Source organism: Denticeps clupeoides, unplaced genomic scaffold (genome assembly GCF_900700375.1).
Source record: "Denticeps clupeoides unplaced genomic scaffold, fDenClu1.1, whole genome shotgun sequence".
Lineage (NCBI taxonomy): Eukaryota > Metazoa > Chordata > Actinopteri > Clupeiformes > Denticipitidae > Denticeps > Denticeps clupeoides.
Genome location: NW_021630084.1, coordinates 463,862 through 524,600, shown reverse-complemented (window position 1 = coordinate 524,600; position 60,739 = coordinate 463,862). Strand labels below are relative to the sequence as shown.

Sequence of the window (60,739 nt, the reverse complement as noted above, 5' to 3'; positions counted from 1 at the left end):
TGCTTTTATGGCCTCTGTAGGACAAAATGTGAATTGCAAATAAAAAGACAAATCAAGTATTGAAATTATTGTCATACCCACACCTTAGTGAGCAGTGGGAAGTCTTACATGCTAAGCCACCACGATAACTTGCCATGGCCACTGCTGTCTATTTTTCTTCATATAATCTCTTGTAATAATCTTGTTTTTTATCCCACAGATCTCATTTAAACATTTTAGAAATATATATTAGACATATATGCATACAGATGCAGTCTTCTTAACCAAAATTAACAGCTAATCCCTCACTAATAGAAGTTAATGAAATTTATTTTGTCCCATCCATTTTCTTTGCTCTTGCAGTGAGTATGACATCTATGGTTTTAAGACTCTCCCGGAGGAGGAGGATGAGGAGGAGAAGATAGTTGCTATGGTTCGTGCCTTGAACCTGAAATCGCTCTCCTTGACTGATCAAGAAGTGTCTGTGGGTGTCAAGTGGGAGAACTTCCTGGCCAGTACCATGAACCGTGAGATGGTCCCCTGCCCAGAACTGAAGTCCCTGGTGCGCAGCGGCGTGCCTCACGTCCACCGCTCCAAAGTCTGGCGCTATTGCGTGGCCTTTCATGTGCGCAAATACCGTGACTGCCTGGCTGACGATTATTACAAGGGTCTTCTGAGCCTGGCACGTGAGAAGCAGAACCCTGCCTCCAAGCAGATCGAGCTGGACCTGCTGCGTACCCTACCCAACAACAAGCACTACTCCTCCCCATCCTCCGACGGCATCCAGAAGCTTCGCAACGTTCTACTGGCCTTCTCCTGGCGGAACCCTGACATTGGCTACTGCCAGGGCCTTAACAGGTACTGCTGGAACCACCACAGACAATTACAGATTACTTCAAGGTGTTTGTTAGAGCCAGGGTGGTGGCCTAGTGTGTTTCACAATGACAATCACTTCACTAACTTTTTCTTTTAAATAGATCTTTAATATGAACACACATGAGCAAAGCAGCTTTTTCTTTTAGAGTTCAAGATTTTCTTCCTGATTTTATGTGACTCACTGGTTGACTTCTCACCTAGGCTTGCAGCCATTGCTCTCTTGTACCTGGAGGAAGAGGATGCGTTTTGGTGTCTCACAGCTATTGTGGAGGTCTTCATGCCACGTGACTATTACACCAAGACCCTCCTGGGCTCACAGGTACAGTCAGCTTATAGATTTTTTTTTAGCAGGTCTAGTTGAAGATTGCAGGAACAGTCCCTTGTCTGTGCCAGGGTGGGTGTCAAAAGCATGTGACAGCATCAGCTGCTTATGTCTCAGCCACAGTGTTTACAGCCGCGTTCCTCCAATGCTGCTTGCAGAGGTGGAGTCACAGTCTGAGTCACTTTTGCTGGGCCCGACCCAGACTCACTTCCTGATTGACACACCCTTACTGAACCCGTTAAGCTACTGCACGGATTCTGAGAGCAACCACGTCAAATCATATTTATGTATATGATGAAGGATTTTTTTCCTTTTGTTCTCACATTGGATTTGCATAAATACTTAGTTTAAGAATTTGAGACCTTCGAAGTCTGCATAATGGATTTACACATTTTCAATATTGGGTTTTAATATCTGTATGAATTCTCTCTTCCAGGTGGACCAACGTGTGTTTAAGGACCTGATGAGTGAGAAGCTTCCCAGGTTGCACAATCACTTTGAGCAGTATAAGGTGGACTTCTCTCTCATCACTTTCAACTGGTTTCTGGTGGTGTTTGTGGACAGTGTGGTCAGCGAAATCCTCTTCAAGATCTGGGATTCTTTTCTCTATGAAGGGCCAAAGGTAGTTATCAAACACCCTAGACTCATTTAATCAGTTTACCAGTTTGTTCACAAAGCTTTTTGTTAGGAAGTAAAGTTCTGGGATTTTCATCTATGACAATTACATGTGCAATAATTCAGGATGATGTTTCCAGTTTCCTTTTGTTTCTGCGTTCCTGCCATATCAGGTATGGAGATTGTAGAGCTCACTGCTGTTTTGTATCTCGGCTTCTGCAGATCATTTTTCGCTTCGCTCTCGCTCTTTTCAAGTGCAAAGAAGAAGAGTTTCTGAAACTTCAGGACTCCATGGCTATTTTTAAATACCTCCGCTACTTCACACAGACAGTTTTGGATGTGAGGTACACGTGACCCTTTCTACTCATAATTAATAAATTATATTGACATCAGGCTTTGTAATTAATATACAGTTAATATTAATTAAAGTTTATATACAGTTATATACAGTTTAACAGGCATTTTTCTATGATGATGATTTTCTATGTAATTTTCTGTAAACCATATCAATTGCCAAACCAGTTCTCTTCAAAACAATCACACAAATAGAATAATGCTTTTTCTTCCATTGTCCCAAACTGCATCACCTTAACTTACTAAATAAACAGACTAATAATTTCTATGCTTTTTATGTGTTATAGTGGTAAGTGTGAAATGAAAAATGCATTTTATAAAATACTGTGAACTGTAATATTTGAATTGCAATTCTTTTGTGTATTGTGTTTTAAAAACAATTTCCACCTGTGGTTACACATTGTACTTTAAATGGTTTGAATTTTGGGAATAAAAGTCAACAGCTGACATTTCAGTTTTCTTTCTAACCTTGCAGGAAGCTGATGAACATTGCATTTGTAGACATGAACCCCTTCCCAATGAGACAGATCCAGAACAAGCGCATGTTCCACCTGGAGAAGGTTCGTCTGGAGCTGACTGAGCTGGAGGCCATCCGCCAGACCTTCCTGCGGGATCGAGAGATCTCCAGACCTGACAGCCGTACACACTTCAGCGATGACGAGGAGGACAACTAAGCCACCGCCAATCCAGGCTCCTGTCTTCATTGCTCAGTGTTAAACTCTACCTTTTTTCAGCTGGAAGACTCTAATGCTTGACGTGTCTTATCCTGTCACCCAATCATGCCCTGTCTGTTGATGGACCAAAGAAGAACATGCAAAAAGACAGTATTTGTGCCAAACCGTAATGTCTGAGACTTATTGTGATTATGTTTTCACTAGGGGTGCACAATTCATTTTGATTTTCATTCCTGGGCTCATGATTTGATTCAAAACCAATTCTTGATTCAAGACATCTATCATTTTTAGTTATCAACAACAGCGTACGGACGCAGGTCTTTGGAAATAAAACAGTTTTTTTTCTTTGCTCATTCAGAGTTGGTTTGAAGTTTACAACATCCATACAGTGTGCTTTGGTCTTCTTTCACTTTCTTCTTGCTCAAATGCTGCTTCTGAGCAGAAATCTGAGCAGAAATCAGCATTGCACCATGTATAGGATTGGTAAACTTCCATCTGAAAAATAATTAATTTCACCTCATTAAAAAATGGGAAATACGAATCGATTTTGAATTGGTAGAGATAGAATCATTATTTTATTTTATTCTGCACACCCCTAGTTTCCATAGAATCCCTTTTAGCCACGCCTTCAGCTAATGAAGAGAATTTTTCTCCGGGAAAACAAAATAAGTAAGGTAAAATCATCCCTGCTCTTGCACCCTCTGAATCTGCTGGTAGGGAATGTCCTCTCTAATGGAACTTGCAGACCTTTCAGTGTTATGCCAATGGCTTCAGTAAGAACACGCTGCTTTGGTTTACTTTCAGAGTGCTTCATCATGTCATAAGCCTGTCACTTCTCACCATGGGAAGTCTGAAAAAAAAAAAAAAAAAAAAGGTTATGAAACCCACACCAGGTCTTCCCATTTTAGCTGAGTCTTCAAAATTCATATATTTTTTAATGAATACAAATGAAAATTTTAGAATCGCCAGACAGGTATTGTTTTTAAGCCAGTGCTAAATCCCACATAAACAGTAAAGGCCACATTCTTTAGGGAATTAATAAAATATGTTTATTGCACTATTATGTAACCTTTAATTTTTAGCTACGCCTGTATATTGTCTCCTTTTCTGACTTGTAAAGTACATTTCAATCTCATTAATATGTGCCTTAGAAGTATATTGTCTGGATTTTTTTTATTGGTTATCCCATGCTGTGTTAATGTTTTTCACCATGTTAAATCATGTATGAATGCCTATACTATTTTGCTTGATTGCTTTTCCTTTTCTCACGTGGATGTGTACTCATCTTCAGTGGCACAGATCCGAAACATGAAGTTAAATTGCTGACCAGTTGTGTGAAACTGTGATGTTTGGACCATTTGTGCTTTTAGAGCTGGCCTCTCGAGCAAGACTATTGTACGGCATGAAGTTTTTCACAAAAAATATCCCATTGAACGTTGCTGTCATTGTAGAGTATGCTGCTTTACAGGAGTTCCATGAATCACATCCTTCCATTGTTCATTTGTTTTATGTATTATAAAATGTAATTATGGTAGCAGGTAATGTAACATGTAAGGATTATTTCACCTGCTTTACACCTTGGTCTAAATGAATAAGCTACTGGGGGAAATTAATTTGTTCATCAGTAAAATGTACTGCACAAATCTGTTTTATCTGCTTTTTCTTGAGCATGTTTAAAAAAGAGAAAGGCAGAAAAAAATATCATATGAATGTTTCTTTTTCACGTGTAATCACTATGTATTATGTTTTGTATCAGTCACCTCATTATTCAATAAATATTATTACTTTGACTTTGCATTCTGTTCTTGATCCTATACTTGGCTTTTCCCCTTCCTCATATTTTTAATGCAATAACATTTTCAAATGTTCCAAGACTCATGTGTTACAATCTGATATATGTACATACCTTTTCACTGACCTTCTTTCAGCTTGTCTACTATGTCAACATCTCTTTATTAATGAGCCGGCGTGAGACATTTATGGGAGTGATTGACAGTACACAAAGAACAAGAAGACCCAAACAAAGCAGCGCAGGACATCAGCGATGTACCGATTACACGAAGCCGAATGTTGTGCAAGAGTCACCAGTTGCAAAAGTGTGTGTGTGTGTGTGTGTGTGTGTGATGGTACAGATAATCTTTATCAATATATGACTGCAAGGGAACACAGTATTAAGACTCAGATCCATATAGTAAACCTTGTCAATTTTTATCTTGCAGTATGAAAATTATTTTAAAATGAGAAGCAGAAGAAAACGAATATGATCACTTCGTCCTGCAGGTGGCAACATTGCCTTCAAACAGCCGCAACAATATTCCTTTAACCTTGTATTTTACTTAGCAGAAGCAGACGTTGCTTTTTTTTGCAGGAGGGTCAACTGTGTGGGGGTGCCAACTGTCAAAGCCCAGGGAGACATATTGTATGTGACTTTGAGCTGTATAATACATGTTGTTGTACTGTAATTACATGATTTCGCTCACAATAGGGTTATACATTAGCTGTGTAAGATCGTTGGTGAAATTAGAACAAGACCGCAGTAGACTATTGTTTGTTGATAATTTGTTTTATTGAAATGACATTTGTAAAGTGTGTTTAGTTATTCGAAATTTTCTTAATTACAGAAGCTGATCTGCTGATCTTGGCTTTCGACTCGGTAATAGAGTTGGTGCCCCGCGTCCCGCACCACATGGCCTGCGACATTGCAGTCTGGCGCCGGCGGACAGGGGGCGCGCGCGCGCACGGTTCTGGACAGATAAGGGCGCACGCCGTCGTCGCGGCCAGTGGAGAAGTGGCGCTCGGGATTAAGATGCAGCAGTAAATCAAAAGCGGCTCCAACAGGTAAGAATCCGCGCGCGTCCGTATGTGTGTATGTGTCACGGCAGGACGGAACTTTCATACAGTGATACAGTGTCGAAAAATGTGTCAGGTTCGTTTTTTATGTAAATTCCGACCAGAATGTCAGCACTTTATTACTCGCTTTGCCGTCAGAATTCATTTGAAGGTTCAGCCTTGAAGACAAACACGAACGCAGAATAATGTTATCAGTTTCTTCCGTGGACTCGCACTTACACCCTTTCCAACGTATTTTTTTATAACAGTTAACAGTAAAGAAAGGCATAACTGCGTACACAAGATTAAATAAAAGGTGACCTGCAGCAAACGCATCCTGATGCTGGTTACTGCTCTTAATCCTGCTTTTAAAATCAGATTATCTGGCTACACCTACTTTGTTGTGGCATCTGAATAAAAAAAAAAAATGCATTTAATTTGTCTGTCCGGCATTAAGTCTGTACGGAGCCTCCCATCTTAGTGCCCTAATTTTCTATTTGTGTAAGCTTGAAGTAACAAAAAAGCTTCTTTTGTCACTGCATGCACGTACATACACACACACACACACACACACACACACACACACACACATACATATGTGTGTGTGTTTTTTATACATGTGCATGTGTTTTATATACATACATACACACACACACACACACACTTTGTTCCAGTGTTGGTATGTTGAGCTACATGCTGGGACCTGTGCTCATGAGCTCCTGATCATGCCTGTCCCTGAAATCTCCTGCTGTTTGTGACTCTTCCCCTTTCGTCCTCTCGTCCTTTAGGGTAGCTGGACTCTGTGGGTACAGAAGGGCGTTTTTTTATGTTGTTGTTTTTTTTGGCCTGAAAACTCAATTAATCTGATCTGCAACCACAAACCAACCACTGTCATCAATGAGGACATTAGGCATGGATGTATTCAAGCAACAAAAAGTGGAGGATTTCTATGAAATTGGAGAAGAGCTGGGAAGGTGAGTGTCTGGCGTTTTCATTTAACTAATCTCAAAAAATGGTCCCATACTTGTGGTAGATACATGTAGAGATCAGGAATGCTTCTGCTTGTGGCTAGATGAGCATTGTCACACACAAACTTAAAAACACTTAGACAGGTTGTGCTTGTGTCAAGTAAACAACTCTTTGAAAAGGTCATGGAAGTTTTATTTCCTGTGTTTTTTCAAGAAATGCATGGTCAACCCTTCCCTAAGTGGGTAACATGATCCATGTGGGATCCCAACATTTTAATACATAATGCAATCTTTCTAAACAGCAGTTTAAAGTTCATCTACTCTGCAGACCAGAAGGTCATCAACCCCCTACTCAATCTGACAACTGAATCCAGATGATCTCGTTTCCCCTTTTCCCACATAAATGAGGACTCAATGTTTTCTTTACCTGATATCACATTCTGAGTCAGATTTTTGTGCTAACGTCCAAAGCTCAACCACCCTCCCAAAACATGGCCAAACCTGATTTTTGCAGCAAAAAATGTTCCGGGACAAAGTCACCCCGAAAATATTTGTTTGTCATTTCAACTTCACCACCAGGAAGTTACAAATTCTTTCAGAGAGGAATCTGGAATGCTCAGGGATAGAATTTACATCAGGAAAGGTGTAACCTTTTTTTTTTTAGAAAATAATGGGATCATGTCCATTGTTGCATTATGGAACATACAAAGTACACACATACCCACAGTGTACTTTGAGTACACTGTAACGTACACAAGTTTGTATGTAACAGCAAAGTGTGAATTTTTCAAGTGTCTGACACACTCTTGCTGCATTTGTGGGTAGAATTGCATCTGTCCTCTGAGTATGAAAGTTGTGATATAGTGATATGGTGTGATGTTAACTCTTAACAAAAGAGGAAATGTCCAACACGTACTACCACGGAAGCACGGAAGCAGCTTTGATGTTTGTGGTGCTGCGACATTAGCCACATGACTACATTATGTAGATGAAGAGAGAGCTGGCAGGAAATGATGTGTTTCTCCCCTTAATGGGTGTGTTTTTGAATCACCTAAACCTCAGATGACTGCATGGGATGTGCTGGACCCACATGTCAAGCAGTGAAAGTTTTTTTTTTTATACATGAGATAATGAGAGCAAACATGAGAACAAACCATGACTGTGGATGCACTACATGCCAGATTAGTTCTCCTAGATGACAAATGTTTGCTGTAAGCATTTCAGTCTTTAAGACCACCCTGATCCCACTGTCATCAGGACAGATGGTCTCTCTAGCCAACCATTAGACGAGAGATGTGAGTTGTTGTGTAATGCAACTCTACCAAAAAAGGACACCTCTGTCCATGACCTCAAGTCAGGAAATCTAACCTGCCTGTGCCACATGAAGCCATGTGCATCAAACCCCACCTGTCTTAGGTGTCTGAGAAATCTGTTAAAATGGACAGTTAAAATGTTAAATGTCCTCCACCACAGCGGTTTTCCACTGCTAAATGCATACATCTGGTCCACACTGTAGTTCTGTCTGTAAAATGAAGTCAGTCTGGTCATGGCTTCTGGCTCAGGCCTGCGGTTTGGTTTTCTGTTCTCCATTCAGTTCTTACGACATGCAGGTGCATGTAACAAAATATATTTGGTATTTCAGTTGATCTGTAGAATATAGTATATGTAGGATTGGTGGTATAGAAACAGAACTTATTTAAGGATTTGCATAAATAGTAAGTGTTTTGAGGTGTGGTGTAGTTTGAGGTATGGTCACAGGACATGTGTGTCTGTATGTGTGTTATGATGGATAAAGATTTGGACAGGTGTTGTTGGTCCCCCTGGGTCCAGTGGTTAACCTCTGATCCAGACTTTCTGTGGATTTCTGTGGGGTATTTTTAGTTGAGAGGAATACAGATACACTGCAATGTACAGTCAGTACTGAATTTCAGAGATTTTGTTTCTTCATGCTGGCCAAATCCTGTGCAAAATATGTTGTTTATTTCTAGACTGAGGGCTACATCCATCCAGGGTGGTAGTAGCCTAGTGGGTAACACACTCGCCTATGAACCAGAAGACCCGGGTTCGAATTCCACTTACTACCATTGTGTCTCTGAGCAAGACACCTAACCCTGAGTTGCTCCAGGGGGGCTGTCCCTGTAAATACTGATTGTAAGTCGCTCTGGATAAGGGCGTCTGATAAATGCTGTAAATGTAAATGTAAATCCAAGCCCTCAGCTGGTATTCTTTCCTTTTGGTGACTGTGGTATGAGGGTTCAATCCAGCAGAGCTAGAGAACAGTTACAAGAGGAAACTGGTGTTCAGAATCTGTTTCAGTGCAAACAATTTCTTCTGCTTTGATGAACAAGTGCATGCTTTTATAAATGAATTTTAAAAATTGGACCATACTCTGTTGCACATATGAACTTGACCTAGTTGAGATTAAACGCATGTGGTAATAGAAGCCTGCATCTGTTCCTCTTTAATATCTCTGGCAGCCTTTCCAGGCATGTTTCATAACATCAATATATTAATCATAATAGGCATTTCAGTGTTATGCATTAAGGCAACTGTACATTAATTAGTTGCACTACGCTTGAACCTAAGCGGTGGGATACTTTTTTTTATAAAGAGAATACGTCTGTGCCTTTTCATGCATTGCTAATCAGAATAAATATCTCTATCTTTATTATATATACAGATGTTAATTTATAGACAAGCAATCCATTCATCAGTATGTCAAGAAATGAAAGTCCCATGGAATAAGTGATTTTATTATGTAAATTAATTTCAGTACATGTTTTTATTAGAATAGAAAATCTTTTATTGTCTCTATTAGGGCTGCAACTATAGAATATTTTTGGAATCGAGTATTCTGTCAATTTTTTCAGTGATTAATCAAGTAATTGGATAATTCCAACTTTTGAGTTTTTGAGCATTTAATCTGTCAGGATTGCCTGCAGCTGGGCTCCACACCTGTCTCCAATCCTGACGCCCCATAAATGCCGGATGTTTCCGCCCCTTCTAGGTCTCCGGCATTTTCGTGAACTCAGACATGAACTTGACTTCAGTGGGTGAATGTATGTGTTCTGGCAATCGGCACACGCCTGCGGGCAAGTTTACGTTCGTTATTGTAGTTAAATTGTTTTTGGCCATCGCGCCGCTGTTTATTTGAGTTTATTGTTTGTTTATGAATAAAACCCCTTCCCAACATGTCAGACCTCTGCGCTTCCTTCCCCCGTAAGTCCGTAGACGTGACAGAATGGCCGAGACCCACCCAAAAGCGCAGAGGTAAAAAACAGAGGAGAAGAAACGCCGCGAAGGACGCAGCCCGGCGTGGCGAACGCGGATGCCAGGGGAGAGACGCGCCGGCCGTTCTGGTGGAGCGTTTTCTCCCCGAGAAGCAGTGGTACGCGGCGCCGCGTGATGACGTCACCCCGGGAAACTCCGCGAAACCCGGAAGCGACAACGTCGGCGGGGAGTGAGGGGCGGAGCGAGGACGTTGGCGTCGGCAGCAGCAGGAGGAAGTGACGTGGGCAGCGAGCGCAGAAGATGCGACCCCCACGATCTTCGCCATGTCGAGCCAAGAACTCTGCGCTCTGCTGGCAAGGCTCCCCGTGGACTGGGACAACACGGACGACGCCGAGAGCATGGGAGACGAGAGTTGGGCTCCGCCCATCGCGCCAGTCTGCGATCGTCGCAAGGTCCGTGGGGACCCACGTCACTTCCAGGGGGGTGAGAAGCGACAACGGCGGCGTTCCTCCAGCGAGGAGGTGGGCAGGCTCCAGCCCGAATGGCCAGAGTACTGTCCCTGGGAGTTGATCGCACCCTGGGTCCAGGATGTCCGCAGGGTGGACGACCCTTGGAGTCACAGGTGGGAGGACACGGATGACGAAAGCGACAATGTCGTGGATTTTCGTTGGGCAGTCGGGGCCGGGATGGCTCCACCCTGCGCGCGCGTCTGAGATTGTCGCGACATCCGTGAAGATCCACGTGACTTCCGAGGGTATGAGGTCGACATGGACTATGACGAGGATGACGCCGATTGGGCAGTCGGTGCCGGGATGGCTCCGCCCATCGTGCCCGTCCATGATCGTTGCGAGGTCCGTGGAAACCCACGTCAGTCCCAGAGGTGCGACAACAGTGAGGAGGAGGACAGCGATGCGGGGGTAAGCTGGTGGAACAGGGCGACAGGAGGTCGCCAGCCAGCAACTGCACTGCCGGAACTGCCTCACAGGGAAGATGCCCTCCCAGCTCCAGTCGCCGACCCGCCTTCCCTCTGCTCGGACGTTCCCCAGCTGAACGGCAGCGCATCACCAGCACCCCCGCATGCTGGAGAAGACGTCCACCACCCCCCACGCCACACGCCCACCACCATCTCCAGCAACGTGCCCAGCCCCGTGTGGGACAGCCAAATGGTCCCAGGACCCTTCAGTGGGGCAGCAGACACAGATGAGATCACTGCCATCCTCACGTGTCTGACTGGATCAGCATCGGGCTGGAGCACAGCCCTCTGGCAGCAGGGAGAGACCGACAGGAGTTTTCGGGACTTCCAGCAGAGACTGAGGGCGGAGTTTGATCGGCCAGAGCCTGAGCCAGGAATCGAACTCTGCCCCTCCACCACATCCAGTACCAGTCAGGATCCGTGGCAAGAAGACCAAGCACTGGCGGCGACGAAAAGGTCGCACCTCCCGAGATCCTGGCTGTGCCCCCTGAGGAGGAGGTCCCGGAGAGCCCGGAGAGGGAGCCATATGTGTCCGTATGTCGCCCCCACTTCCCCTCTTTGTGTCCACCAGATGGCAACCCAGCCGCGGAGCCGAACCCCCGGGAGGAGGTTCCTGACCCGAATGTGCTGGTCCAAGGCGAGGTGGACAAGCCCCAAGGTACCCCTAAGTCCAGCCGGGGGGGGTGCTCCCCCAAAGACTTTTTTGGGGGGGTGCAGTTCGGGTTGGGGACTCCTCCTGAGGGGAGGGTAGGTGGGGAAGCGATTGAGCTGGGTCCTCCGGTAGCCGGTGAGGAGGGTGGGCCAGGCATGGGTCTGTGTCCACCTCCAGAGGGGTGGAGCGCCATAGAGCCCCCTGGTAGGCATGAGGACCCAGCTGGAAGAGGGCCTACTTGTCCCAACGGACGCAGAAGGGGCTAGCCGGATGGTCTGGCAATGCCCCCCCCTTGGCACCAGGGCCGTGCAGCGAGAGGGGCTGTATAGTCCCAGAAGGCACCAGCCTGGGGTGCCTGGAACAGTCGCCGGAGGCTCTGGGACAATCTCCCTGCGCGTTGCAGGGGGTGACACAAGACGTGTCAGAGGGGACGTGTGGAGACAGGGCCCACACGTACCCATATGGATCGGCCCTGATTACTGTGTGCAGGTACAGGAGTCCGGGGCCGCCATGCGGGACCACGCCGGGGAGCCAGGCCGAGGGTCCGGGGCCGCCATGCGGGACCACGCCGGGGAGCCAGGCCGAGGGTCCGGGGCCGCCAAGCGGGACCACGCCGGGGAGCCAGGCCGAGGGTCCGGGGCCGCCAAGCGGGACCACGCTGGGGAGCCAGGCCGAGGGTCCGGGGCCGCCATGCGGGACCACGCTGGGGAGCCAGGCCGTCCGCCCCGCCGCCTCCACTGATGGTACTGTTGAGGCTCCGAGGACGTAGCCCTTGGAGGGGGGGCTCTGTCAGGATTGCCTGCAGCTGGGCTCCACACCTGTCTCCAATCCTGACGCCCCATAAATGCCGGATGTTTCCGCCCCTTCTAGGTCTCCGGCATTTTTCGTGAACTCCTTCCCCCGTAAGTCTGTAGACGTGACATAATCAATCTTTCTGTGAAAAATTCATGATGTAAACGAAAAAAGAAACATAGGTTAGCCTATTTGTCCTTAGTTTTATTTTAATAAAAAAGGAAAAAAAGGGGTGTACCCCCTGCTATAGCCCATCTGAGAATAAAGAGTATAGAATAAAAAGTATAAAGGTTCAAAATAGTAAAAAGAAAATATAAATAAACAATTCAAGTATTACTAATAATCCAACTTAAAGTTCAGTTTCCAGTTGTATCCAGATGAGGTAGGTTGGTAGAATGTTTGTCTTTGTGCAATGTTATGTGCAAAATAGAGAGAGAGAGAGATGTGCACTGTGATGTACAACAAATGCTATAAACTCGGCCAAAAGTAAATCTGTATGCTAATAAATGTATATTTATCCATCTGTTGCATTTATTATTACTATCTTATAGGGGTTGAAACGATTATTTGAATAATTCGATTACAATAGGTTTCCGCCTATTGTGGAGCTCCACACCAGTTGCAGCCAGGTGCACTTGTTTTACCTGAAGCACATTTCAAAGATGGCGTAAGATACGTAAAAAGGTAAAAAATGTCTCAAGTGTGGGACCATTTTCTCTGCGTAAGGTGGACAACGTAGTGCAGTGTATACACTGTAAAACAGACCTGTCCTACCATAAAAGTATGTTGTCAATGCTACAGCACCTGAACCGAAAACACCCTCTTGTGAACTGCAGTTCTCCAAGCGGACTCGGAGCTTCTAAAAGGTATCGTATTATGATAGCTAACTGATATGAACATTAGCGCTTCTTAGAGCCTACATTATTTGTAATTATTGAATTATTGTAGCCTGTGTTATGAGTCGATAGTGACGAGGCATGATAAGTAGCAAGAGAATAAATACAAAGACCTCAGTCATGTAATTCTCCCGCACCACAAACACACACACACATATACATAAGGTAGTAATAATAAATGCAACAGATGGACAAATCTACATTCATTAGCATTCATTAACGTCAGTTAAAACAGTCCGTGTAAAACAATGATTCCGGTACTGCGCAGCTCCTCACTGCATAGCTCCACGGAGTGATACGATAATAGATGGACTTTGGTGACGAATTAAACAAAGCCTCGAGGCAAAGAATTTTCCTCGAATAATTTTTGTAATTGAATTATTTGATTCGATTAATCGTTTCAGCCCTAGTCTCTATATGCATGAAAAATTTGATTAAAAGCAACTCCTTCAGTGCAGACATCTATCATGAAAATGATAGAAGAAAAATACAAAATATTATTTGTGACAATGCTATATACATATGGTAAGAATAAATAGTTAGTTAGTTAGTGTAGTGATTGACATGTGATACACAGCAGCACAGCACACGGTGCACACAGTGAAATTTGTCCTCTGCATTTAACCCATCACCCTGAGTGAGCAGTGGGCAGCCATGACAGGTGCCCGGGGAGCAGTGTGTGGGGACGGTGCTTTGCTCAGTGGCACCTCAGTGGCACCTTGGCGGATCGGGATTCAAACCGGCAACCTTCTGATTACGGGGCCGCTTCCTTAACCGCTAGGCCACCCTGCAAATAACGTTAGGTTACTTAACGTAACCCCGGTTCTCTGATAACATGAGTGAGGTATCTCACTATGGGAACGCCCTCAGCGTGACCGATCGCGGAAGCACCAATGACACCATGTCCGCCGTGACACCACGTCCGCCTCCCTATATCAGGTGCTGCAGCCCACTGGAACGGCCTTTTCTAGCATGCTCTTCCCGTGCCAAATGCAAGGAGGTGGAAGTGGTGAGATACCTCACTCATGTTATCAGAGAACCGGGTTACGTTAAGTAACCTAACGTTCTCTTTCAAACATTCGCTTGGTATCGCTTGGTATCTCACTATGGCACCGACACTAAGCACAGCGTGCGCGAGCGGCGGCGCTGTGATGTCAAGTCGGTAAAATCTAATAAATGTGTGCGGTGTAGCCCAGCTAGCAGCAGCACAAATATCATGTATAGAAACACCCCTGAATAAAGCCCAAGAGGTAGCGTGGCTGTAGTGGAATGAGCCCTAAGCCCCTGCGGGGGCGGGAGACCCTGTGCATGGTAGGCCATGCCGATTCCCTCCACCAGCCAGCGCGATAAACACTGAGATGAAATCGGCTTACTTCTGTATGGAGGAGCCCAGGACACAAACAGCTGGTCACTCCCTCTGAAATCTCTGGTCCTGTCCGTGTAAACCCGCGAAGCACATACCGGACACAAACAATGCAGCCTCCGATCTTCTTCTGAAGCAAATGGAGGGAGTGAAAAGCGCTCAGCTCCACAGCGCTACAATTATAAGCAGAGTTAACAACCTTGGGAACAAATGCAGGGTTAGGTAACAGCACGACCCTAGCATCGCCCAGGCCGAAGTTCATGAATCTCACTCACCCGCTTTGCTGAGGACAGCGCGAGAAGTAAAGCTGTCTTAAGGGTCAGGAGTTTCACACTCACCTGTTCCAGAGGCTCGAAGGGAGGTTCTGAGAACATCTGCAGGACCAGGGGCAATTCCCACGAAGGGACTAATAGCTGACTAGCCGGCCGGAGCCGGCAGGCGCCTTTCATTAAAAGGAGAGGTGCATTAAAAGGAGAGGATGCTTACTAACAGACGTGTTGTCAAACCCCACGTGGCACGCTACTATAGCGGCCAGATACACTTTGACAGTGGAAAATGCCCTGCCCTTGTCCAACATGTCCTGCAGGAAACATAACACATCAGTAACCGAGTACAAAGGGCACACACCCACCGCCTCTGTTCGCATCAATGTTCGAAAACGCGCCACTTGCTATCATACAGTGTGCGCGTGGATGGAGCCCTAGCACTCTGAAATGTGGTGATCACCCTGGCAGGGAGACCAGCCGCGTCAAATTCAGCCTCTCACGGGCCAGACCCACAATTCAGCTGACCTGGAGAGGGGTGGTAAATCTTCCCGCGCGCATGTGACAGAAGGTCCTGCATGGCGGGAGCTGCCAGGGCTCGTCCCACAGAAGCTGGAAAATCTCTGCCAGCCACAGCGTCCCGGCCAGCGGGGGGCCACCAGCAGGAGAGTCTAGACCGTCCTCCCTCACTCGCGAGAGTGTGGGGCAAATCAGGCTCAGGGGCGGGAATGCGTACATAGGTTCGCCAGCGCGTCCACCCCCAACGGCACGTTGCTGTCTGTCAGAGAGAAGAACAGGGACACTGCGCATCTCCGTGCGAGGTGAAGAGATTCTACGGCAGCCCTGCCGAACCTCTCCCAGATCTGAGTGACCACCTGAGGGGGAGCCTCCACTCACTGTACAGGGGGTTCCCCCTGGAGAGGAGGTCCGCCCCCGAATTCATCAAACCTGGTACATGCGTCGGCCACAGCGACGCGAGGTGCGCGTAACTCTTAAGAATTAATCTCCGCGGCAGACCGTGCAGACGGCATGAGGGTGCCGGCTTGTGAGGCAGACAGAAGTCAAAGGCTTCTCCTTCTTTCTTCTGGAGGTCGCACCTCTGCCGCATTGCCTCGGCTGTTGGGCCGAAAAGGTTCTTACAGCGTCTACCGGCACGTCGAGAATTCAACCTTCTCCCAGTCTGTGAGCGAGGTCACGTTAAGTGCCCTGGCAGAAAGTGTGGAAGATTTACCACTATAACCACATAGTTCAGTATCATCGTACAGTGCAACCGTCTGCCGCTGCATCTGTTTGTTTTCTCCGAGACACGGAATCAAGCACTCAGACTACTGGCAGACCCCAGTGAAGAGACCAGCAAATACATCCTGGTTCCTGACAACTGTTAAACAAGGACATACCATGAAACAAACCAGAGGGTCACCACAGCCACCACCACCATTACAACTACAGCTTCAGGGATCTTCAAATGGGACCAGTACATCATTGTGGACACGTAATCTAGACCATGACACTGACTACATCCTGGACTCCTCCAACCCTACAACTGTAGGACTTATTATTATATCATCCTCAACCCTGCACTGACACCATTTGCAGGCTCACTCTACCCTGGAAGGGGATCCCTCTCTGTATCACTCCTTCCCAAGGTTTCTTCCTTTCTTTTTTTTCTCTCTCCTAGAGTTTTTGTGTGGAGTTTTTCCTTGTGTGCAGAAGGGTCAAGTGTGGGGGGTGTCAACTGTAGGGCCTGTCAAAGCCCATTGAGACATACTATATGTGATTTTGGGCTATATAAGAAATTAATGTTGTTGTTGTTGTTTAAACAACAACGGGTGGTAGTAGCCTAGTGGGTAACACACTCGCCTATGAACCAGAAGACCTGGGTTCGAATCCCACTTACTACCATTGTGTCCCTGAGCAAGACACTTAACCCTAAATTGCTCCAGGGAGACTGTCCCTGTAACTACTGATTGTAAGTCGCTCTGGATAAGGGCGTCTGTTAAATGCTGTAAATGTAAATGTAAAAATCTTCTGATAAATGGACGCGGTGAAGCAATCCATTTTACCTGGGAGCGACGGCCCTGTTGACAAAAAAGAAGCCCTCCTGGTCAGGTGGAGGTGAGGAGCCACCGAAGCCTTGACCGTGGGGGGGCTGGAGAGCTTCAGCTCCTCCATGTCACCAATATCCAAACCGAGTAGCCCTTGACGGGAACGCGGTTAGAAAGGGGTTTATCCCAGGACCGTCTGACCTCAGTCACAAGTGATTGGCTGCATGCGGGCGAGAAGGGAGTCTTTTCCCATCGAAAAGTCCCTCTCGACCCCGAGGTCACCACGGAGGGCTGGCCATGCAATGCCCAGCCTGGCCGCGGCTCTTTTACAAACCTCGACCAAACCGAAGTCCCCCGTGGAGGGCTCGCTGCCCTGACTGCTGGGAGGGCTAGAGGGCTGCGCATCCGGGAGAATGGCATCCTCGTGGTCCTCCTCTGGCTCGTCTTGGAGGAGATGATTGTCGTCTTCCTCCTCGACGTCTGCCTCCTCCCTGTCCGCGAACATATGTTCGTCGAACAGCGGGGGCAGCATAGGGAACTCGACGCCCAGCTTGTGGAGGCGCGGGGTGGAGGGGGTTTTGTGCCACCCTTCGCCGCGGTTTTAGGCAACAGACACGTGTCGGCGCGTGTGGATATACAGTGTGTTGCAAATTATTTTCAAACCAATTCACAGTAATGATGAACGTGCAGTGAGTAGTGGATGTTAGACAATGCTAAATAAATATTCATATTGCTCAGCTGGAGGTAAACTGTGTATTCTATGCATGTGTGTACATTTAGTATTTAGTTACTATTTTTCCTGTGGTGGATCTCCTTCATCTGTTCTTAGTGACTGACTGAATCAGAAGAGTAGAAGTGTGTTCTATGACATTGTGTTGCCACGCGAAAGTCAAGTTAATGATAATGACAGTTAGACTGCAGGATCTGAGTGGAAGACGTAGTGATGTTTTATTCTAGTTACCAGTTCTGTGGTCTGTTATCTTGGGGGCGGCTGGGGTGGAGGCATACATTTGAAAAAATTTGTCTGGCGCCACAGTGTGCAGCAGTCCAGGCCGGGTCAACATCCTCAGCTGTTGAGACTGGAAACTCCTCTAAGGCCCTGGGTCCCGGTGGCCCTTCAGTGGAGCTTAGAGCCTAGACCCAGCAACATGCCTGGAATGGGAACATCTCCCCATGGCACCGCTGTATCTCTTGTACTGTTCTGCGTCAGAAGGTTCGTCCATTTTCTGAGTGCTACAGAGCAGCCCTAATTCTAAACCATGAACCAGGATAATCACTCTCCCGTAGGCGGCTAAATAAGATATTCCACTCCGACTTTTATTGTTGGGCCAGGGACGCTTACAGCAGACTTAGCGGGTGGGGGGAAAGTGTAGCTGATATCATGGATTGAAAGAACATTTTGCGACGCCCCTCAGGTTTGTGTTTTTCCCAGTCTGCTGCACGCCCTGTTTTGGTTGTGCCGGTTGGTTTGTAGACAGCAAGAGAAAGAACGAAAGAGGAGGGGGTGAGGGCGCTTATCTAATCTCCTCTTACTCTAAGCTCACTCTCCACTGGGCATGGCCAGGACAGCCTCTCCCATCTTTCCAAGTGGAAGCCTCTTGTCTGTTTTGTTTCTCCCAGCCATTCAGGTCCCAGTTTAGGCAAACACACTCATGTTCAGGTTCTAAAGCGAACTGATACTCCTCCTGCTAATGACTCTGAACAGTAACATGATACGTTATTCCGTCACCATGGAGGCAGATGTTCCAAAATCTCATTCAATATTAAATTGTCATAACATCTATAAGGGGAAAAGAATACTTCCCCTTTTAATAATGACATTCCGTTTTTTAACACACACGTGGCACACACTATTTGACAGGAGAGCAGGGGACAGTCCACAGACTCCTTCAGACTGAGCCATCTCCATCCCGTTGAGGGTCCAGCAGGTGGAGGACAACTATGGGGGTGCAGAGAACTAAATTTAGCTCTATGCTGATAGCACACAGAACCCAGTGGCCAACCGTTTCTGCTGAGGAGCGCATTTGGATGGTTTGGTGATTGTGTTGTAGGTCTTTTTCTCCACCCACATTTCCTGTATACTTATGCCAACCTGCAGTTAACAAGTGTTTGCCATTAAAGTGCTTCCACTTTAAGATTGCGTGGTCTCGAGTCGGGTCTAACCCACGTGGGCAGATTGTTCTCTGTGATTTTCTTTGCTTTTTAATTAATTTTTCTTATCATAGAATTCTGATGATTGCATTATCTGGTATGTGAATGATCTATACCCCAAAATGGTTGTTGGTTTGGATGCTTACACAGCATCATATTTTTTTGTAACTGAGTTCCAGTGACATATTTAACTACAATTCAGTGACCTGACAGTAAGATGAGAATCTCTTTTTGGCCCAAATTTGATAGGAAAAGAAAGATAAAGTCATTGACTGTGGTTCTGTGAATATGCAAATCATATGAAATAAAGTGGTTTGAGGGACATTGTAATTGTTTTTGGAATTTACTCTTTAACATTAAAACATTAAATGCATTCATAAATCCTTCAGCAATGACCCACTCGTCTGTCAACATTAATCCCCCTATCTGCCTTTCCACTCGGGTTGGACGGTGGTGACGGTTTGCAATTCTGGCTCTCTAGGGCTTTGGGAGGCCAGGAGCCACTGCTTAGTCAGCTCAGATTCAGAGCTCACCTCCACCAACACTTTCCTGATGACTGAAGAGTAGCGGAGCAGCAGTATTACTGTGTGAATAAGAAGAACAGAAGGAAATTGAAGGTCATACAGGTTCAGATTCATTTCATCATACCCAAATCAGCCAACAGAATGAATAGATGCTTGTGATTTCAGCATTGGTTTGTATTTATTCCAACTTATCTGAAAAAAAATAGTTGGTTTTGAATATTATTATGCATATATAAATAATTATAATTTTCCATGAAACAACTGAGTTTGAATTGAAAATAATAAAGATCTGCGATTGACAAAGTCAAACCGACATTTGCTGATGTACCAGTGTCACATTGGCGAGCTGACGGGGGAAGTAAGTGCAGAGACGGGACTTACTGGAAACAAGGATTTATTCATGAATGCAAATAAACACTGCGCGATTGCCGAAAACAGGGGAAATAAACGGGATAAACAGAAACTAGCCCGCAAGCTTGTGGTGATTGCCAGAATTCAAAACACATAAAACAAACAGTTGCAGTGTCCACTAAAGAAGGTCAAGTTCACAAAAATGTCGGAGCCCCCGAAGGGCATAAACACTGTGCCTTATAAAACACCGTCCTGTTTGGGCACCGGTGAGTCCTCAGGTGCCATCAATCCTGACAACCAGCAACTTAATTGGTCTGAAAAGGATCAGTTTTATTGCTTCTTTCTATACTAAGTTTATAGTAAGCAATTTTTTATTAATCTTTTATATGCATTCCATGGAATTTATAATTACAAATAATACTTCTTAGAGATATAAGATATGAGATATAATAAATGTTAATGAAATGTACATGAGACAACAGTAAGTTCTTCAAAGATAAGACCAACTTTAAAAATCACATATATTGTGGTAATTTATGAGAATTGCAGGCTTCTGTGAGAACTTTCTTGGACAAATATTTGGAATTCTTTTGGACTATTTAGGAAAGGTCAGGCCTGGGATGTAGTTTAGAGTGGGAGTGAGGCATTCCTCTTTGTCTTTGTGTAGACAAAGTGTGTTTCTGTAGAGTTCTTTCCTCCTACTCCAGTTCAGGCCTCAGTCAATATGAAGGATTTCTGTTCTAATAAGTAGTAGACATTTTGTCCTGAAACTGTCCATGTACAGGTAGACCACCATATTTCCAATAGTCTGAAACGGAATGCCTAAAATTATACTGGTTTGTCAGATGGACTTAATGCGGTATATATTGTAGGGAAGGCTAGAAATGATTCATATATTTTTCAGTGTAATTGAACTTTGTACTTGTTGAAAGAATTAACCATAGAACATATTCTTTAATGTTGTTTGAGATCATTTTGCTTTGTGAAAGCATTACATTTTAAGAGTAAAGTAACAACAACCACATTTATTTCTTTTATAGCCCAACATCATATACAGTATGTCTCAATGGGCTTTGATAGACCCTACAGTTGACACCCCCCACATTTGATCCTTCTGTACACAAGGAAAAACTCCTCACAAAAACTCTCCTAGAGTTGGAAGGAGTGATACAGAGAGGGACCCCCTTCCATGGTAGAGTGAGTCTGCAATTGGTATCAGTGCAGGGTTTGTGATGATTTGTCCAAGAAGAGAAAAAGTCCTTTAGTTGTAGAGGTGGAAAGTCCAAAGTATAGTATAGAGCATCTGTCTATGTTTGGAGGTACTGGACAGTGCAGAGTACGTTTTAGTCCAGTGTCATGGTGTACATTACGTGTCCATTATAATGCTACAGGTACATTTGAAGATCCCTGAAGCTGTAGTTGTTATGGTGGTGGTGGTAACCCTCTGGTTTGTTTCATCGTCGGTTAGCAGTTGCCAGAAACCAGGATTTATCTGGTGGTTTCACTGAAGTAAACCATATCCATGTTTTTTACAGTTTTGCTCAAAATTAAATAACATTACAATCAGTGTACATTTTCATATTGAGCAGCCCTTTGTTTGCCTGTCTCCTACAGTGGACAGTTTGCCGTAGTGAAGAGGTGTAAGGAGAAGAGCACCGGCATGGAGTATGCGGCCAAGTTCATCAAGAAGCGGCAGAGCCGGGCAAGCCGGCGTGGTGTGAGGCGGGAGGAGATCGAGCGCGAGGTGGACATCCTACGGGACCTGCAGCATCCAAACATCATCTCACTGCATGACGTTTATGAGAACCGCACCGACGTGATCCTCATTCTGGAGCTGTGAGTGAAAATCATGAACACTTTACTATACATTGCGGACATGATGCATGGGATACAGGGGGATCAATCAGAGACTGATGGAAGGCTAAAGCTGCATTTATGGACTTTATTTTGCTTGATATGTCTGCAGTGCTATAACAGTGTGTGTCGTGGAGGACACTGAGCTAGGACAGGATTTGTAATTAACAATTTCAGTGAAAAGAATCTGTCAAACAGGTTTTGTTTGAAACAGCTGAATTAGTCTTTCAGATGCTTCATATGGTTTAACCAATTACAGCATATACAATTTTTGCATCTTTTTGTTATTCTTGGCATTTTGCTTTGTGGTAGTAACCATGTCCTGAAAAAAATCCATGCAATGAATCCACAAATCCAATTCAATCCATAGTCACTGCAGGAACCTCCCAAATAGGACAGGACAGCCTTTTCAGGCAAACACATCCTTCGACACACTTGGCCCTCTAATTGAGGCATAAGCCAATTAAATAATAATAATAGTAGAATCTGAAGTAGCTCAGAGTACTGTGGAACGACTCTGAATGAATTTGTTTGGCCAGCAACCTGCTGAAAGTGTAGGTAAGCCTCGGGGTCCAACTGGGAGGCCTTTAGTTGCTCTCTGACCTGGCCCTAATGTGTGCATGGCCCAATTAGAACTAATGGCGACAGAATGGAATGAAAGGTCCAGTGAATGCTGGTGACTGTCAGAGATGGCCAGCTGCTCTTACCGCCTTCGCTACAGGGTGACAGCTTACACCGGGTGACAGCTTACACCGGGCAGGAGAGGACAGAGTGTTCGTAGCACAGAGCTGATTCCCTTAGTGTTGCACATGACCCAGACTGAGATACACATACCCTCACACAGTGACAACTGCCGAGATGAGCAAACGCTCTAGCCGCCAGTATGACTTAGGACAGTATAATTAGTTGAGCTCAACTTATGTTGTCTTGTGGAGAGAATTGTTCTATTCTAAGAATTGAGAATTTTAGTGATCATGGTTTTAGGCCTGGCCAGACATGAAAAGAACATGGGGTGGTTTGTTAGAACCGTAAGTATAGAGATTAGGTCCCATGGTTTTACAGATGTAAGCAGCAAGCTCTGGGATGAAAGTAGAACCCATTGTCTTCTGTTTTCTTGGCGATTATCATCCTTGCAATGTAGGGTTGCTGCATCACTGCATGTTGATCTGATGGTGCAGCCGTAATGATGCAAACATGCATAGGGTCCAGATACTGAGGCAGCGGTGGTTGACTTTCAGATAATGAAACTATTTTGTCATTGTTCCCATTGTTTCATTGTTGCATTCAGGGTGTCTGGAGGTGAAGCTCTTCGACTTCCTGGCCCAAAAGGAGTCGTTGAGCGAGGAGGAGGCCACAGAGTTTATAAAACAGATTCTTGACGGAGTCCAGTACCTCCATTCCAAAAAAATCGCCCACTTCGATCTCAAGGTATCTGCTTCCCTTCCAGGAGGAGAACGGTAGAAAAAATTCAATAACACACGAGTCTCAGGGCCCCCGCATTTCACACACTCTTATAAGTGGCAAAGTTGCCATGGCAGCAGAACATTTCTTCTGCAAAACTGGGTAATTTGCCCTTTTAGAGCTGTGTTCTGCTTCTCATTCTGTTACAATTTGGTTGCATGGCAACATGTGTTCTCTTGGGATGAAGTATGATAGGGTTCGACTTTTTGAAACCAGAAATGAGTACCTTATAAGCTTTTTGCCTATTTCCAGTGGTCAATCAAGTAAACATATCATGTACTTGAATTCAAGTAGAGATACCCAAGGTCAAATAATACTTTAATACTTTAAGTCCACCCATCTTTACATTTTCAAAACCATTTGCTAATACAGAAGAAATAAATCTTGTTGTTGTTGTATTAAGTCTTCTGGTTCACAGGCGAGTGTGTTACCCACTAGGCTACTACCACCCTGTAATATCCTCTGCTATTTGACTTTGAACTGTAGTAAAAGTTAAAAACTTCCCAAAATGGAAACAGAGTTCCATATTTAAGTAATACTAATAGTGACATTTCCTTTGTTTCGGTCCATCATGTTGTGTATAAGGTTGTGTTTAAGGTTGAGATCCCTCATGAATGGAGTAGAAATGGTGTCAGTGGGGGGTACTGTGTGGCTGTCAGCTGAAAGAGTTCTGCACGTCTCGGCCGAACCCTCTAGCCTGGTGCCAGGCGTGCAGACACCGGAAGGTTATCTCCTCTATATAAGCAGGATGTCAGCCGCTCTATTCCCCACTAATCTCCATCCTGTTTTTTCCTGATGACCCTTCTCCTCACCCCTCTCACATCATTCATTTAAACAAGATCAGCCAGGGTTTCTTGCAGCCTAGTTCACATCCTTCACACACTCACACACACACATACACAATGGGGTTTGTGTCAAAAATATAGAAGCACTGTGGAAATTCTGGAATGAGTAAATACACAGTTTGCAGTAGAATCTTAACCCATCGACTGGCTATAATTGTTTTCAGCAACCTGTCCTAATTTAGTTTTAGGCTAGTCTTTGCGTCCAGCTGTCATTTTATTTTTTATTAGTCTTAGTCACGTCCATACTAATTTTAATCTAGTCAAGTTTCAGTCGACTGGGCATTTTAGTCTTGTTTTAGTCAGAATTATCCACGACTATTTTAGTCTAGTTTTAGTGAATGAGCATTGTATTTTAGTCTTTTTTAGTAATACAATTCTATTTAACCCAGTCAATATAGTACAAGTACCTAGTAGAACTGACAAAAACATAATTCATCTTTTTCTCCCAGCCATCTGCTAAGTATCCTTAAATCTAAATAATGCAGTGCATTGTGATCAAGATTGTTTGTGTGACCAGATGGGAGATACATGAAACAGAAATACTGCTTATTAATATATACATATTAAGTAATATTATCAGTAATATTTTTTCTGTTTAGGTCTTGTTCTGCAGCAGTAATTGACCTCTTCTTGGATCCAGCTAACAAAGTTTGTGTTTCTCCTTCCCAGCCTGAAAACATAATGTTGTTGGACAGTAATGTCCTACTGCCAAAGATCAAACTCATTGACTTCGGCCTTGCACATAAAATTGACGATGATGTTGAATTCAAAAACATTTTTGGAACGCCAGAATTTGTTGGTGAGCAAAATAACTGACAGAACAATAAATCTATCAATACACATCATATATATTCTTTTAAATATAAAAAACAAAAGCAAGGTTTGTGAGGCCACCGTGTTTGGATGTCTCCCATTGTCTTTTCTTCCTATTTAAAACTGCCATTGTATTTATGCTTGTGACCTGTTTTTTACCCCAGCTCCAGAGATTGTCAACTATGAGCCTTTGGGATTAGAGGCTGATATGTGGTGAGAGCCTTCAATTTGCTTAGCGCTTTGTTGTTTTTTTTTCATGCATTGAGTGTCATGCATTTCTGTGGATTAATTTTGCGTACCCTTCTCCCACTGCAGGAGTATCGGCGTAATCACATACATTTTGTGAGTGTGAAAGAGGGAAGGAGGGTGAATTTTTTCATTGTTTTCACACTCCCGGGTGTGAATATTTTTTAGGCTGAACTGCTCATGTTTTTTTTTTTACCAGGTTGAGCGGCGCTTCGCCTTTCCTGGGCGAGTCCAAGCAGGAGACTCTTGCAAACATCTCAGCCATGAACTATGAGTTTGATGAGGAGTTTTTCAGCAGCACTAGTGATCTGGCCAAGAGCTTTATCAAACAGTTGCTGGTAAACAACAAAAGGTGAGAGTTCAAGGTCAAATCAAATTGAGAGAAGATTCATCAGTGTGAATTGACTCTCCAGATATAGAAACAGCACAAGATCATTTTATTATGAGTTAACGTAGCCTGTTAATTGTGTTATGGTGTGTACCTGCAGGAACATGTAGCATTGTCTACGGGCATCACCAGACGCAGCACCCAACTTAATTCATGTGGTCACATGTGTCTTTCAACACAGTTTCTCGTTCCTTTCGGCAAGACAAGACCAAGCTTGTGAAGTAATCACCCAGTGCAGCCTTGTGTTTCTGCTCAGTATGTGAACAATTTCCCTTTTGATCTTTGTATTACAGAAAGAGAATGACAATCAAGCAAGCCCTCAATCACCCTTGGATAAAGGTAAACCCTCAGGCTGGGGTCCATTTGAAAGCATGTTCTTCTGATCCAGTGTGGGTTTTTCATCAGTTTACTTCATTGCCTTCATATCACTTCATATTCACTTCAAATGCAAGTTTATGCATCAAACACATGCATTAGTAACACAGTGGTCTCCCCCAGTACTTTATTATATGGTCTGCATTTTGATGTGGATACATTAAAGAAAGATAGATAGATAGATAGATAGATAGATAGATAGATAGATAGATAGATAGATAGATAGATAGATAGATAGATAGATAGATAGATAGATAGATAGATAGATAGATAGATAGATAGATAGATAGATAGATAGATAGCATGCTGAAGATAATATGTTCACAGTGTGTGCCGTTGTCACCAAAGCCACATTTTCCTGTTGTGTGAAGTTTTTATGCATGTTCTATGATGATTTTTTTTATCACACCAGCTACATGTATGTGTGTGGAGGTGTGACGTATTGGATGAAAACTTGTTGGCCTGGATGCTAATGGAGTGGAGAGCTCTGGATATGACCCATGCATCTCTGCAGCTTCTGTGTGAACACCACTAACCCTTCAGAGTCCTGTTCCAACCCACATTATTGTCTGTTCCCTGTGTGTCTGTATAACATGGTCTGACCATGACATGGTGTTCCTTCTGTCCAAAGTCCCACCAGCACAAAGATGAAGGCACCTTCTTCAATGTCCACAAACAGCAAAAGCTTGATCCCAGGACGCTGAAGACCAAGCGTCTGAAAGAATACACCATCCAGTCTCACTCAAGCATTCCTTGCAACAACACCTATGCCAACTTTGAGCGATTTGCCCGCATAGTGGAGGACATCGCCCTGATGCAGATGGCTTCTGAGGGGTTGGCGGACGTCCGGGAATCACTGCAGGCCGACGCCGAAGCCCTGTTTTCCATCTACCAGGAAAAGGAAGGCTGGTATCGAGAGCAGGGAGAGAGCATGCGCCAGGAGCTCTCCCGTGTTCGCTACGAGTTCCGCAAGGTGGAGGCTGAGCGCAAGAGCCTTCGAGAGGACATTAGAAAGGTTGACAGCAGCCTGGCCAGCATCGGGAATCGATTTGTTGAGAGGCAGGCCCGGTTGGGTGCCCTGAAGCAGGAACTGACTACGGAACTGCAGTGGCTGCAGGAGGTCGTAAGCTCACTTCACGCCAAACCGGGAAATGAACACTTGCTCAACGACAACATTGGTGAAGCTCTGAAGGAGCACAACACCAGCCGTGACTGACTATGTGCTGAGGCCAGACAAGATGTCAAGGAGTCAGGCTAGCAGGAAACTTGATACACTACACAGCAACATTGTGGTGACATTAGACTAAATATTTACTTAGTCACCTATCTAATGAACACCATCCTTTGGTCCCAATATTTCTGTTGGTTTCAATAACTGTTCATAACTGTAAATTTTATGGCTGCATTGTGTGACCACACATTTTGGGGGAGAACCTGTAGAAATCAGCTAAATCTACACAATATCCGTTTGTGTCAGTATGTGTGATAATTCATAGGAACACTGAAATATTTGCATATTTACACATTTTAATAGCACCTTATTCAGATGCTAAACCCAACGTGTTTGTGGATGATCACATCTTTAATACTTTGTTACTGTCTTTGTATATTTATGACTAAACCTATTATATTATAGGTCATAAATAGACTTCCTTTATTGGAGTAGAACAGAAGTCTGTCAGCTTCCATTCCATTCTTATTGTTTATTGTTTAACACACCAGTGCTATTGTATGGGGCAGTGGCTGTGTGACAAAACATTTAATAATTCATATGTAATATGACCGTTTATTGGGACAGCTTGGACTTCATCATTTTCTGCACTTCTATTAGACGTAGTCATTCATATATGTCATAATGCACTTAAAGTAATTGTAGTGTTGTTTGGTTTATGTAGTGCTGTTATATTTGGTTATATTTTGTGTGAATGTGTGTGCAGTGACACTTTTCTTATTGGTTTGTACTGTTTAAAAAGAAGATAAAGGAACCATTTGCAGGTTTTGTATGATGGGTGGGTGTTACATGTGCAGCAAGGCCATTGCAGGAAGTAGAAAGGTGTGAACACAATAAAATGTGTTGAGCTTTAGAATATCATCAAAAACTGATCTCTGACTACACTGACTACTTCAAAATACCATTATTAATTTCTTAATACTTGGCGCATCAGATTTAAATATCCATCACAAAATTATGTTCTTTGTTCTCTCTCTTTTTTTCTTTTTCATAGCCTGAAGATCACAGGCAAATTCTTGTACGTAGACAGTCTGTGATCAACCTGGACAACTTCAAGAAGCAATATGCCCGGCGCCGGTGGAAGGTAACACTACCTAAATGTTTTTCCTGTTCAGAGAAATTGGTGTTAATTGTTCAAGCTGTTTACACTACTGTGCAAAAGTTTAGGGTAATTTAGAAATGTCCTAATTTTTTTATATATGAAACAATTGGTGCATTACAAAGAATCCAATCCTGACATTGTTCATGTTGTTAATGACTCTGGAAATGTCTGTTAGTGATGGAATATCTGCATACATGTAGAAAGGAACTTTATCAGCTACTATTAGTCTCTTACAAATGGAATGTTGCATTTGTTAACCCAAGTTGTAGCTTTCGCTTTGAAAGCTACATTCGTTATTAACTTTTTTCAATTATCTTAATATCAGTTGCACTGGTATTATCCACTCATTTTAATATCAGTTGCACTGACAGGTATGACTGTATTTTTTTAGAAAGTAAATGTTTTTTAGAAAGTAACAGATCTCTTCTGTCCCCAGGTGTCCTTTAGGATTGTAGCTCTTTGCAATCATTTAACACGCATGATGAAGATGGGCCATCTGAAAGCTCAGGTTGGTTCATCAGGCCTTCCTCATATGCAATGTGAGGCTGTCTGAGATTATTGAAATTTCCCAAACAAATAAAAACCCATCTGTGTTTGCAGCACATGTCATTCAGACATTATAGACTCACCAGTACACTGTTCAGATTACAGCAAAACCAAATCTGAGATCTTAATAGTTCAATTAGATTTTAATCAAACATTCTGACATTCTAGTCCGTTATGTTACTGTGTTCTGGGTTGCAGGCCAAGCCCATTACAGGTATTGTTGAGAGCACACTGGCTACTTTTGAGAGGGATCTAGAGAGTGACCATGAGGATGAAGTCTTGGTGAGGAGACCTCGAACTCGCAAGAGGAGCAGCACCTCCTAAAGCTCCACATGGCCACCAAGACCACCTACAAGGCCGCAAAATATGACAGTGTGTAGTTTTACTCTCAGGCAAAAAACTCCAAGACAATCAAGGCTGCAACCCGTTGAGGAATGTGAGATATGCTATCCGTGGAACACATTACAACGTTGTGTAGAGCAGAATAAGAGTTTGAAATGAACAACATTCTGCACAGTTTTATTTAGTTTTTTGTACATAATTTGTAGGTTATAACATGTACAGAGGTCAGGGTGGGGTAAAGTGATAAAGTGAAGTGATTGTCACATGTGATACACAGCAGCACAGCACACGGTGCACACAGTGAAATTTGTCCTCTGCATTTAACCCATCACCCTGAGTGAGCAGTGGGCAGCCATGACAAGCGCCCGGGGAGCAGTGTGTGGGGACGGTGCTTTGCTCAGTGGACACCTCAGTGGCACCTTTGATTACGGGGCCGCTTCCTTAACCGCAGGCCACCACTATTATTATTATGGGTGATTACAGGAGTTATTAATTACAGGTTGTTATAAATTATACTTGAAATTGATTATTTCCATTTAAACAAGTGCCTTCACCATCTTAACATGTGCCTTACATTAATGCCAGGGCTCTAAATGCCTGTTTATTTCTCATATAAAATTGACAGATCAAATTTGCCTATCATTTAAATATTATCATATTCTTAGATTTTTCATTAAATATGTATGACCCAATAAATAATGGTGCGCATAATGCAAAGATGAATTTAATTCTGTATTCTTAATGAATACATGATGCTTTTTCCATAAAATATCTATTCAGTTTTAACATTTAAACTTTTCTAACCACGAAATATATTCATACCCATATGAGAGTGCCTGCATAGTCAATAATGCCTTGCATTTCTTCTTGTTTATTCACATTTATTAATGTCACATAAAGTTGAGTATATTTAAGAAAGCTGAGACATTTCTAACCTGTGATCACACTTGACATGACATAGTGCCTGTATTCCTGTTTTTTATGTCAGAGCCTGTCATGTAACAAGTGAAAAGGCAAATGTGAGTTAACAAAAAAGAAACAATTTTGTGTTCACACTGATGGAAGTTATGTTTGATTAGCAGTAATGATTGGAATTTTATCATGTCTGATGTAGATGGAAGACATTAGCCTTTTCACACGTAACTGTTGTCTGTTATAATTACTATGTAAATTGTTTTTTTATTTTAAAAAGTATTATCACTGCACTGTGTCCTTAATGATAATAGTTTAGTTTAAAAGAGTTCTCCCAGCCAGACCATGGTGGCCTTGTATGTGATATTATACCTAATTCCAACCGGTCCTGAGAATATATTCTTAATCATGAAGATGTTGATGCTGTTTTCTGTGCCAAAACCTTAATTCCTGTCACTGGACTTTCTTGTCACCTTCATATGTCTGTTACTGCTTGTTATGTTTACATACTGCTTGTATTTAAGCAATTCATTACTTCAGTATTTTCCTGTACATGTCTTAAACTTGGGATTAACTGAAAAAAAAAATAAACAAGTGATGTATTTTTCTGTGACTTACTCGCCAATCAAATGCATTTTTTAGAATACATTAGAATGTAGTAGTCCAGTCTACACATTGCAAAAAAAGGTTTATAAGACAGAAAGACAAGTACATTGCGTAATATGGCACCTCATCACCTCAACCCTGACCCATATATAATTATTCATTATAGTGAAAGTGAATTATTGTCATTATGATACACTGCAGCACAGCACACGGTGCACACAATGAAATATGTCCTCTGCTGTTGACCCATCACTCTTGGTGAGCAGTGGGCAGCCATGAGAGGTGCCAGGGGAGCAGTGTGTGGCGATGGTGCTTTTCTCAGTGGCACCTCAGTGGATCGGGATTCGAACCAGCAACTCTCTGATTATGGGCGCTGCTTCATTAACTGCTAGGCCATCAATAAGCCACCTGAAAATGAATTTCCTCACCATATGTCACAACCACTAACATAGCAAGTATAAATACAAGCCCATTTATATCAAACTGAAAAAGCCAGTTTTTCTCTGTTAGAACCAGTTCAGGATTTATTATGTAATAAAAGCAAATGAACTCTAACCCCAATCCTATCAGTGTCTAATATCTGGGGGGGGGGGGTTGGTTTGATTATTAAGGAGTTGGGGATAAGCTGAATTCTGCAGGGTCTGTTCTGTACTTTCCTGCTTGGCCCACATTTTTTACTAATCCTGTCTCAATTCCCTTGTCCCAGAGTGCACCTTGTCCTCTAGGCCCATGAGGACGTTTTCTTCCATTATGAGTGAATAAACAATTAAGATGACACTCTGAACCCTGAACTGGAAGAAGAACATTAGATGCCACTTGCCTTTCAGTCCAACTTCTCTACTGATCTACACAATGCGACGTGGCACAGGAGATGTTTCCACTCCATACCAGCAAATCAATGTCAAGTCAGGCACTGCTGCTTTCCTAAATTTGGGAAAATGAGACTAGACCATATCATATTACAATCCACAATTAGTAAGTGGCATCTGATGGGCATGGCTTATGAATAAGTATGTGCTGTGAATATTTCTGTGCTACATCACTGATACAGAATATGGGATTGTCTCGAGGGTTTGTCATCTGTGTGTGGGCATCTAGCAGTTTTTTGTATTTGTGAGTGAAAGGGCTAGACCTCCAGTCTTATCTCCAGTCTTTTGGCTGTGATCTAGATTATGAAATGAGATACATGGCATGTGCCTCTATTTTCTCTATGTAGCATGGAAGTAGCATGTGTCCTATGTGACTCGACAGAATCCCATCCTGGAAGGGCAGGTTTACAAAGCACGTTGCCACCGCCTATATTTGATACCAGATATAGTCTCAGCTGTAACCTTATCTCCAAGACAGGGCAGTTTCCTGATCAAATACCTAGGTCAAAACGTAGAACTTAAGTCATCTGAAAATTGCACAACATGTAGTGTGACAGCAAATAAATTTGACTCACATATCAGGTATGAAGAAATTACCATGTAATTGCTGTCTGGCTTCCAGTGAACTAGGATGGGAAAATATGTCTTTATTTCTTGTGGGATTTCTGGTACAACTGACATTACATGTTTAGTGGTCACTGGGACACTAAATGTCAGCTTTTTGAAGTCCTGTATGAATCATTAACAGCTGACCTTGATGTCCACATTGCAACCATCATTGTGGGATATTTTTTTATAGTGACAAATTTGTATTCTTATAATCGGTATGGACATATGTAATTGAGTTTGAATCAAGAGTTTGTGCTGAATTAAATAAAAGAAGCTTGGGCTGAATCAAAACAAAGATCCCGTCGCAGTTTCTTCTATTGGATTGGTTAATGCCGCCATCTGCTGGTCACTTAAGAGACTTGCAAATACAGTAACTTGCCTCTAGCTGCAGGCTGTGCACATATAGCTGCAGGCTGTGCACATATTTCCTCGTCTGGTATACTATATTTCACATGTAAACCTCATTTTCATAATGTGTTCTAAGTGATGTAACTGCACTTGAAATGCATCTCTTAGTTTTCAGAATATATTATAGATATATTTTACAGTAACAGTAATAAATGGGCCTGTAAAACTGATGCCTGTGACTTTGTTGTTTGCTCTCTTTCAAACATATACAGCATGATACACAGATAAGCAGACATATCCCGTCCATCTGTTCTACATACATCATGAGCAGAGCTCTGTTCTCTGGTTTACAGCAGGAGTGCATGTGCTTTAAAAACATTTTTTCTCTGTTTGTGTTCGTGTAGGTCAGCGTTTTCATCTTTGTGTCATTTTGCGATACCATTTTGCATATCTTACACCATTACTCTTCTCATTTGGAGTGTGGCTTGTTCTTGCAGGGCCAGAATATCAAACAGAACATTTTCTAGCTGGCATCATGGAGAAAGTATGCTTTGGCACAAGGCTAATTCAACCCAACACTTAACACTCACAGAAGATGCCTCTCCAAATCATAATTTCCCCCTCTTTCGTTTTAATATTCATGCACAAATGTTCAGATGTAATAAAAAAAAAAGAAGCCGTTTGTGGCACTGGTTTAAGTTCACTGAGGGAATGTCTGAATATCGTCTTCATCCTCAGAACATGCTGTGCATTTGGAATGAAATGTCTGGCACTTTTTGGCATTCATTGAGATTTCACAGGGCCTTTGGCAAGGAAAGATTATGTGCATCTGTACCTCCTCTCATGGCCAACGATGGCTGCCCCCAACTGCAGTTAGAAAATTCTGTTGGGTTTCTCCACTAATTACTTAGCAAACCAAAGATTCTCATTCTAGATCAATGATTCATTACGAGAAAAAATGTGGCTTAACATTCCAAAGTCTTTCTTAAATAGATGTGCTGTCTTGAACAAAAGTCTTTGTGCCAGGCATGGCATATTTTGAAGAATATTTGTGGTTGGATCATGAAAATGACTCCATATGACAATCATTTTAGTGGCAAAGTTTGGCACAAAGTTTGTGTTCCAGAGTCAATGCAATGTGTCGAGGTGAGTCCGACTATATCCAGCCGGTACCGCTCAACCTCTTCCACAAACCTCAGCTCCTGCCCTGCCAGAGAGGTGTTGTTCCATGTCCCAATAACCAGTTTCTTGTCTGGGGATCGGAACGCCAAAGCTTCTGCCTCAATCTGCCACCTGATACACATTGCACTGGACCCTTCATGTTCCTCTTGCGGGTGGTGGGTCCACAGTTGGAGGAGCCCATGAATCCGGTTCAAGTTGGGCTCCATGGGCAAAAGCCCGGCCACCAGGCTCTCACTCACAGGCCCCAACCCCAGGCTTGGCTCCAGGGTGGGACCCCGGTAACCCTCCGGGCTGGGTACTCGCACTCTTAGTTTTTCCTTCCATGAAAGATCTTCTGAACCGTTCTTTGTCTCACCCTTTACCTAAGAACAATTTGTCATGGGAGACCCTACCAGGGGCACCAAGTGCCCCAGACAACATAGCTCCTAGGATCATTAGGGCTCTCAAACTCCACCACGATAAGGTGACGGTTCAAGGAGGAGAGACAAGGAAACTCTTAATTGGAAACTCTTAGTAAGGAAACAAAGCTGCTTACACTTCCCTGTAGAATGTGCAAAGATCTATGGAATATTCCGAGAAGGGGCCTTTAGGATTTGAGGACAGTATTTTTATCCTTTTTTTCACACCCAATTTTATTTATGAAAATGTATTGTTTGTTTATTTTTTTTTTTTTTTGCATGTGTAGATTGCTCACTGATATCTGCCATTTCGTGTCAATAGCACTTTTTACTGAGAGAAAATTGGTGACATGTTCATTACGTAATTCATCTGATGTGCATTATTGTACTGCAGTCACAGACCACCCAGATGACTGTCCAGAGATGAATGGGTCAAGCCTTTGCAGGATTTAAATTAAACATGAATTTTTACTCTCTGCACTTGCCATTTGGTCCACTCGCATATCCCATGTTATTATAAGTGGTGGTAGCAGTCTAGTGGGTAACACATTCGCCTATGAACCAGAAGACTCAGGTTCAAATCCCACTCACTACCATTGTGAGAGGGGGACTGTCCCTGTAACTACTGATTGTAAGTCGCTTTGGATAAGGGTGTCTGATAAATGCTGTAAATGTAAATAAGTGAAAAGTGAAATTGAAGTGATTGTCATACATTGTAGCATAGCACACTGTGCACACAATGAAATGTGTCCTCTGATTTTAACCCATCACCCTTGGTGAGCAGTGGGCAGCCATGAAAGGGAGAAGTGTGTGGGGACGGTGCTTTGCTCAGTGGTGTATCGGGATTCAAACTGACAACCTTCTGATTACGGGGCCACTTCCTTAACCGCTAGGCCACCACCGGCCAACACTAGAGTCAATCTGACTATCAGACTATGTGTCAGGATCCGGTCAGGAAGGGACTACTCCAGAGTTTCATGTTTGACCTGTGCTATTATGGTTCCTGACTGTTTTCACGTGTCTGGTTGTATAAAGCTGCCCAGGGTCTGTCTTTTCTTTATATGTTTGTGATTTTATGAGTGTGATCATGTAATCAAAAGAGGGGAGTGTAAAGGAAAATTATAACGTTTCCTATGCTTGCAGGATTTTATTAGAGTATAACAAGAAATTGCATTCTTTTTCTGTGTTACTTCTATGCACGTACAAAGGTGTGTTTTGACTTAGTATTTGCAAGAATCCATTTGTGCTTTTGGAAGGTCAGCTTAATCTTCTGCTTCAGTAAAAAAAACAGGATGGATGCTTATCAGGGTTTCATCCGAGCTGACCACAGAAGGAGGGTAGGGGTGAGATATAAATGCACGTATGTACCTTAGTCAAACAGAGTTTTTCTGAGGCGCAGCAGAGTTGGTAATTGGAATCTTTATGCCACGACATTGACTTTGACTCTGAAGGCCAGTAGATTTATTCTAAGTAAAGATTCAATTATTGGGCTAAAATGTTCTATTGATGTATGCATGCGCAAACACACATACACACACACACACAGTATATGTTTTTGTTTACTCCAGATTTATAGGTGATTATCATCCAGGTTCCGTTTGAGCCAGTTAATCAGAAATAGTGCATGATGTGTGTCTCCTTAATTACAGGCTATGTCAGAAGGGGGGGTTGTTGATGATTTCCTGCATAATCGATCTTTCATGTGACATGAAGATTATTGCATTTTCTCAATTTAACCATTTAAAACTGTATCAGTACATTAGTCAGTTATGTTTGATTATTCTGTAAAACATTCAATTTGTTTATTCTATAAATAAAAACCTTGGAACATGGAATTGCAAAAAATGGGAACTTTAACATGTACAGTACAGGCCAGAAGTTTAGAAAATTCAATGTGTTTTCTTTATTTTCATGACCATTTACATTGGTAGATTCTCACTGAAGGTATCAAAGCTTTGAATGAACACATGTGGAGTTATGTACTTAACAAGAAAAGGTGAAATAACTGAAAACTGTCACGTCCCTTTGCTCTGATTACTGCTTTGCACACTCTTCGCATTCTTTCGATCTGATTGGGAGGCTGCAACCAACTGCGAAAACCCCATCAACTTGGAGGAGTACATGACATCATTGAATTAGCAAATGGACTGATGATTGTACAGTCTTAAAGTCAAGAACAAACCAGAAGCTGTGGATGACTGCAGAGACTCAGCATTCAGAAAGGGTGACAGGGTGGCCCTAAGATCAGCGAGGGTCAAACTGTATTGCACATCGGTAGAAAATCAACACAAATCTGTTTCTGAACATGGACAAAATGATTGTTGACTTGAGAAGAGAATGGAGGGACCACTCCCCACTGAACACTGACAGATCTTATGTGGAGCCCAGCAGTAGCCTGTCTAACATGTATGTAGCTGAAATGACAATAAATAACTTGAACATTATTATTTTTTGTTACATAAAAATAATAATCCTAATTAAAATTATAAAAGAGTAAAGGCCGAAGGCCGGACAGGGTGACCAAGTGGACCACCTTGGAGAAGCGATCTACTATGGTCAGGATGGTGGTCATTCCATTGGCTTCTGGGAGACCGGTGATGAAGTCCAAGGCGAGGTGGGTCCAGGGGCGACAAGGAATGGGAAGAGGACGCAGGGGACCAACAGCCGGAGTGTTGGGAGTCTTGGTCCGGGCACAGACGTCGAAGGCGTCAACGTAGGCCTGTACATCCCGTCATAACGAAGGCCACCAGAAGGCCCGGCGAATGAAGGAGAGGGTCCGTTGACGTCCTGGATGGTCTGAGAGTATGGAGGAATGGCCCCAGTGCAGCACATCGGACCGGCAGGTGTTGGGGACGTAAAGACACCCTGGTGGGGTTTTAACCGGGCCAGGGTCAGACGCCTGGGTGGCCCGGACCTTAGTCTCCAGGGACCACCGGAGAGGACCCAGGATGCGGTGAGGAGGAAGAATGGGCTCGGGGTTGGACGATTGTGAATCTAGAGTGTGCTGTCGGGACAATGCTTCAGCCTTTTGATTTCTGGAACTGGGACGGTAGGAGAGCTGGAAGTTAAATTGTTCGAAAAACAGAGCCCACCTTGCCTGACAGGGATTGAGTTGTTTCATATGTTGCTGGCATCTCCCGGGCTGACCATCTCACTGCGGATTTGTGGGGCCAGTCCTTCATAATAAATCATTCGGAGGGCGTGAGCGTCCAGCTGAGTTTTTGCAGCCAGTTTTGCAGGTCCGGAATCGAGCGGTGAATTGGCTGACGGATGAGGAACCCTGGCGCAGATGATATAACTGCGACGCAACATCTTCCGCACCGTCCGGATGGCAGAAAGTGTTCTTTAACTCCTCCACCAACTCTGGGTATGTCATGGACACGGAATTGGGGGAGTTGAGTCATGCAGCCACCCACTCTGCGGCTGGACCGGCAAACAAAGTGAGGAGCAGGGCAATCTGTGCGCGGGAGCTGGGGTAACAGCGAGGCTCCAACTCAAAAATCAGCGACAGAGTGGTTAGAAGTGCCTCACCGCTTCCCTCTGTCCCATTCCAGCGTTTCGGGAGCGCCAGACTGGGTTCAGGAGCCGCGGGGGGGAGAAGACCCTGCATGCTCCCAGTTCGACGCTTCATGCTCCCAGTGCGCGACAGACACCTCATGTAAACGCTGCCGCAGGAAGCGAACCTCCTGCGACAGATATTCAATGAGGTTTTCCTGGCGCGTGACCCGATCACAAAAAGCTGCGAATTCGGATGTTGTTGTTCGTGTTTAGGGTACAATAGAGGACGGTACATGACGAGAGGGAAGAGGATTTGAATAGGGCAGGAACGGTCTTACTAGGTCGCGAGGAGAGAGGAGCGGAGTCGTGATGACGCATGTCATTCAATGACTGAGCGTCTGGCAGTGGCCATCAAGCCAATTTATAGTCACGTTACCTCGTTTCCGTGTTACTCCCAGTCACGATGGAATTTAATTGCCATCTAAAAAAGGAAGAGGGTGCAGTTCTTTGTCGCCTGAGAGGAGCAAAGTAATTATCTTAGTTTACTGCTATGGATTTTAGTTTCAAAAGTATTTTAAAAAAGTATAAGATTTACAGTCACGAAAACACCTAAGTTTCGTAAAATGAATCAGGAAAATATATAATGCAAATTCTCCAGTGTTTTGTTGTGGTAGAAACTGTGTTTCTGCTTAATGAAAGTTTCCCTGCTCACTCATGTCAGGTGATGTCTGCTGGTGACATGTCAACACCTGAATACAAGAATACGTTCTGAAATTCTCTGAACAGATTAACAGCAAAATCTTTACAACCCAATGAAAAGGCAAGTTCAAGTACAGCTGTCCGCTATGAGACAATTTTATATCATGTGTTTTCACGTCTGTATATGCTGGGTGACCAGATTCTTGTATCCAGTGTATGTCCAGACACCAGACTGTCTGTGTTAACATGTGACTGATGGACACCACTTGACATGAGCGAGCAGGGAATCTTTCCTTTGAAATTCAGCAGAAACACTACACAACAAAACACTAGCGCATTTGCATTATATTTGTTACCTGATTCATTTTATGCAATTTCTTCCAAGAGACCATGACAATGCGTGAAAGCAAAATGGAAGGGTATTCACAAATATATATGAGGTTTGTAAATGCAGGTTTAGCGGCTTGTGAATAAATGTAATGCATCATGACGTGCATCATGTCATTTTTTTGAGTCAAGTTGAGTTGTGAATGGTGTTATATTTATTTGTAAGTCATACATTATATTTGTGAATCTTGTTACATTTGTTGCTGAATCAAGGAATGTATTTTTAAAAGGTTTATTGATGAATTTTGAAACTAAACTATCTCCATATGCTGTGGCCAGAGAAATACCTACTGAGTTTCATAATGGCTCAAGGAGCAATTTAGCCTCTACTAATGTGTCTTTTCTGAGAAATAATAACAGATTTAAGCCATTCTTATCACATAGCAACTGTTCCCATTATGAAATGCATTCTAGTTCAATGCCAGAATGCAGCTGTCGTCTGCAGCCTTTTCTCGCCTGTTAGAAACAGGTGAACACCAATTTTTCTCTGTGCATACACACACATGCAAACACTGTAGACTGATACTTTCTCTAACTGCTTTAAAGAACTGCTTATTTAAAGTCAGGGTCGTGGCTGCCAGAGTCCATCCTGGGAAACAAGCCCACCGCAGGGCACACACATGCACAAACACACAACTCACTAACTCACACACTCACACCAATGGACAATTCAGAGTTGTCAGTTCACACTTAGTGTGCATACCTTTGGTTGCACAGCCCGGAGGAAACCCACGCTGACACGTGGGGAGCATGCAAACTCCACACATACAAGGTCAAAGATTAAAACTCACAACCTTGGAGGTGTCCATCATGTGACCAATATTTTTGATGATAGCTTCTAGATACATAGTTTTTGTAAAATAATACAGTAAATGTGTCTATGATTTCAGTTGAATAGTTGAACAGTACAGCAAATGGATATGAAAATATTAATCCATTGTCTGATCTTCCATCAGTTTCTTATTTAGGGAGCTCTTGGATGTACATGTAACTGTCAGCACTCTTATTTTGAATATAAGTGCTGAATAAATAAATCAAAATCTGAGTGCACATGCACAACCACATAACTACAGTCAAATATAATTGTAATATTTTTCACTATGATCTAGATTATTAATTCTATATCCTGGGTGTACAGTAATGGATGTATTCTAGCGACCTTGTTCTTTTGAAAGCTCTTCCTGTGGAAAGGTATTTTCTGTCCCGCCAGCTTTAGCTGGAGCACGAAGGAAGGCCAATTTCCACTGAAAGGCTGTTTGGACCTGGTGCGCTTGTCCCCGGTGCCACTTTCTCTTCTCCCGCATCCTCTCCCCCCTCCTACACTTTGTCATGGTTACAATAGAGCTTTCCACACCAGGCCTGGTATTAGCAGCACGCACTTTTGTCATCTTAACCACTTGCAATGCGGCGACAAAGAAAATGGATTAAACATACATTCTGTAATGAGCTCAGTAGGATGTACAGATGATGCACAATAGGATTGTGAACAGTAAAATTTTCTATAGCGCTGCCAGAGATGGGATTATTAGAAGTCACAGTTCTTTCATTTTGCTGCCTAAAAGCTTTGTGTGATGCTAATTCAAATGTGAGCTAAGGCTGTAAGTTCCAACATTTTTCATTCAGATTTAATGCATCTGAATCAAGACACATCCATCCACATTTACTTGTGCGGGTGTCTTGTTTGGACAGCATTTTCAAGAATTGATCTGTTGTCATTATTCAGTCATTTCTCATCATTGAAATTGGTTTCCACCGGCTTTTTTATGAAACGAGTCTCCCAGCTAAGACATCAGAGGAAAGTGGAGCTTCTTCCTTGCATAACTCCACTCAGTCCATGCACCAGAAGATGGAATCTGTCTGGGTCAGATTAGGCCTCTCCTCTGCTCACATTGGATTGGCAATAAAAGCATGTGAGGTTCAACAGGAATGAACTGGAGGAAGAAGATGACCTTCATGAGCAATATTAATAGTAGACACTTATAAAATATAAAATTCCCAGCAGGACAGGATGAATCTCAGAGTCCCTGTATTGTTGAACCAGCGTTTATTCTGTCTGCAGGGAAGATGGGGTGACTGAATCTGTATACCAGGCCACTACAGGAACTAATCAATACACACACACACACAAACACACACAAAATATCTGCATCTGTGACTCCTGTATATCATGCAGGAAACATGATGCAAGTGAATGACAAAAGAAAGTGAATGACAAAAGCTTTTCTAAGCTTAATGTCAGAAAGATTCGTCAAGACAGAAGATAGACAAAATGTTATGCACCTTATTCAATTTCAGTGATATTTCCCACTTACAGAAAGGTTGTCGTAGTTCCATATACTTCCATATTCACCACAGTACAAGTCTACCCCTCTATATATATATATATATATGTGGTTTACTCACATAAATGTTAATCATTGTTACATGCTTAATCAAGTTAATCAAGTCTTTGGCCATCTTGCTTCTATTTAAGAATAGAAGATGAAACTATGATCCTTGGTATCTCCACAATAAGAGATTAGTACTATTTGTGTGGAGTGGTGGAGAGGTGTACCATCTGACAAATTAAGTTCCATGAATGTTCTTTCTTTCATTCTTAAGTCTTTCTGTTGAAGAAAGTGCTTCAGATCAGAATTTGATGTTGGGAAGAGTCGCCATTCTTGTATCATTCATTTGGATTCGCTCATCCAAAGATGACACTGTTAAGTGAGCGATCTCCAGTGAACAGGGGGAAAAAATATATGTGTTCTAATATGTTAGATGTATTTACATGTTTTACATATTTAAAATACTTCCATCATGTTATGGACATGAGCTCTGATAACATTAATTCTGATGTTCACAGTGGAAAATGGGAAGCCCTTCAATCAGCAAACTATAGTGGCATTATTGCACCAAATAATTTAAATGTTTTTCCCAAAACATTTTGTAGGGGGAATTAAATGGGGACATTCAATCCAGTGCTCAGATATTTGTGAAGAATGCATTGTGATAAAAAGTGGACTTGTCTCTATTATCAGTGAGATGAAAAAAAAAAATAATTGGAATGGGTGCAGAATTAGTTTCCTTTACATTCCCCAATCATGTGGTTTCCAATTGTCCCATATTCTGTAGAACCTCTCCTTCATCAGTTCATCGCGTGAAAGTGTTTAGATTCAGCCCTTTCATCGAATTCGTAACCTGATCCCTGTTCAGTGGGCACAGTGCACAGGCACAATGATCTACATTAGAAGCTTTTTTATTTTTCATTGTCTCAGTTCATTTAAGAATATCTGATCCTGACTGACTGGTATATGGTATTTCTAATGTGCTTCAGTGCATGTGTTCAAAGACTTGATCAAAGCATTGGTTCCAATCACATCCACTGATGGGAGTGACTGCAGTTTTTTTTTGCATAGCCTTTCAAAATCAGAAAAAAGATAAATTAGCTTTATTTCTTATTTAATTGTCTCCCCAAAGCCAGTGTTTGTCTCATGCTTGTCAAGAAAAAGGAACATTGAGATCTAATTACATAAAGAATTGTGAAAATACACTGATGTTCTGCATTCAAGATTGAATACGATTTAGAAACTGAAATGATATCTGCATTTTCATGCATAACTGCAGATGTGACCAACGACAACGATCCAAAAACAATCTCTAATCTCACTTTATTTGTGGAAGGCAAGCATATGAGACCAGATAAACAAGGAGTACGCCAAACAAACAACATTTATTTCCGAAAGTATAAAATATCACACTGTAAAGGCCACTTTTGAGGGTAAATTAACAACCTCATCAAATATTTACACAAAAAGTAATATACCATGTCCCTCTCTGATACTTATCCAGCACAGCTCATTTGACCACAGGAAGTAGTTGGCATGAGATCTTTCTGTTGTTGTAGTTTAATAATTTACTCGATAATGCAAATGGCAGGAAAGATTTGCAGATTCCTGATTTTGTACACATCCTTCAGAGGTTCATGTATTCCCAGCGCATCTTGCTCGCTCATTCCATCCAGCTTTACAGGCACAGCTTGACATGGAATTGACAGGCACTGTTTGCCCTCTTACCAAGAATGTCTTAAAAAGAAGAGTGAGAGAGACAAAGAGAAAGTGTGCAGTTCACATTCTTTACAATGGCACTAGTGAGGCCATAGCTGAGATCCTCAAACCAAGACAGCTTCTAATAAAGACCTCGACATGGCAGACAAAGATCAATTTGATGTTTTTTTGCAAGGGGACATAGTCCCTCTTTTTTCCATGAAAAGTATACGTTTTATTTTATTTAAACCCTAACTTTACCTTGGTGTATGTTGAGGTAGAACTGTTGTACCAAAAATCTAGAAATATACTAATAAAGTAACAGTCACATTAACTCTTAAAAGTGGATCAAACGAAAGGAGGGGAGGAGGAGGAAAAAAAAAAAATTTTCACATTCAGCCCACATCATGTTTCTCCTTTTGATGGTTTCTTCAAAACCACACCTTCACAGATCACTGACAACATTGGAATATCTGAAGTGTTCCCAAAGGAAAAAAAAAAAAAGTTATATCATAATTCCTGCCCTCCTTTCCCTTTCAGAAGATACCAGTGACTATGCATCAACAGTTGTAATGCTTCCGGACGTCCGAAAGCAATGATTGGGAAATAGTCGTAGAAGATGGCGGCCATAAACGTAGTCACTACCCAAACGCAAATTGCACAGAGAAACCCAACAGAGGGTAACTACTGCAGACAGCTACACCAGTCAAAGAAGGACAGATACACAATTCAGATTCACACACAGACACACACACATTCTGCCCAGAGCAACGTTTTCCTTGTGTACTTGTATTTCTCGCCGTCTTCTGAGGCTGGAATGGGCTTTTTAGTCTCAGGAGGCTGGCTCCAGGCTATGAGGGCAGGCTGGCCATGGGGACCCCAGTTCTGTCCACTAGGACCATCCGCTGCCCATCACGCCTCCCCCGGCCCCTTTCTGGGTAATTATGCTCTCGGTGGACTTCAGCAGTCTCTCCAAACAGGGCGCATTGATCTTGCCGAGGGGAGGGCGGCGGGCAGCCGTAAAGTCTGTCTTGGTTCGTGCTGCGTCAGTGCTGGAGGACACAGAGTTGTCCTGGGTAAGGTCCTTTTCCCCAGAGGGTGCAGAGGGCTGTGGGGTCGGGAGGATCCCCTGGGCCTGTTCGGCACTTGGTGAGCAGATCGGAGACGTGTGAAGCCACTTGAGGTGAGTAGCAGAGTAATATCCAGGGGGCGTGAGATGACTGAGCCGCAGGGTCTTGGTGCCCGTGTGGATGGTGGTAGCAGAAGCAAGGCTGACTACTGCAACCGGTTGAGCAGGGGAGGCAAGAGGAGGCATGGACAACTGTAGAGAAGGGAAATTACAGGCCATTACCTCTTTACCGGAGAGGAAAAAAAAAATTAAAAAAAAAAAAAATATATATATATATATATATATATATATATATATATATATATATATATATATATATGAGTAACCTGAAGGGCATGTAGCACATGGGCAATATTCATTAATGATATTTTAATTTAAAGAAATATCCATAAAAGGAACCCTATTTTTCTGTATCCTGGGAGGTGGTGTGTTTCTGAGAAGGTAGTATTTCTGACACCCAGAAGATGAACATTAATTATGTTCTTTATGTTATATTAAAAATCAAGAGAAACCGGTGCTTCCTCGTTCTGGATATATTATATATATCACACACACACACACACGTGTGAAAAACTATTTGCCCCCTTCCTGATTTCTTATTCTTTTGCATGTTTGTCACACTTAAATGTTTCTGCTAATCAAAAACTGTTAACTATTAGTAAAAGATAACATAATTGAACACAAAATGCAGTTTTTAAAACTGCACCTCAAAAGCTAGACAACATGCAAAGATCCAAAGAGATTCAGGAACAAATGAGAACAAAAGTAATTGAGATCTATCAGTCTGGTAAAGGTTATAAAGCCATTTATAAAGCTTTGGGACTCCAGCGAACCACAGTGAGAGCAATTATCCACAAATGGCAAAAACATGGAACAGTGGTGAACCTTCCCAGGAGTGGCCGGCCGACCAAAATTATCCCAAGAGCGCAGAGACAACTCATCAGAGAGTTCACAAAAGACCCCAGGACAACATCTGGCGTAAAAGTAACACAGCATTTCAGAAAAAGAACATCATACCAACAGTAAAATATGGTGGTAGTGTGATGGTCTGGGGTTGTTTTGCTGCTTCAGGAAGGCTTGCTGTGATAGATGGAACCATGAATTCTACTGTCTACCAAAAAATCCTGAAGGAGAATGTCCGGCCATCTGTTCGTCAACTCAAGCTGAAGCGATCTTGGGTGCTGCAGCAGGACAATGACCCAAAACACACCAGCAAATCCCCAAAATTCCTCCAGAGCGCTGTAAAAGACTCATTGCAAGTTATCGCAAACGCTTGATTGCAGTTATTGCTGCTAAGGGTGGCCCAACCAGTTATTAGGTTCTGGGGGCAATTACTTTTTTCACACAAGGCCATGTAGGTTAGGATTTTTTTCTCCCTAAATAATAAAAACCATCATTTAAAAACTGCATTTTGTGTTTACTTGTGTTATCTTTGACTAATAGTTAAATGTGTTTGATGATCAGAAACATTTTGTATGACAAACATGCAAAAGAATAAGAAATCAGGAAGGGGAAAATAGTTTTTCACACCACTGTGTGTGTGTGTGTGTGTGTGTGTGTATATATATATATATATATATATATATATATATAAATAAAGACACATGATTCCCACCATTTTCTACCATCCTAACACAGGACATCAGCACTTTAACTCAAGAATTCTAATTGGATTAGTGACACTCATGTACTCTCCCCACATGCACCACAGGTTATATTCAATCATGAAAATATCAGACAAAAATCCTTCCCAAAACCCAGGAAAAAAATAACATTCAAAGCTGTGGTCTTGTACCAAAACAAACAATAACCCATATTTGTTCTTTCATGTGGTAATTGAACTTTTAGCTCTCCTAAACTATCCATTGTTCCTCCTGAGCCTGATATGCGGGTACCAGCTCATAACAGTAAAAATAGATTTAATCACCTCTTCATTGCCCTGTTCCTAACTGGACCCGTGATTAAAGAGCAAGGGATATTTTAAGGCTCCAGAATGTCAGATCCTTATGTTCTCAGCAGGATGCGCTTGATGAGGAAATTACCTTCTGCTTCTTGGAAGGGGTCGTGTCTGCCCTCCATTCCTCTGTGCTGTGGTTCTGTGGTTTTATGTGGGGGAACCAGCTCTTTAGCATTTCCTCCATTTTCAGAACAATGTTGACATAACGCTCTCTGGGTGGCACAGAAATAAAAATAAATAAATAAAAAATGAGCAGTGTTGATTCCTGCAGTAGAATGGCGGCCCGTGACTGACATTTGCCGACTTGCTCCAGCTGCTCGAGTCTTATTGTTGGATAATCATTAAACAGGAAAATGTTTCTATCCTATGCCCCAACTCGCATACAGACATGAAGTGGTCATGTGACTGGAACGTTTCTTACACTGTTTTCACAATTTTGTGCCCACACGTGGAATCAAGTGCATCAGTTTCCCTAGTCGCTAAAAATAACAGTCTAAGCCTGCAGTGGGGCAACATAGTCACCAACGTCATGGATGGGGGTGGTGGTGGGTGGATAGTTGTGGAGTGACACACACACACACACACACACACACACTAGAGCCGGGTCTCTGCAGTGCCGATTACACCCCAGCAGCAGATGGCCGATTGGGGATTAGGAAGAGTCACGTGACGATGGGTGACCTGCTGAGCCTCGCACCCCAAGCATGTTAAATCCACCTGACAGGTCGGCCCGTGCAGTAACTGCGAGCAAAAGTCAGCCGCCCAGCGGGTTTCCTGTCACGGTCAATCTGGGGGAGGTGGCAGCCAACGTCACCCACACCACCTTCCACATCCGGACAGTCTCGGACGTGGGGGGCCATGCCCACTGTCAGTCTTGCACTGAGCAGCTGACTACAGGTTTGGTCTGGCACTGTGCAGTCATCAGATGACCTAAATTATTAAACTCTTCAAACCAAGGTTCTTCATTTTAAAATGAAATTAAAAGGCAGAAACTAACTGCAGCACTGCATGCTAACTTTGGCACTTGTTTGCTAGGAATTATATGAGTAAATAGACAAAACAAGCTAGAAATATGATCTTTATGTTTGCGCATGTGCTGCTCTAGATAAGGCTTCTCCCATTTTAAGATGTTTATTAAAACATCATTACAGATAGTGTTCTGGATGACATAATTACACACCAGCAAAAAAATATTTCTCCTCTTCAAGATACAGACTAACTAGCAAGCCATTTTTTGTATTATGTATTTATGTACACTAGGGAGCCCGTAGTCCTTTTCATTTGTTTAGTCATGCTACAACATTAACTTCAACACTACATTTATTACAGACAAAAAGGAACGCAATAATGTACAAAACTTGCAAAGCGCCAGCCAGTTATATGTATAAAATAATGAATAAATAATCCAGGCAGGATAAATTGACGTCACTCTCCATTACCCTGTCTGGCTAATCAATTGCCACGGCTGGGTTGTTCCCAGAAGGGAAGCAAGTACATTTTTAACAACACACACCAAAATAGCCCACTGGGGCGTGATCTTACAACAGCCTGCTGGCGTTACCAGCAATTCCGCCATGGCCCACGGCGAGGGGCCAGGTGTGAGTCACGTCTCTGGCCACTTAAGAGGCTCTGCATGGCAGGAGAGCCGCTCGATCACAGACATGCCCTGCCCTGAGAGCTCAGTCTAAAACATAATTATACATATATAGTTACAAACATACATCTATGCTTACATAACACACACACACACACACAGAGACAGTAAGCAGGGGGCAGTGGATTAAGGGCTTCGGTTCTGTGGATTTCCTGTGGCAACACTAAACCAGAGGGCAGGATTTGGGTGGGTGGGTGAGACGTGAGTGTGGACTCACCCCATGTGGGGATTCTGGAGGACACCCATAATCCGCTGGATCCGGTCCATGGCCACACTCTCCTGGAAACTGCTGAGACCTACAAAAAGGAAGCAGAAAAAATCCAGACATTTTATTTTTATTTATATGTTGTTATTATTACACACACACCAATAATACAGTGCTGTGTGGCAGCAGAGCCCAGGGGGTCTCTGTGAAGCGAGTGGGAGAGCAGACTCCCTGTCTCCACAGCCAGAACATTTGGGGGGGGTGGGGGGTCACCCAAGGTGCCGATCACTTTGACAGGGTTCCCAGGTAAAAGGTGCTAGTCCATTCTTGCCCGCCTCCCTGCTCACTCCACAATGGGGACAGTGGTCCCTGGCAGGGCTTGTTGGCCGGTCTAAACAAACATGTGCCCTTTTTCACTGTCACTTTCTCTGGTTGCAGGTTTCCCCTGTGGTGCAAAATGAGCCACCTCATCTGCAGACGGTGAAATACAGAAGCCACCAATTGCTTCTGTCGCGTGGGAGATGGCTGTGGATTCATTTTTCAATTTCTATTGTCAGGAAGCATTTGATATGCTACCCGGGATTTTCTATTTTTATTTTTTATTAATGCTGCAGTCTGGGCTTATCTCTTCACACCAGGCGTATTAGATGAAAATGCTTGTTGATCACCTGATATGCTCCTGTTGGACAGTACGTTTCACACATGAGCATCTCAAATATCATGAAAACCACCCCCTCTGCAGTCAGCTCAGGACGGCCAGCTTGGTAAATATTGAAGGGGATGTATGGCGCCACTTACGTTCTCTGTATCTTCCGGACCGAAGCCCATTCAAGATGGACGATAGTGGAGGTATGTAACACTGCAGCTCCATGCACTGAAACAGACACAAAGGCAAACATTCAGACCCCAGCATCCGTTGTTTTTTTTTTTTTTTACGCCAATCAGCACTCCCACGTGTTTGACAAGAGTTCTGACTGGAAGACTGTGACTCAACACTGTGGTGAGATCATTTAGGCGATAAGTCACAGCCACACCACTCGCCCTCACCTTGCTGGCAAAGAGCAGGTTCTTCTCTCTCTGGTTTGCAGTCAGCTGGTTGTGGTGCTCCGCCAACCCAGGGCTGTGGGGTCTCTTCTGGCCCAGCCTCTTCCTGGACGGGGGGCTTTCTGACGCCCAGTTCTGCTCCATTCCACAGGAGTCTAAGCAAGTCGAACGGAAGTCACAGCCGGTGCTGGGATGTCTCTCTCTCTCTTCTCCGTCTTTTGCCACCAAGGTCCCATCTCGGACTTGGTCGCGCAGGCGCTGGCGGGCATCAAGGCACCAGACCTGTTCTGCTGCCCTTTTCTGGCACTCTGGCTCCAGCTCGCTCTCCTCATCGTCACTGGCCAGCCAGTCAATGGAATAGTCCGAATCAGAAGCAGACATCCTCAGCTGCGGGCGCTAACCACCCCTGACCATCACTGACCTGTGGGAGGCATAATGAAGCAGGTTACACCTCATCCTGCTCCGCCTTTCTTGGGCGCTGATGCAGCGTGAAACGGAGATATGAAAGCTTGCCTGAACATGTTAAGACCAGCAAACTAAACAACTCAACCCACCTGAACCTCACTCACATCGCACTGCAGTGGCATGATGAAAAATGCACACTTCAAATAAGCTTGGTGTTTCATGAAGAACAGACACATTTCTTGAAACATTCAATCATTTACGCCAGCTGAAATGGACTAAATTGCGGGCAATGTGGTACAAAACGCTGCGACCATGGCGACCACCACAGGACAAAAACAACACACCATGTCATTTTCACACCACCACTCCTTTAGTAATGCCCCCTAAATGAAGGAGGCCTTCCATCTCACAGATCTCACACAATTTAAAGAGGGTGAATCCAAATTCACTGCATTTAATCTGCATTTAAGAGAAGAGTGAAGATCGTTTGTGATCCAGCATCCTCAGCGTCTTTGTTTGGAAGCGCGGTGGCCGGTGAGTGTAGCTACCGCCTTGTTCTTTGTTTCTGGGCACACACTGGCTCTGTGTGCGGGGAGAGGGTGGAGGGCTGGTTCTTTTTTCCCCTTCCTCCTCAAGGATTCACAAGGAAGCACATGTGAGGGAGTAATGCAAGAGCCAGAACTCCCAGTAAAGCCAATAAAATGTAATGCGTGAGCAGGAATTACATGTAGACGGTCAATAGGCTAAATCAGGTTTTAATAAACCACGACTAACATGTCAACTAAAATAGGGTGTAATAATATTAACTTAATAAAAGCGGGAAAAAACAATTATTTTATAAATCGCTTAAAGCCTCTCTTGAATCATAAATAGAGTTAAATTTCTGAACTTTTACACAATGATGCAAATATGAAAGCAGAAGAAGGGTCACTGATGTTTTCACTCCTACCACAGGAGTCGGCGACAGAAGTGTTGATGTCTGCCAGACCGCGGCTGTCAAACTTTAGGTCAAAACTTTGCTTAAACGTCACATGTACCACCAGGTTCTGGAGAAACGTTGTCGCGTTTCACTCTGTAACACGTTTGCAGATTAAATGACAATAAAGCTCAATAGAACTTGAAAAGTCAGGTACCCCAACCCCCCTCCTCCTGAACCTGCCACCAAAATGTCGCAAACGCGGCAATTTAATCGTTAAACGCCAATTACAGTAAACTCGGAATCATCCCCCACCCACACACAACAAGACACGACCGAACAGAACCGCGCTGTCGATTAAAACACCCAGGCCCGTTCCGGAGACACTTATCACGATCAAACCGCGGCGGCCATCATACACGCGGACATTACATGACCGTAACACAAAGCACGTGCATAAAAAAATGATCATAACATAACAACAATAACAGCGGTCATACTTGCGGGCTTTAACTATGAGTGAGGCGATAAATAAACTACCCCCCTTAAAAACTACAAATTTACAAGATTGCATTATGTTATAAAAAAGTTGTTGATAAAAACAGAGAGGTGTTCATTCCAACAGGCAAAAATGCCTCCACGCTGGCTCTTAAATACGGATTGTTGAATTTTGTTTTGTATTTCACCTCGCGATATTAGATTCCACGGCGTTGAAGAACAGACGACAGACTACTAGGGGACTGCAAAAGGGGAAAACTAAGATGCACCTTGATCAGAATAGTTACGTAATGCAACTCTGTATACTTATACGATACGCGCCACATGCCGGGCGCATCAGGGGAGAAAGCAGTTAATGTTTTTTATTATTATTATTAGAATTATTATAATTCTTGTTTGTATTGTGATAGAGCACAGGACGGCGCGTCGTACCTCAGCAGGATGGACCGAAGCGGCGGCTTCTTTCCTTTGTTCCGCGGTAAATCCAGGACACCGATGTAAGCTACGCGCTCCCAGTGATGAAGAGCCGCCAGCCGAGGCGCCCCGTGTTACTTCTCCCAAGGCAACGTGTCTGGGAGGGCGGATACAAATAGTCCGGGCCTTCCGATTTGCGCTCCCGGTCCCATATCTGACAAATCGAGTATGCGTTTGAAGCCAGCTCCGGCCGATAGGCGCGACCGGCTTACATATTCAAATGAGATGGAAATCGCGCAGACACGTGGACACGCGGATCGGTTTCATTCCAGCAGCCGGGCAGGGAAGTCAGCCCCCATAGAACACACACACACACACACACACACACACACACACACAGCCGATGACTTCGTTTCTCTGCCTTTTTAGATCACGGGAGCGATGTGGGTGATTTGTAAGCTTTGCGTAACCGAAAAGAAAAAGATTTCTGGATATTGTGCCTTTTAAAAGTCCGCTGCCTAATTTAGCGCTGGCGACAGGCGCGCATGTGTCGGCGGTTAGATTCTCCTGAACACCCACCCGCCCCGGCTTGTCCTCAGTTACACCCCGGCGCCCGGCGATGTGCGCAGCTGCACGACGCAGCCCGCCACGCACAGGCGGATGAATGAAACGGCGCTAACGTGCGACTCGATTCCAGCTCGGGCCACGCACACGTGACGAGTTTGACGTGGACGCTATGTAACCAATTTTGATCGTGGTCGAACAGTGACGCACACTACCGAAAAAATCTAGATGGACGTTTCTATAGGCGGCGCAATGTAAATTCTGAGGGTACAAACGTCCAATTGTGAAAATGAACTTGAACACCAAGGTGTTTCAGTATGACATTTCTGGAAGAGGCATAGTTGCCAGAAAGGGCTCAGACTTATTAAAGACATGACAGTCCAGGCGGTATGTGCCACTGGCATTTCTGTTCTGATGGCTGCTGACGTTTCAGCTGGGGGTGGGTGGGTATCTCTATCTCTCTCTCTCTCTCGATAGGCCAGACAGAGGATTCAGAACCTGGAGCCAGTGAGTCACAGCCTCCCTATGCAGCGGAAACGTGATTGTATGTGGGAGAGCTCCCAGGCATTCTCCTTTGTCCCTGCCTACCCAAACCCAAAATAGCTGCCTCATTCACAATTCAAGGACAGAAATATTCAGATTTTACAAATTCAAAAGCAGAATGTGTCTTCTCATTCTTGTTTTTATTCCCTACCCTTATAACCCCTAACTTCTCTTTTTGTTTCTTTCTCTTTTCTGCTCATTTACTCTCAATTCTGACAAATACCCTCTGTATGGAAGAGGTGCTAGCCGAGGCAAATGTATGCTCTTAACCGAGCAAAAGATGACACAGACAGTTTAACAACCGGGTTCAGACCTGTCTGGTTTTAAAATGCAGGACTGGCTTCTGGAAGCACCCTTTGAACACTCAAGATAATTAGCATGTTCCATCCAATTTATAAAGCCCCAACTTAATTGCAGCTTGGTGGTTCTGAGAAGAATCTGAAGGGAGTGCCGTAGTGAGGTCAATCACAGGGTTCGTCGTGCACATTAACATTTGACCACCACCACCACATCCACGTCGGCTCTGCCCTCCATGACATGCCCCCTTCCCCTGAATATCTGTGCGTGTTGTGTTGTGTGTGGTCGCAAAATCATCCCATAGTGTGCACTTGGCTTTTCCTTTTCCTTACTTGTGGGTTGTCGGCCCCTTATCACATTCCCTTCTTAGGATCCTGCAGCATGGACAGGGATCCTCACCTGCTATGTCTAATCGTCCCCCCCATTTAAGGTTGCGCGATCCCAAAATCATCAGAGAAGTTCTCCCTCACGTTACCCGAGGTGTCCCCTGTCGGTCCCAACAGTCTGGTTTGTGTTTAATTTAAGTAGATGTTTGGACTCTGTTGTCATACGGTTGTGTTCAGGAGGCGATTAGGCATAACAGGTCGCACCTCACATTCGTTACACAGTGAGGATCCCTATCCGTGCCGCAGGATCCTAGGGAGGGAATGTGAGTAGAGAAAAATGCAACTCCAAATGCACACTGTGGGATGAGGGTGGTAGTATCTTAGTGGGTAACACACCCGCCTATGAACCAGAAGACCCAGGTTCAAAGCCCACTTAGTACCATTGTGTCCCTGAACCCTGTGTGTCTCCAGGGGGACTGTCCCTGTAACCACTGATTGTAAGTTGCTCTGTATAAGGGCATCTGATAAATGCCATAAACATAAATGTTCAGGGCTGCTGGCGATCTGTGGGTTCATGTAAACTGTTCGTAAAAAAGCACAAGATTCAAATATCACAACATGCAATTTAAAAGATAACAAGCAGAAATTTAATCTCCAATCACAATCTTACATAACATTTTGATGTGTTTTGTACTTAAGGGTTGGGTTTGTCATTGTAGAGCGAGTCTTTGCAATAGGCTCAAGCCACATGAACCTTGAATTAGTGCTGATGTTACTTTATGTTACATTACATTGTAAATGTTCCACTATAATACCCTATGCTACATTAAGTTATGTATTTTAGGTGTCCAAAACATGATTGTTCTGCTCTGCCATGAAAAATCATGTAAGAAGTGGACAAAAAGTGGACAACGAAAAACATTTTTTTTGCATAGTGATCAGTTCTGAAAAGTCAAGTGAAGTGAAAAATAAAGAAATTTAATAAATGCACTAGTACACAGAAGCAATATTTCAGACTCTTTCCATTCCATTGCCCTGTGCTCTCATTGGCTATAGGTCATCAGTGATTCAATCAGATATTTAGCAAGAGTTGGCTAGAGTCTTTTACCGTCACATAATAGCAAATGATTGCTAATTGCTTATCTGGCCGGCAACCATCAGCAACCACCAGATCAGGCTTAAAACCCTGTAGCAAGGCTTCACAGACAAAATTATGATATTGAGTGACTTACAATCAGAAGTTATTGTTCAGAGGAAGATCAAGGATAATAGGTTTTCTGTGTGTATATTTGACATTCCTAACTACTCTAGATATTTTAAATAATGAATCCTATTTAGTGCCAAATGCTGTGGCAGTAGCCCAGCTGAAACAAGACGGTATCTTTCTCTCTGTCTCCATGAACATCACGCAGAGAGATGTTCACTTACACACCGTTCCTCTCTCCATGTCCTTGTGTTAGGACTGCAATGAGTCACAGGTGAAAATTGCCAATGTGATTTACAGGCACTGTCAGAAAGCCTGAATGATTCACTGCCTGATGGGAACTGAGTCCAGAGGATTGTAGCTTTTTACTCTCCTTCTCATTCATAAAAAAGGGGGAAGTGCACTTTGGCCATGTGCAGCTCTGCCACCTCCTGAGAGTTCCGCAAGGCCTGACAGTAGGCCTCTTGCTTTCAGTTGTGCATGCCAGGTAACTGGCCCCGCTGGAGGGGACATTTCCAGCATGCTGCCAATCATCCTCCCCCGTAGAGCAGGAACTGGGAAGGGCTGCAGCTGTATGTGACAAGGGGTGATGACGAGTATAAAAAAAGGAAAAAAAGTCACGTCTGCAGTGTTCTGGAGAAAACGTTTGAGTTTTTCTGCCGCTGCACGAAAGAGCGCGTTCAAGGACATGTGCAAGTAAATAATTTCTTTAGCTGTTTGGGATCCGGTGACTCAGCTCTATCAACCTGTTCTCCTGTGCAATGTTGTTGCCCAATGGAAGGAATGTGTAGTGTGTTTGTTTCTAAGAGACAGAGAGGACAAAAGTGATCGAGTGAGCGCTCACCAACCCAGGTCACACATTCAATAGTTACCCTTTCACCTAGTGAGGAGCGCTTTAGCCATCTGCACTCACAAATTGAGAAGCAAAGAAATCAAAACTCAAGACCCTCCTGTTTGTCATCACTTCTATAGAGTTAGAATTTTTGGGGCCGGGACATAAATTATTACTCAGATCAGGGGTCAGCAACCCATGACTCCAGAGCCGCATGCAACTTTCATCCTTACACTGTGATTTCCTGTATCTTTAGAAAAAAAGAATAATAATTTGAGTGTATTTTATTCTTATCATATGAGTCTCTATGCATATTACTAATCGCAACAATAGCAAAAAAAAGGCCATTCCATTAAATATTGTGTGGTGGCACAGTGGGTAGCACTGTGGCCTCAAAGTTTTGCATGTTTCCTCCAGGTGCACCCTAAATTGATCATTGGTGTGAGTGTGTGCCCAGATCTTTGATCTTTGATCTAGATCTAGAACCTGTCACCATAGCACAGATTCACAGGTTACTGGAACTGAGTGTCGCAGAGTGGGAGGAACAAAGCTGTTCAACATTTGGACCCAACTACAATTGCTTGTAGTTGTAATTGACACTTGAGGAAGGGCTGTGGTTTTCAGTATTTTCAGCACACAGAGTGTTTCAGGGTAGGGGTAATTTTTTCATTTTATTAAAATCTAATTTGATATATTTAGTAATTAAAAAAATAAAAAATTAAATGTGAATGGTTAATAACAGATTTCTGTATTGTGTAATAAAAAATTTTTTTACTGTCCCCACACACTGCTCCCCGGGCGCCTCTCATGGCTGCCCACTGCTCACCAAGGGTGATGGGTTAAAAGCAGAGGACACATTTCATTGTGTTCACCATGTGCTGTGCTCAGTATCACAATGACAATCACTTATTTATATAAGGTGGAAAGATCTGTGGTGGCTTTTGGAACTGGCAAACTTAATGACTGCTTCAACAGTTTCAATTAGGTCTTTGCATCCCTGTAATAACCTTGTTATAACCATGGGTTAATTAGTAAAGCTGCTGAATTATTTATGTCTCTGACCACAGAGGATCCAGGTGGTGAAATAATGTCTGCCATAATCTCATGCCTTTCAATTAATAATCAGTATCCCCTTTCTCATCTGTGTTTCCCCAGCTGCTGCTATTGTTTTGGACAGGCATGTCCAGATGTACCCGACTGATTATGCGGTGCCTGATGTCAGGCCAGCTCCTTCCACTGATCAGTCATGATTATTTCACTCACTGCTGTCCTCTCAGCCCCTTCCTTTCACGCCCTGCACTGATTTGTTACTGTAAAGATGTGTTTTTTGTTGGGAAAATCCCACCCCCCCCAATGCTTCCCATCCACAGCTGGTGCGGGTAGGAAGGCCCACAAGAAGTGCTAGCCGTGCCCGATGAAATTCTTTTCTTTCCCTCAGTTGGCAGGAAGCCTTCATTGTGACTGTAATGGGACGGACCTTCTGCTCTGACTCATATGTCCTCCATCTACCTTTCTCCCCAGCTCTTCATTTCTTTGGCCATCACATGTGCAGAACTAACAGGGGGTGCTGCACTTCTGCACTCACTCCCTCCTTGTTTTTTCCACAGGCTCTTCACATAGAGCCAGAAAGAGCTCAATGTCTGGCAGGGAATCACAGCCTGATCTTTAATAGCTGTGTGTGTGTGTATGTGATTGTATGAGAGAGCAAGAGTGAATGTGAATGTCTGAATGGCTGCCAGCACAGCTCAAGCACCAGTGGGATATCAATCCACAGCGCCAAACACTACATGTGACTTGGGGTATATTTTAACCAGGTTATGTAACTGCACTAGCCTTGCGCTCCATGTACACATGTGAGATCTCCACGAGCATTACCTTCACAATCCAAATCATTGTTGTGATCAGCTGGCGCATCTTTGTGACAGTGTCCCCTTTCCACATGAATGTCCCACCAAGACAGAAAGGGCAATGTCTTTGTATGCACAGCATACTTTATTGTTTGCCTAAGCTGAGTTAATGGCTGATCTTAATTCATATTTAGCCAACATGATCATAAAAGAATCCGGTTGGCTGGGACTTCAGTGGTGACATTGATAAGGCCAGTCATAAGCAGTGTGGAACCTGCCATGACCGCAGATGTCTGCTCACTTCATGGGCGCAGCGCAAGTTGTGAAAAAAAAAAAAGTCACATTGAAAATTGCCTCAGTATAAGAGGTTTGAGTAATTAGAGACAGCAATTATGCCCTCCGGCATATTATTTTTGTCAGATGAGGAAAACATCAGTGACCTTTCAAGAAGATTTAGGTCAAATGTTGTGTGTTATGGCATTGTCTTCCTTTTCAGTTTAATCAGTCTTGCTGCCGGTAGTCATTGTGTGTGTGTAAGAGGAATCACCAGATTCAGCTAAAATAGTACCAGACTGAACAGTGCAGAGACTAAAAGTTTGCTGCCATTGGTGCTTCGCATTAAGGTCTTTGGAGGATTGTTTCTCTCTCTGAGTGATCTAATAGAATTGCCACCTCCATACTCCAGTCCCTGTATTGGATGCCTGGAGACATCTTGTTAAGAATTACATTTCAGCTTCCCAGACAGGGCAAGGTAAAAATATAGTCAAAACACTGTCTCCAGGCTGCAGTTGGAGAAATGGTCCTGGGGCTGAGGAACGGACATTGTGAGATGCGTGGACACAAAATGTTTATAATAAATTTGGTTTCAGCCCTCATGCAGCCTGTCCATACACAGCACACAGGCCTGAAAATAAAAAAAAGCAAATAAGCAAAACATTGACTGAAAAAATGACATGTACACTGCTGTAACAAAATCTCATGATAACATTGTCTTTCCTTGACTAAATGCCTATTTTTTTTTTATTGAATGCCGTTTAATGTGGTCTCAGCAAAAGCTGAAAATACAAAAGAATATCAGTAACTTTGAAAGCAGCAGTTAAGATTAGGCCTTGCTACCAAATGGCATATAGTCATTAGTATTCATGTCATTTGTCACATCTTTTTCACTCAGGGCATGAAACATGGCATGGAAATTATGAATATAAAAACTTATGGTTTGTACGAGAGTTCCATTGGGTAAATGGAGCCTTAGGAATACATTAAAAAAGACAATATAAAAACTAAATTGTTGTATTTTGTTCACTGAGAAACAATTAACATATGTGTAATTGTGGGTAGATTAAGAAATATATTTATTTTGGCTTGGAAAGCCAAAATCTTGTTCTTCCACTTCTTCTTATTCTTATTCTCCGGTCATTTTTTTCAAAAGCATCTCCTCCTCCAGTTTTCACCCTACATCCTCCAAACATCCTCCAAACATGTATCCGGCCTATGGCCTTGGGGTGTGCTTGTGCTTTCCTAAGGGGTACGTGGTTCTGCCCACCTGCCACACCCAGTTTTCTGAGCCATTTTTCCCATTGACTTAACATTGGACCACTTTTTGACAGGCTCTCACAACCACAATTTTCACCCTACACACCTGAAACTCAACATCCAGCATCCCTTCTTTCCATTGCACCCCCTTTTCCCCCAGTGGCCACGCCCACGCCCCCCATTGACTTAACATGGGAACTTTAACTCATTCTCAGATTCACACACTTCAACATATTGACATGAAACTTGGTACACACCTTCATCGGAGTCCCACCTATTTGTCCAGACCAGGCCCCTTGCATCAAAACTACGCCCCCCAAAATTAACCATGGCCAAATTCACTTTGCTGGTCAACAAACAACATCCCCCATGAGAGGCCACACCCCCTAGCAACCCCCCAAAAGTGACCACGCCCCCAGAAACTCACAAATAGCCCAAAAAATGTTGCCAGTCAACTGACAACAAACCTCAGCAGAACTCCCTTCCCTCTCTTTGTCCTTTTCTCTTTTAACCACGCTCCCAGAAACTAAAAATTGCCAAATTAACTTTGCTGGACACCCAAAACTCAACATCCAGCATCTGCATGACCCACTCTTTCCGTTGCACCCATTTTTTTCCCCAGTGGCCACGCCCACACTCCTCCTTTTCAGCCCCTTATTCTCCCCTTTCACTTATAATGGGAACTTTAACCCTTTCTCACATCCACACACTTTAACATATTGACATGAAACTTTGTACACACCTTCATCGGATTTTCTAGACCACGCCCCTGACGACATCCATGCCCCTTGCACAAAGGCCCCTTGGTGGTCTAGTGGTTAGGATTCGGCGCTTTCACCGCTGCGGCCCGGGTTCGATTCCCGGTCAGGGAAGCTTTGTAAGGTTTGTGGGCAGTGGTGGCCTAGCGGTTAAGGAAGCGGCCCCGTAATCAGAAGGTTGCCGGTTCGAATCCCGATCCGCCAAGGTACCACTGAGGTGCCACTGAGCAAAGCACCGTCCCCACACACTGCTCCCCGGGCGCCGGTCATGGCTGCCCACTGCTCACTCAGGGTGATGGGTTAAATGCAGAGGACAAATTTCACTGTGTGCACCATGTGCTGTGCTGCTGTGTATCACATGTGACAATCACTTCACTTTACTTTACACTTTACACAAAAACCACGCCCCCAGAAACCAAAATTTGCCAAATTGATTTTGCTTGTCAACAAACAACATCCCCCATAAGTGGCCACACCCCCTGGCAAACCACACCCCCAAAAGTGACCACGCTCTCAGCAAATCAAAAATAGCCCAAAAATTTTGCCAGTCAACAGACAACACCATTCAGCAAAAACCATGCCTCTTTTTCTCTTTTTTCTCTTTTAACCTTTTTACGGCTTTCCAAGCCAAAATCTAGTTGTATAAGTATATGTAACACAGCAATGTACAAAACTGTCATCTCAGCCACTATACATCATCTTGGAAACTGGAACGTCCCTTGGTTTGATGCTGGATTATTGCAAAACTTTTTACTGATCCGCGGATCGTCTGATCTCATGCAAAAAAAATTATAAAATCAAAAGAAACATGGCACGAAACAGCGCGAGCAAATAAGCTTGTGGCACTTATTTAACATTAATGTTACATCGTGACTCTCAAGACATTAAACTACATTTGGCGGAGATTTTTACAATATTAAATAAGAAAATCCTAACTTACCGACAGAAATAGTGGCGTGACGTTCCATGAGTCCTTGAACGTGACCGTGACGGTAAACTTCTTCTTCCAACAATGAAAACACGCAAAACGAGATTGTGCACGATATCACGATAATTAACATCAGTACTTTAATGAGTCACTTTGTCTCAACATGATCTGAACAAATTTGTGTGCCCTCTATACAAATCCTGTAGTGTAAACTATACAACTATATACACTTCTCTCAGAATTGTTTGGGGTTTTCTCCCGACCTCCTTCGCTGTTTGCCCATCAAAGGGTCATGCTGGCCTTTTTTACCTTACTGGCAAGAATATTAATTACGACAAACTGGAAGTCCTCTAAACCTCCCAGCCACTGTATACAAGATATTCTTTATTTTGTTAAACTGGAAAGACTTTCATTTAAAAAGATTTGGGGTCCTTTTCTCGATCTGGTTAAGAGTAAGAATTTCCCTTCTGTTCCTGGGTGATACAGTTCATGTCTGGGTGGAGCTCTGCAGTGGTAGTTTTCATTTTAATTTGTTTATTTGTTTGTTTGTTTTGTATAGGTTGATTGTGGGGCGATTGTAGGCTGTTTTTTGTATGTATACTGTAGTATTTGTATGTATGTGTATATATTTTTCTTTTCCTTGGTTTTGTTTTTGTATTTTTTTTTTATTGGGGTCTAGATTGAGGATTGTTTGAGCTGTTTTCTTTTGTAACCTCTTGAGAAAAAAAAACAAAAAGCAAAAAGGAAACAATCTGAGATTTTGGGAAGAGTAACTATGTCTTCTATATTTAAACCGAAGGTCAGTTCGAGATTGAAAATGTGACCACCTTCATGAGTAGGTCCTATTATATTCTGTTTAACTCCAACTGAATCTAGTGTAGACAAAAATGCTGTTCTTAGCGAGTCTTCTAATCTACCTCAGTGGATGTTAAAGTTAAAAATTAAGGCTTTATCCACAGATACAACCAGGTTGGAAACAAAGTCTGTAAATTCACAAAAAACTCGGGAGTAAGGTCCAGGGGGTCTATAAATAATAATCAATGGAATTAACTTTTAACTGATTTTTATTTAGCGAGACTACACGGGTTATG

At 43.3% G+C, this 60,739-nt stretch overlaps 2 protein-coding genes, 1 non-coding gene and 1 pseudogene across 3 annotated transcripts; 3 read left to right on the top strand and 1 right to left on the bottom strand.

The window, feature by feature from the left end:
* Positions 1 to 342: 342 nt before the first annotated feature.
* On the top strand, positions 343 to 3,157 carry LOC114782568 (TBC1 domain family member 2B-like; the record flags this gene model as incomplete). Its single annotated transcript, XM_028968396.1, has 5 exons — positions 343 to 837; positions 1,057 to 1,174; positions 1,614 to 1,799; positions 2,015 to 2,136; positions 2,622 to 3,157. Coding segments are annotated over 5 exons (1,120 nt in total), but the record flags the coding sequence as incomplete, so codon positions are not given.
* Positions 3,158 to 5,542: 2,385 nt separating this feature from the next.
* LOC114782583 (death-associated protein kinase 2-like) lies at positions 5,543 to 28,668 on the top strand (annotated as a pseudogene).
* A 13,536-nt stretch (positions 28,669 to 42,204) lies between these two features.
* LOC114782585 (uncharacterized) lies at positions 42,205 to 51,048 on the bottom strand. Its single transcript, XM_028968435.1, has 6 exons — positions 50,835 to 51,048; positions 48,587 to 49,004; positions 48,338 to 48,413; positions 47,552 to 47,630; positions 45,766 to 45,892; positions 42,205 to 43,915 (listed from the first exon to the last, which is right to left on the bottom strand). The coding sequence occupies exons 2-6, from the start codon at positions 48,962 to 48,964 to the stop codon at positions 43,487 to 43,489; spliced, it is 1,089 nt and encodes a 362-aa protein (XP_028824268.1). The 5' UTR covers positions 48,965 to 49,004; positions 50,835 to 51,048; the 3' UTR covers positions 42,205 to 43,486.
* Positions 51,049 to 58,762: 7,714 nt separating this feature from the next.
* On the top strand, positions 58,763 to 58,834 carry trnae-uuc (transfer RNA glutamic acid (anticodon UUC)). The gene has a single exon. It is a non-coding gene; the product is annotated as a tRNA-Glu (tRNA).
* Positions 58,835 to 60,739: the final 1,905 nt, after the last annotated feature.

What these genes read in the sequence shown, in the direction of transcription:
- LOC114782585 (XM_028968435.1), bottom strand. Translation starts at nt 48,964, where the DNA reads ATGTCTGCTTCTGATTCGGACTATTCCATTGACTGGCTGGCCAGTGAC. An exon ending in ACCTGCTCTTTGCCAGCAAG is followed by an intron (nt 48,414 to 48,586) that starts GTGAGGGCGAGT and finishes TGTCTGTTTCAG; the next exon opens with TGCATGGAGCTGCAGTGTTA. An exon ending in CTCCAGAATCCCCACATGGG is followed by an intron (nt 45,893 to 47,551) that starts GTGAGTCCACAC and finishes TGTGCCACCCAG; the next exon opens with AGAGCGTTATGTCAACATTG.